The 72,089-nt window shown below is 41.6% G+C and overlaps 3 protein-coding genes across 3 annotated transcripts; 1 reads left to right on the plus strand and 2 right to left on the minus strand.

The window, feature by feature from the left end:
- The first annotated feature begins 3,380 nt into the window (after positions 1–3,380).
- Positions 3,381–4,328, plus strand: LOC137094850 (free fatty acid receptor 2-like). Its single transcript, XM_067460766.1, has one exon. The coding sequence runs from the start codon at positions 3,381–3,383 to the stop codon at positions 4,326–4,328; it is 948 nt and encodes a 315-aa protein (XP_067316867.1).
- A 15,734-nt stretch (positions 4,329–20,062) lies between these two features.
- On the minus strand, positions 20,063–24,673 carry LOC137097911 (free fatty acid receptor 2-like). The gene is made up of 2 exons (XM_067473378.1): positions 24,641–24,673; positions 20,063–21,468 (listed from the first exon to the last, which is right to left on the minus strand). The coding sequence occupies exon 2, from the start codon at positions 21,455–21,457 to the stop codon at positions 20,441–20,443; it is 1,017 nt and encodes a 338-aa protein (XP_067329479.1). The 5' UTR covers positions 21,458–21,468; positions 24,641–24,673; the 3' UTR covers positions 20,063–20,440.
- Positions 24,674–42,042: 17,369 nt separating this feature from the next.
- LOC137097912 (free fatty acid receptor 2-like) lies at positions 42,043–42,984 on the minus strand. The gene has a single exon (XM_067473379.1). The coding sequence runs from the start codon at positions 42,982–42,984 to the stop codon at positions 42,043–42,045; it is 942 nt and encodes a 313-aa protein (XP_067329480.1).
- Positions 42,985–72,089: the final 29,105 nt, after the last annotated feature.

The raw sequence follows: 72,089 nt of genomic DNA on the forward strand, positions 1-72,089 counted from the left end.
GATCATCTTCCTACAGTGTGATGGCACGCCCGAGCCTTTGGGAAAAACTATAGTGTCTGGCTTTACTCAGGGGCTATCTGTATACCTTCTGTTATGATTCAGACCCTTAACACACAGAGGCACTTTAGGCAAGGTGAAAAGATAACCAGAATGAGTTTACTGAAAACAAGATGAATAAAGAGTTAAATTCACCTGAGACTATTATAAGGTAACTTAAAACACTACATTACAAAGGAGCCTTTGCTGGCTTTAGTCATCTCTCTGGAGACTTCTGCCTCTGGTGCAAAGCGATGGTTTACAAGCTGTTGCTTATAAGCTGTCTCAATCCTCTTTCTTGTGAAGCTTTAGCTGGTCAAAAGCTTCTGTTGTCGCTGGGACTGGTGGTATAAAAATACTGCTGACTGCAGGTGCTAAGGATGCCTATTTTGAATTGCTTGGGTCTAGGATTACGAGACAATACCCTAGTCTCTGTAGCTCTGCTGCAGAAAAACAAGGAGTCGAGCAAAAGAGCTCTATACAGGCAAATGGAATAGACCAACTAAGGCTGGCCTCTACAGAGTTTTTATGCTCCACCCAAAACTGATACAAAGGAAGGTATCTAAACTCTTGAGAAAACCTATAAACAGGGGGAACTGAAGCAGAGGAGAGGAAAAGGCAGAGATAAGACTTCACAAACATCCTTCCGTACAGAGAAGAGTTAGCGATATCTGTTGGGCCCTGCTGATGTTTTGGATTATATTTCAATGAGATGCTTTATTATTTCCTTTATGGGTTGAAGCATTTATGCAAGAGAGGCACATTTTGGTCCAAAGCATATGATCGTTCTTTTTCTGAATTAAAGCTCCTAGTGGTCTCTCAGCTAACACAATTATTGATAGGAAACTATGATCATTTTCATTTCATTTGATTAAGAGGCCCTCTTCCCTTAAACAAGTTCTGACCTTTCAGGTACTTTATTGGCTAATGTGAGAATGTTTACCTTGGTGCCACTCAGCGGCAAGGCATACCAATCCCATCTGCAGTAAACAAGTTAACCTGTGCAAGAAGGTATTTTGTTGCTGGGGAACCCGGTTAAATGTGGTGTGGCAAAATGGTTTTCACACTGTGGAGCATGCTTACTGGGAGCTCACCTGAAGTTGCAGTTTCTCAAGTCGCTCCTGACATGGAAAAAAACAACAAACCTTACTTAGTTACTTAGGCAATCCCTCATTGTCTGAGTACGTTGGATTTACAAGTGTAGGGTCTTAGTAGTGGCTCCATAAATGGCTGTGGAGTCCTATTCTCGATCTGCGTGTTCTTCCACAGTGAGGAACATCGGTTTCCAGATGGAAGGCAGTCCCTTCCACCTGGAAACCAATAGATTGGCACGTCTTCCTCTTGGCACATTTCTCTGTTTCACCCTTCATTTGAGCCTCTTCAAATTCTGCAGCACTGCTGGTCACAGCTGATCTCCAGATAGAGCGCTCAAGGGCCAGGGCTTCCCAGTTCTCTGTGTCTATGCCACAGTTTATACGGTTAGCTTTAAGTCCATATTTAAATCTCTTTTCCTGTCCACCAACATTTTATTTTCTGTTCTTGAGTTGGGAGTAGAGTAACTGCTTTGGTAGATCGTGATAGGGCATTTGGACAACGTGGCCAGTCCAGCGGAGTTGATGGCATAGGAGCATTGCTTCAATGTTAATAGTCTTTCCTTCTTCCAGCATGCTGACATTTTTCCACCTGTCTTCCCAAGAGATTTTCAGGATTTTTGGAGGCTCTGATGGAATCATGTCCTTTATCAATAACAGTGTGATACAGGGGGATTATTTTCCATATTAGCATCATGATGAGACCATTTGGCATTATGTTTATTAACATTTGTGAAAAATGACATGACAAGACACCTGTGTTGTCAAGCAGAGGCATTAATTTTTTTCCTCTTTTGGTTGATGTTCTTTAGAAAATAAACTTTCCAGTGGTTACTGGAGTGTATATCCTTCCTGATTCTCTTAAGCCTTAACGGAAGCAACATCATATGGCCCACCCATCATTCAAACAAATATTTTTTTTAAAGTAAGTGAAAGGGTCTGCTTGGTATCGACATAGGGTGGATGATCAAAATGTGAAAAAATCATTTCTGAAAGATAAGCTGAGGAATCAGGCTCAGAAGTTATTTGCCAGTTATATATTCATTTTATTGGAGTCATTTTTCTTACTTTTAAGTAATAATTTTCCAAAACGAATAATTAGAAATCTGTATTAAAACCTATAACATTAACATAAATTGTTGAATTTTTTCATGTCAGGAGCGAGTTGAGAAACTGCAAGTCACTTCTGGTGTGAGAGAATTGGCTGTCTGCAAGGATGTTGCCCAGGGGACACCCAGATGTTTTACATCCTGTGGGAGCTTTCTCTCATGTCCCTGCATGACGAGCTGGAGCTGACAGATAGGAGCTCACCCCACTCCTGGCTTTGAACGACTCACCTTTTTGTCAGTAGTCTTGTTGGCACAAGGGTTTAACCCATTGCACCACCAGAGTTTCCTATAAATTGTTGGTGTACAGTAAGAATTACAAATTCAGATTTTTTTTTCATGTCAGGAGCGATTTGAGAAACTGCAAGTTGCTTCTGATGTGAGAAAATTGGCTGTCTACAAGGACATTGCCCAGGTGACGCCCAGATATTTTGATGTTTTACCATCCTTGTGGGAGGCTTCTCTCATGCCCCCACATGGGAAGCTAGAGCTGACAGAGGGAGCTCATCCATGCGCAAATAATTCAGATAATCCCATCACACTGATACTTTGCTGTAGATGTGTTATTTCACATCTGCAATTATTCCCTTTGTGAATCTGTCTGCCAGCTCTAGGCTAGATGCATCACGTCTTCGTTGTCAAAAAGATCACTGCATTTATCACACAACTTGGGCCTGTGTATGTCACCATCAAGATCTTGGGCCAAAAATGTGAGCTTTAAAAAACTAACCTTTTCACATTTTGACCTGTGCTCCCAATTTTACCTCAAAAGTAATTCAGCTAGAAAACGTCAAAGAGATCTGTTCCTGTTTTCCATTCCTCTTTCCTGTCACCCTCATCAATCCAAGTGTATTCAGGAGCCCAATGGGCCATTAATAATGCCTGCTTTTGCAGGCTTACCGGGAAGTTTATGACTTTATTGCCTTGGTACAAGGTCATCCTCACTGAACAATCTTTCATGGCCCATTTCACCTTGATTACTGCTTGCTCCTTGCTTTTTACATCCATTCCTTATTCTATCACACAACTACTTTGCACTAAACCAAATACATCCTTAATACTGCAAGCTGCTGCAGAATGGACAAAGGAAACTGGTAGGAGAGGGGCAAATGTCTTGGGCTCAACCTACACTCTGATTCCTGATGCTATGGGAACCTTGAAGATCATCTCCTTGGTTGTCTATGGGATCACCTTCCTTCTAGGGCTGCCCTCCAATGTCCTAGCTCTCTATGTCTTTTATTGTCGTGCCAAGGTACGTGTGACACCCAACCTCATCTACATGATCAACCTGTGCATCTCTGACCTAGTCTTTGTTCTCATCCTACCCCTGAAGATGCTAGCAGTGTGGAAAGGGAACTGGACCCTGCCAGGCTTCCTCTGTGCTGTTTACAATATAATCCACTTTGGCACAATCTATGCCAGTGTCTGTTTTCTGACTGTTGTCAGCGTGGGACGCTTTCTGGGAGTTGTTTTCCCTATCCAGTATCAGATTTACAAGAATCCTTGTTACTCGTGTCTAGTTTCTCTGGGAATATGGAGCATAGTAGGATTCCATGGGATTCTCCTCTTTGTCCTGGAGAACACCAAGGATCTTAGTCCCAGACTCTTTGCTGATGACACCTGGACTTGCTATAGCAACTTTACTGACCAGCAGTTGGCCTTGTTGCTTCCTATTCGGCTGGAGCTATCTGTAGTACTGTTCTTCTTCCCCTTGGCCATCACTTTTTTCTGCTATGCTGCCTGCATCCGGGTCCTGGTTGGATCACATCTCCATGTGCAGAAGAAGCGCCGTGCCGTGCGGGTGGCAGTGGCCACCCTCTTCCTCTTTGTCCTCTGCTTTGGCCCTTACAACATCTCCCATGTTGTGGGCTTCATCCTCGGAGAAGATCTCTGGTGGCGTAGTGTGACTCTCCTCCCAAGTGCCTGCAATGCTTTCCTGGATCCTCTTGTATTCTACTTCCTATCTACTGCTGTGGATGATGGGATAATCCAAGTGTGGCGATCCCTGAAGGAAAAATGTAGTTCCCTCAGGATGAAAATTTCTTTGACCCATGGAAAACAAGGAAACCAACAAAAAGCTTTGAGCATTGCCTGAGCGATTGAAAATTGTCTTCTTTTACCATTCTGTCTCACTCTTGTGGTCTCCAAAATATTAGATGGAAAAATTACACATGGAACAATATATAATAAAGTAATCATACAGCTGTCACTTTGTAAAGGAGATTAGGTGAGATGTCAAGAGGAACAACAGTGAATTATAACGAACATGGATGTAGCATGTTTGAAGGTGATCATCGTAATAACTGAATGAGGTGAGGAACCAGGCCAAAGGAAGATGCAGTCTTAGAACTACAGGTTTTATTTATCACAGTAACCATCTGTTGTATTGGAAGACTAAATTGACAATTGGGTAAGACAAAGAAAAAAGGATTTGTTGTTAACTTTCAGACATGTTATATGAGCTGATCATGGATTCATGGAAGGTCTTTTGGATGACATATTAGTTCAAAATAAATTTGGGGCCAAATGTCACATTATGTGGGGGATCTATAGTTGAATCTTTAGGAATGAAGGAGAGAAGGAAGGAAGGAAGGATATGTACCAAATAAGAACTGAAGCATTATCTTGCAATGTAAAGAGGAATAACCCTAAGGGAACCTGAGAACATTCAACTAAACTATGTCTACTTCTGGAACCAAATGAAAAAGAAGGTCTTACTGTAAGGTTTTTATGTAATCAAGGGCTAAGATGACCATCATTACTATGTGATCAACTATGTGTTAAATGATAGTGGGTTGTGTATGAGTGTGGGTTCTATACATGGAGATCCAAACTATAGAGGGTGCTTCATTTTTCAGAAAAGCCATTGCTATTCAGCATGATCTTTATGGAATGAAATGATCTGTCCCAAATATGCAGTTGTTTGCATGGGACAGCAATTGTGCTGGGGGTGGTGCAGGTGGTGCCATTCTTTTATGTCAGTAGAGCAGTGAATCCTCCCCAGCTTTCACTAACATTTATGTCATTTTCTTCAACATGTGATGGCTCCAAGGTGGAGATAGATAATGTCACCAAGGTGCTAAGCTCTCCCTTTCAAAAGGGAGAGCCTCCTTCTTTGGAGGCTTTTAAGCAGAGGCTGAATGGCCATCTCTCATGGGTGCTCTGAATGCGATTTTCCTGTTTCTTGGCAGGTGGTTGGACTGGATAGCCCATGAAGTCTCTTCCAACTCTCTCCCAATGATTCTATGATCCTATGAATGCCTTTAAAAAGTGTATATCCTATTATTCTGCTTTGCTCAGAAGGAAAAGACAGGATGAGACACTGAAGTTTGGAGAAAGAAATGCTGCTAGAGATCAAAAAAAAAACTTCAGTATGAAGCAGTCCTGTTAGCTGTGCCAGATATTCATCTCGATCCATCCGCCATCATCCATAATGTTCTGTAGATAACAGATATTTTCAGTCCTCATTTACCTTCCTTTGGGTTTTTTTTTCCTTTTTGAAAAAAGTAGCTTGCAAACTTGGTCTTGTAGGTGACTGGTTTGTGAAGGTAAGGGCCCAGCAGTAACACATGGGACAAATAGAAATAGAAATAATAATTGTTTCCATCTCCTAAATTACATTTTCCAGGATTACTTAGTCAGAATATTAGACAATTCCAATTTCATGTGTAAATGTTCCCAATTCAGGTACTTGTAATTAACTTGAGTGCAAATCATGTCACAGCTTTGTTTGGCTTATTTGACCTATACACATCTATTAATCAATTGAATCTTGAATTAATGTTGGATGCACAGACTGTTCTCACCATCTGCTTGTTCTTATTTACTTGGGTAAGTGCTGATCCAACTATTCAGGGCCAGCATTGAGCTACACTATCAAATTAGCTGTTTGTCAACCACTCTGTGAACTGTTTTGGTCAAAGAGGTTATAAATTATACATACATACTGTGACTCTAAAGCTCTACAATTCAGCAAGGGCAGCATTCTATGATTTTGCCAATTGCACTACAGAAGAGTCTCACTTATCCAACATAAAAGGGCTGGCAGACTGTTGGATAAGCGAAACTGTTGGATAATAAGAAGGGGTCAAGGAAAAGTCTATTGAGCATCAAATTACATTATGATTTTACAAATTCAGCACCAAAACATCATGTTTTACAACAAATCGACAGAAAAAGCAGTTCAATACACGGTAACGTTATGTAGTAATTACTGTATTTATGAATTTAGCACCCAAACATATATTGAAACAGCTGTGGATCTGGATGGGAGGCAGATTGCATTGGATAATACAGAGCGTTGGATGAGCGAAGGTTGGATAAGTGAGACTCTACTGTACTTCTCAAAATTTCCAGCTGAGAAAACAGCCCATTTCTTTATAATGCAGTTTTCCTTCATCTCTGTTTTAACAAATGTGTGTCCTACATTCTAATCACTAAGATTGAGTCATTTTGTAATTTTAAAAAATGAATAAAGGAGAGTTTGCAAGTTGACAACAATGTTTACAATATGGAAAATATTTCTTCGGTGGTTTAGTGATAATTGGTGTGCTAAGAACTCTGCTGAATGCAAGACAGGTCACCTACTGCATCTTATGTTGCAAACATATTGACTGCACATTCATTCTCTCTCTCCCTGCCTCCCAAGCATGGTTCTCTAGGTCCCAACCCCATGGCAAGCTGGATTTGTGGGGGCATGAGAGAGGGCCTTCTTGGTGGCTGCCCCTCAACTCTGGAACTCCCTGCCTTTCTGTAGCAGGTTAGAAGCTTTCTTTTCAGGCAGACTTTTCAAGATTAAAGGTTTTACGACCAAGCCAAAGGGTGCTGTGTTTTATGTAGTTTGGTGGGTTTATTGGTTTAACTGTGTATTTTTAATATTTCTATTAGGCATGGTTAGGTACAGTCGTTATCTTCTAAAATCGTTATTATTTTGGAATAAATTACCTTTTGAACCAATTTTGAGCCATGCAGGAATAGTGGGAGGAGTAATTCCGAATTTAAACCACTTACCCATTGTTCAGAATTATTTTCGGATGTCTCCCACAGTTATTTTGATTTTTAGAACAATTAAGCAACTTTGGCAAAGCCTCGCAGTTTCCATTCTTGAAGGCCACGTTTTAAAATCTCGCCGTTTCCCTTCCCCGGCTGGCGGTGAACACGGTGCTGAAGAGGGACGAGGTGGGTGTGGCTAAGAACAGCTCTTCCTGATGGCCACGCCCCCAATGACCTTCAGGAAGAGCTGTCACTTAGCCAGGCCCACTTTATCCCTCTTCATTGCCACTAGGGAAGGGAAACTGCGGGATTTTAAAACTGCTTAAAATCTCGCAGTTTCCCTTCGTCTGGTAGTGAGCTGCCATGCAGAGGGACACGGTGGGCATGGCTAAGCACAGCTCTCCTTGAAAGTTACTGGGGGCGTGGCTGTGCTTAGCAACGCCCACCTCGTTCCTCTGCATGGCAGCTTGCCACCAGGGAAGGGAAACCGTGAGATTTTAAAACTAACGGGGAAGGGAAACTGTGAGATTTTAAAATTGTTTGTTTAGGCTGACTTTGTCAAAGTTACTTAATGGCTCTGGAGGGAGGGAGGGGCACCTTCCATTAATGAAGCAAACGAAGCGATTCGGATTTCCTGCTATTTCTGATCTTTTTTTCAAGAAAATTTCAGAAATCATTTTAAAATCGAATCGCCAGCGCCCCCTATATACAAAACGAGTTTAGAACCATTTTTTTTCTTGATTGCCCAAGCCTAATTTCTATGTTTCATTCTATTTTAATGTTTATATGTGTTAGGCTTTAATTCACACATTGTTATGGATTTTAATGTTAGCTGCTTTGAATCTCCTTTGGCAGGAGCTACAAATAAGAGGGAAGCTACAGTTCAGCAACATCAAGAGAACTACAGCTTCCACACACCTGCTTTAAAGGTGTGTTGTTCCTATACATTGCAGCCTTATGTTTACCTCCTTCCCTTATTATAAATTTAGTGAAGGGGAAATTGAAAATATGATGATGTCACCCTTCGGTGGTCTCCCTTGCCTAGTATTGAATAAGAGTACCTAAAAATACACAACCTGTGATGATGTAATATTGCAGACTTCTCCAACATGACGCATAATAAGGAGGAAGAAGTAGATGGGTTTCTCAGAAGCTACAGTGCTGATGGGAATGGGGTGGTTTTAGTCTGAACTTTGAAGGATTTACCCAAGGTGCAAGTCCTATATTGGTGGTAAGAATCCTGCCTATTCCAACTGGGGATGGGGATGTATGGGTGTCCCTGTTTGGCTTTTACTCTATGCATTAGTAACTAAATGGCAGCTGTTACTCATAGCTAGCCATTCTCCCCGTGATATATTGTCATGGAGTTTCATGAATTTGACCGTAAAGCTCATACATGCAAACCCTTGTACATACTGTTGCACCCCAGGCCTGGAAACACCTATGACCACACCATCACTCAAGATTCCAGAATATAAGCAAACAGTTTGTTGTAAAAACACATAAAAGTATATGAAAAAATCAGGAATAAAGAAGATTCATAATCCAAAAAAGAGTTAGGTAATAACCAAACAGGAATCCAAATGTCTCATACAGATCTAAAGGTAATGCAGTCTAGGAATAGACAAAAGTCACAAATACAGCTTAAGTCTACAAGCAAAAGATATACCTAGTTAAACCTGAGCAGGAATAATAATAAAAAACAAGAACATAGAATACTTCCAAGATTTTAAAATCCAAAACCAAGGTTTGACTTGAAACAATAACCAGAGAACTCAGGCCTAGCTTCTCACTTGAATGCTGCATTGCCTGAACCTTAGGAAAGCAACTTGCTATCTAATAGAAACCCATGAAATAATTCTGTTTCCCCTGAATTTTCTCCATAACTTTCCCATGTAATTGCTCTGACCTACGGTGCTTATTTTCTGCTCTGATTTGTAAATAAAGACTTTTGTTGATTTCTGTAGCTCCATGTTTTTTCCCCTGGGAGAACACTTCGCTCTTTACCCAACTCCTTATCTAATGTTGCAGTTTCTGGCACCTCTGACTGACCTTGAAGCCCTGCATTTTCCGAATCAGGTTTCTCACAGAGAGAACCACCATTTCCCTGACTTGAATCTTCATCACTTTGTGACGCAGGAAATCCCATAGGAAATCCCACAATCTTCTCTAAATCATTCAGATGAACCTGAATTTCTTTTTGTCAGGTCAAACAGCAGGCGTTATGTTTAACACACATACATTTGAGCATAATGCAGCATGGGAGAATCCTACTGAGCTGAGTGGAATATTATTTCCCCAAAAAATGCAGTTGACAAGCTTGTGTAAATAAGATCCAGATTTGCAAATGTTATGGCGAGTATACAGAGAATGACTGTGAATCAGGGTTGGCAACATTATGTTGCCACCCAAAAGTGAAACTTGTGTTAAGTGGCAGCACCATGTGCTAAATGTATTATACATTAATTTTCCCATCCCAATCTTTTATCCTAACTTTGAAATAGGTTAGTCTGACAGGTGTTACAATAAGAATGTTATATTATGGAAAAGCTGGGCTTTGTCCTGATATACAATGTGTTTTGAGCAGAAGGGGGTCAATACAAACATGTGCAATGACTCATAGGGCGGTGTAGACACAGGCTCAAGTATCGGAGTTAGGAAGTGGATTAAACCCAACCAGTTCTATTATGCCTACACAATCACACCAGGAACCGGTTTGAGGATGGGATGTTGGCCAATGGCCACAGTATCTACTGGCTGCAGATTGGAACTGAATCCAGAAATGGTTATTTCTTATCCAGTGAACTGAGATGCGCTGATGCACATTTCCATGTTCATTCGTGATCAGCACTAGACTGTGGCAGGGCACAGAACACTGTCATGGGACCTAAAAGAATCCTCCACTTTGTGCGACTGTGAAGCAGAACAGACAACTCTGCATCTGTGTGCTTGTCCGCAATGTCCTGCCTCATGTACACAGGAAGAATTGTTTGAGGCTTCAGACAATGCGGTCGCTGTTGCCCGTTTTGGGTCAAATGATATTTATCTGCATGTACTCCTTCTATTATTTTATACGAATTTATGCAATGCTTTTGATACAAAATAAATAAATAATGGGAATGATATGGTTTCCTTTATCGGGGAGTAACTATTTTCCTTCTGGCCAGGTGATTCAGTGTTTTTAAACATGCGTCAGCAGTATGGTGTCCTGACAAGCACCCGACATATTTCATTCTCAAATTCGAACCTTGCATGCATTGTACTTTTCTGGCTTATTGCAGACTTTCAAGTAAGTTTTTCCCCCACTGTTTCTGGCTTAATGCGGCAGCACATATTGGGGATGTATGTTTTGTGTACATCATTCTCTCAAGCTGTTTTTGGACTGTATTATAGTATCAGTGTAGAACTGCCCAGAAATCTTGGAAGAATGGGAAAAGTGGTCTGTCTACAAGCAGATATATGAAACATTTATTACAGTATTTATATTCCACCCTTCTCACCCTGCAGGGGACTCAGGGCAGATTACAATGCACATATATATGGCAAGCATTCAATACCAGTTAGACTTACAACATATATAGACAGACACAGAGGCAATTAACATTTCAGCTGTGCCCAAGCTTTTCCAGCTTCATGAGGGTATGCTCGATTCTGTCTTGATTCTGGTCACAGGGGGAGCTGCCGCTTCACTGTCTATTGTGACACCGAGTCCTTTGATGGGGTACTACCTCATTCTTCTGCATGCTGCTGGAAGGTTATATGGTGTCATAAATTAGTTAAATTAGCCTCCCTACATAAAGTGGTATCTAAATTTCTTACTTGACAGATGCAACTATCTTTCAGTCTGCATAGGTCGACAGTAAGCTAGACTAATGGCTGGAAACTCACTCCGATCCGGTCTGGCTTTGAGCTCATCACCTCTCGGTCAGTAGTAATTTAATGCAGCTGGCTCCCAGATAGCTGTGCCACAGCCCAGTCCAGTTGATATTTGTTTATAAACACATAATTGTTGGTTGTTATATACCTTCCACTTTTCAATGTGTGACAAGACTATCATTCGGGGTTTTGTTTGGCAAGATTAATTAGAAGAAAGATTTTTTTGTTACCTCCCTGTTAGCATGAGAGCATGATTTCCCAATGGGTTTTCGCAGTTGAGTGGTGTCCCGCAGTTGTAGTCCAACACTCCGCTCATTACATTATACTGACTCTTTATATGAACATGCAGATACTTAAACTGAATTTGCAAAAAATAAAATAAAATAAAAATAAAAATGCCATTCTAAAGAAAAAGAAAAAAATTCCCTCGAAAACCCAATTACATTTCTACTATTGCTTTCCCAATGTTTTGGACTTCAAGCTCTCCACGATCCCCAGGCAGCATGAAAGGATTGTCTTTATAGTACGTGCTTCACACCAAGACCTAGTGATCTTTTTCCTCTTTCAAAATATCATCATTACAGTTGTTGTAAACCTGCTTCCTTATTTGGTTTAAAACCTCAAATGGTGTGGTCAGCAGACCTCTGAGATGTTTCCTGGCGCATGGGTTTGCAAAGCACCTTAAGATTGCTGGGAGACCAATAATTGCAGAAGTAACTTGTGATTCTATCTTGCTATGGCAAGAATTTAGTTTTCGGATTCTGGGAGGATGCCCCCTTTAGTCCTAAGGTATGAGTAGACCTATATTTTGTCTTGGGAAGAACTTGGAAACATACTAGTTTAGGCTCCAACATCCAGAATACCAGTCAGCATGGCCACTAAGTTTGAGTATTTGGGTTTGGGTATTCTGGGAAAATCAGAAGACGCTTACTTCTTGGGAGGAGAGCAATGTCCAATCTCAATAAAATAGTAAAGAGTAGAGACATCAGACTGGCAACAAAGATCCGCCTAGTCAAAGCCATGGTATTCCCTGTAGTAACCTACGGATGTGAGAGCTGGACCTTAGGGAAGGCTGAGCGAAGTAGGATCGATGCTTTTGAGCTGTGGTGCTGGAGGAAAGTTCTGAGAGTGCCTTAGACTGCGAGAAGATCCAACCAGTCCATCCTCCAGGAAATAAAGCCCGACTGCTCACTGGAGGGAAAGATACTAGAGACAAAGTTGAAGTACTTTGGCCACATCATGAGGAGACAGGAAAGCCTAGAGAAGACAATTATGCTGGGGAAATTGGAAGGCAAAAGGAAGAGGGGCCGACCAAGGGCAAGATGGATGGATGGCATCCTTGAAGTGACTGGACTGACCTTGAAGGAGCTGGGGGTGGTGACGGCCGACAGGGAGCTCTGGCGTGGGCTGGTCCATGAGGTCACGAAGAGTCGGAGACGACTGAACGAATGAACAACAACAATTCTGGGAATTATAATCCAAAAAGAAACTGGAAAATTCCAATTTGGGATCATATTCCTCCCAACTATAATGTTTGCCATTGATGACCGTGGCAGAATAAGTGCTGAACAGGCTCAGAGCCACAGGTAAGTATAATTTCACACTACTGAATTATAGTCCTATGGTTCCACTTTAATTACCATGGTTCCAATCTATCGAATTCTGGGATTTGAAGTTTATGTAGTACTAGCTGTCCCCTGCCACGTGTTGCTGTGGCCCAGTCTGTGTATATATGTGTGTTTGCATGTGTGTGTATATGTGTGTGTGTGGTTTTGTGCATGTGTTGTAATGTAATTTTTGTGGGGTTTTTTTGCTTTCTAAGTCTCTTCTGCTGTGTTTTTCAGTGTTTTAATGAGTGATGGACACTCGTTTGCCTGATAGGTATATTGTGTCCAAATTTGGTGTCAATTTGTCCAGTGGTTTTTGAGTTATGTTAATCCCACAAACGAATATTACATTTTTATTTATATAGATTTGAATTTTAAGCCATAGAATCTAGTACCTACCCAAACTGCAAATCCCAGACTTCTCTAGCAGCCTAGCAGTTGCAATTGAAAATGGTGCCAAGGTATTGTGAAAGAATCACAGGCTGAGGGACTATAATTGCTGAGCCTTTTTTTTTCTGGCTGACAGTGACACAAAAGGCTTTAGGTTGAGTGACAGATGAATATTGGACCTTGTAGCAGACTTAGGCAAAGGTGGTAAGACCATTCCTCCTGGTGACCCTGTGTGGGCTGCACTATTGCTCTAAGTTTTGTTTGTTTGTTTCCCTTGTACACCACTTTTCTCACCTTGGGGAGGACTCAAAGTAGTTTCTAACATATTTATGGCAAAATTTAATCCCTCACATACATATAAAACTTAACATAAAAAAACTATAATTAATAAATATCAATTAGATCATTAAAACATAACAACATTTGGACATTAAAACATGGAGTTAAAAACATATTACTATAAACATTAAAATCACATAATCCAAAAATTGTAGTCCAGGCCATTCCAAATATCAATTGCACATATTCCCAGATTATTCCTTGTATTTCTTACAGTCCCAAAGCTTGGTCCCATAGCCAAGTTTTAATTTTTTTCTGAATGCTAGGAGGGAAGGTGCTGATCTTATTTCATTGGAGAGAGAGTTCCATAGTCGAGGAGCCACCACCAAAAAGGCCCTGTCTCTCATCCCCAACAGTCGCACCTGTGAGGGAGGTGGGACGGAGAGCAGGACCTCCCTGGATGATCTTAACATCAGAGATGGTTTATAGGAGATACGTTTGGACAGGTAAGCTTATTTCTCTGCTTATTTTTTTCCATTTTTTTTCCTTATGAAGGTATGTGTCTCTGGGTGTGTGTCCTTGTGGTAGAAATGAAAGCATGTGAGAAAGCTGATGAAATGTAATACAGTAGAGTTTTGCTTATCCAACCTTTGCTCATCCAACATTTTGTATTATCCAATGCAGTCTGCCTCCCACCTGGATCTACAGCAGTTTCAATACATTGTGATGTTTTGGTGCTCAATTTGTAAATACAGTAATTACTACATAATGTTACTGTGTACTGAACTGCTTTTTCTGTCGATTTATTGTAAAACATGATATTTTGGTGCTTAATTTGTAAAATCATAATGTAATTTGATGTTTAATAGGCTTTTCCTTAATCCCTCTTTATTATCCAACATTTTTGGTTATCCAGCGTTCTGCAGGCCCGTTTATGTTGGATAAGTAAGATTCTTACTTAGTTTAAAGCTGTTTGGGGCTTCTTATCACCGAAGGAAATCTCTTGGGAAGACGGATGGATAAATGTCAGCATGTGGAAGAAGCAAAGACCACCAGCACTGAAGCGATGATCTTTCACCATCAACTTTGCTGGACTGGCCATTTTGTCGGAATGTCCAATCACCATTTCCCAAAGCAGTTACTCTACTCTCAACTTAAGAATGGAAAACGGAATGTTGGTGGACAGGAAAAGAGATTTAAAGATGGACTTAAAGCCAACTTTAAAAACGGTGGCATAGACAACGAGAACTGGGAAGCTCTGACCCTTGAACATTCTAACTGGAGGTCAGCTGTGACCAACAGTGCTGTGGAGTTTCAAGAGGAATAAATAGAGGGCAAAGGGGTGAAATGTGTCAAGAGGAAGGCTCTGCAAGCCAACCCTGACTGGGACCACTTTCCATCTGGAAACTGATGTGCTCACTGTGAAATAATAACTTGAATGTGATGAATTCCCTACCTTTTTAGGCCCAGGGAAAGCTCAGAAAGCTCAGAAAGTAGGCCCAGAAAGTTCAGCAGCCATTTTATGAGATGGTGCAAGGAGGCCATCTTAGAGTACCCATTTCCTAGAGGGGGCGGAGCTTAGGAGCAGTCTGGAGGGAAATGTAGGGAGCTTTGTAACTGGCTGGGAGAGAGTGGGTGGAGCTTAGCTGGAGAGCAGAGGAAAAAAGGCTTGAAGTAGGGGCGTTTAAAAATCTGACAGCTCAGTTAGGGTTTGGTGTTTAAAGAAGCAGTCAGGGTCTGGTGTTTGAAGAGTGGAGAGGGTTTGTGTGTTAGGAGAAGAGAAGTCAGAGAAGCCAAGAGTTGGTCAGTTAGTAAAGATAGATAGCTATTAGGGAGAATAGCTAGTGTAGAGCTATTCTTTGTTTAACAACAACTGTCTCAAAGTGTCTCTGTCTATAGAAATACTATTCCATTATCTGGGGAACAAAATATGAAGATTGGTGGCAGCAAACTACTAGAAGGTTTTCACTGTTATTTACCTCAGAGTTCAGAGTCCTCAGTGCGAATCCAGCACCACAGAATTTACTTGAAACCTCTAGCTAAACCAGAAGCTAAATATTCCTTAAAGTGTGGTGGTTGCCAGTGATCACAGAACTTTACCTCAGAAAACAGTGTATTGGTGGCAAAGTTTCAGCAGCCCCAAACACTTAATTGTATTTATTTACTAATCTTTTATATTTTTGGTGAGCAGCATTTGGGATTATGTAAAAATTCTTTACAATTGGTGATGCAGCGGTGGGATCTCCAAACAAAGGGTGATCCTCTCCATGTGGTAGAGGTTCTCTCCTCTTAACCTCCCATTCCCATTCTCATTACAATTTGTTTGGCAAGAGGTGGGATGAATAAAGACCCCCCTGCCACAAGAATTTTACCCTGACTGTGTGGATTTAGAAATTCAGATATAATTCTTTTACATTGGTCAAGAATAGGTCTTCACAGTCACCTAGGGAACCACCGCCAAGGCCCTACATTTGGAAGGCAATCATACTCTGACACAAGGGATCACCAATGATGAGACTCACATAAATATGGGTAATTGGAGTGGGCTATAGGCTTCAGAAAAGGGCCAAAATGTCCTAAAGGCACAAAATCCCATTAGATCTGGCAGCTAAGCAGGGCTAGTTTGGTTGGTTTTTGGATGGGCGACCGTAGACAAACACCAGGTGCAATTGGCAATATTTCTTAGGAAGAACCTAGCAAACCCACTTCTGAGTATCCCCTGTATAAGAAAATGCTCCAAAATTCACGTGGTTGCCATAACTCAGCAAGTGTCACAGATTTCAGGGTTACCTGGTGTTTGTGGGAGGTCACAAAACAAAGACCCAAGACTGCATATGGCCCACTGGCTACACTTCCCCATTCAGGTTCCATATGTCAAATAGAATTCGATATCTCCCCTTGAACGCTAAACAACTACCAGATTTCCTTCATCATACGTTGTGACAATGAAGTCAGACACTGGAAATGAAGGAATTAAACAACTTTATTCATGCAGTTAACTATGTATTCTCACGTACACAGTTAAAGTAAAGGTAAAGGTTTCCCCTGACATTGAGTCTAGTCATGTAGGGTGGTGCTTCGGCTTCTAAGCCAAAGAGCTGCCATTGTCCGTAGACATCTCCAAGGTCACATGGCCAGCATGACTGCATGGAGCACCATTACCTTCCTGCAGAAGTGTTACCTATTGATCTACTCACATTTGCATGTTTTTGAACTGCTAGGTTGGCAGAAGCTGGGGCTAACAGCGGGAGCTCACCTCGCTCCCTGGATTCAAATCGCCAACCTTTCAGTCAGCAAGTTCACCAGCTCAGTGGTTTAACCTGCTGTGCCACAGGTGGTCCCAGGTACACAGTAGAAGTATATAATATTAGGTTTCTGGTAGTGTTTCTTTCTCTTAGCTGGATGCTTACTTTCTTGCCTATGGACTGATGTTCTCAAGTCTGACTTCCCTTCTTGTTCCTCCTGTTCTTGCAGTTTTATTGTAGTCAAATAATCATAGCTGGTAGACCGCATATTTCTCTACTTATAAGACATTTTTTTTTAATAAATAAATAATTTTCAATCTTGCCTTTATTCAGTCCATGGCTCAACAAGTTGAAAAAAGTGCAACGTATAAAAGAACCCAATTAGGACAAAAGCAGTAAAAACCCAGCTAAACAATTATATATATACAAAGTTAAATAAGTCTAAAACATATTTAAAACATATTAAAAAGCTACAAGTACAACATATCGCTTGAACAAAATCTTCCTGCATTAAAAAGTTTAACCAAAGGCTTAAAATGTTTTTTTTTTTGCTAATAAGGAGAAAACACCCCCCACTCCATTTACTAAAGACAGTAACCATTCAAAGTACTCATCTCATATACAAAACCATCAAGAGAGTATGTGTTGCTGAAGGCTTTCATGGCCAGAATCACTGGGTTGCTGCAAGTTTTCCAGGCTGTAAGGCCATGTTCCAGAAGCATTCTCTCCTGACGTTTCGCCCACATCTATCGCAGGCATCCTCAGAGGTTGAGGGATCTGTTGGAAACTAGGCAAGTGAGGTTTATATATCTGTGGAATGTCCAGGGTGGAGAAATAACTCTTGTCTGCTTGAGGCAGGTGTGAATGTTGCAAACGGCCACCTTGATTAGCATTAAATGGCCTTGTGGCTTCAATGCCAGACTGGTCGCTGCCTGGGGGAACCCTTTGTTGGGAGGTGCTAGCTAGCCCTGATTGATTCTTGTCTGGAATTTCCCTGCTTTTTTGCATGTTGCTCTTTATTTACTGTTCTGATTTTCGAGTTTTTTAAATACTGGTAGCCAGATTTTGTTCATTTTCATGGTTTCCTCCTTTCTGTTGAAATTGTCCACATGCTTGTGGATTTCAATGGCTTCTGGTACAAAGCCAATAAGAGGCAGAAATTGTAACTCTTAGGCCAAAAGCTTTCTCACAAGCCAACCACTGATGGAAAAGGAGACCTTATCCTGAGAACCTTATCATTGGATTAATGCAGTCTTAGGCATTTTTGACATTTGTTTTTGTTTAATTCTTTATTAATGTCTTTATCACATCTCAAGGGAAGTGCAGGTTTCTCTATCTCATATCATACAGGCACATATTGTACTACACACCACCCCTGTGAAGAAGTGTGGGCGAAGAGAGCTGACTTGAAATCACCTATGAACTTCATGGTTCACTTTAATTACTGTTTTCCTCTAAACACTCTCTCACACAGCTTTCATTTACAAAACAAATGAGCAATAGCTTATGAAAATAATAACAATATATATAACACATTGTAATAATTCTCATTGCTGTTAAAATACTACAAACAAGGTCATAGTCCGGGCTTCTTGGTCATCTATCTCCTGCCCCATGGACGTTTTTCTTCCACTTTTTTCATGTCTGAAGTGACTTGAAAAACTGCAAGTCGTTCTGGTGTGAGAGAATTGGCCGTCTGCAAGGACGTTGCTCAAGGGATGCTTGGGTATTTTTGATATTTTATCATCCTTGTGGGAGGCTTCTCTCATATACCTGAAAAGGGTGCCAGAACTGACAGAGGGAGCTCATCTGTGCTCTCCCTGGATTCGAACCTCTGACCTGCTGGCACAACGGATTAACCCATTGCACCACTGGGGACTTCTCCAACTGATCCAACTCTCTCAAGCCAACAGATCTATGTGTGCTCTGTTTGGCCACAGGAAGTAAAAAATCCGATGCTGAATTTGGTTTAAGAAATGTTGGGACTGATCAGAGAGTCCACAAAAAAAATGGTCAATGAGCCTTTCCAAATGATAATTTGCCCAACTGACTCAAAACAAGTTGATATAACACAGTAGCTTGTTCTGCAGAAATTAGCTAATAAAGTTTCCAGGGATTGTTGTTGTTGTTGTTTATTCATTCAGTTACTTCTGACTCTTTGTGACCTCCTGGACCATCCCCCAGCTCCTTCAAAGTCAAGCCAGTCACTTCAAGGATACCATCCATTCATCTTGCCCTTGGTCGGCCCCTCTTCCTTTTACCTCCCATTTTCCCCAGCATCATTATCTTCTCCAAACTTTCCTGTCTTCTCATTCAGGGATTTTAACTTTTCAATATTTCTTAAAAGATATGGGAAGAGATGGAGAGATGGCTTTTACAAATGAGACGTGTCCAGTATTGTGAGCTATTCTATGGCAAGCACACTCAGTTTTGTTGAAGACCAGTTAGACCTGGCAAGTGATTCATCTGAATAAGTATTGTGTTCACAGCATAACACCACCCACAGGATCTTCCTTCCAGTTTGTAAGGGATCCTTGGCAAACAGACTAACATGGAAAGAGTTCTTTAAAGGAAGAAACCCCCTGACAGATACAATCTTCTCTTTGTTGACTGTAAAAAGACTCCAGAGAATTACTAGTCATTCAAGGCAACAGGAGCCAGATTTCTCATTCAATGCATGTTTTCAAATGTTACATTTACATAGAGAAGTCAGTACATTAGGCAGCTCTCGGATTTGAATGTTTGTTTGACAGTTTCTTTCAAGTGTGCTCTTGAGCAAAGATGAACAAAAAGCAGATTGGTTAAACACTGGTATATCCTTTGATGAACTGCAGAAGATTAGATGGGCTTTTGGATGCACAATAGTTTAAAAATATCTCTCATAGCAAGAAATCTTTTCATTCTTATTATATCACAGAAATTCTGAAGCAGTAGATCCCAGTAAGGAAAATCTGAGAGTGCTACTCAAAGCTCATTTAGACAGTACCTTTATCCCAGAAGCTTCCACAGCAAACAGGAGGGTGGCCAGACGCCGTTCCCTGCAAACACAAAAGCAATCGCTACAAAAGGCAAAAAACGCAAGAGTTCCAGATGTGGGAATATCGCAGTTTTGAGCCAAATATCCACATCTTCGAATATCTGTATATTCCTGCATTAGAATCAAGGGTCCCCTGTTTCTCTGGATCACCAGTTTTTGTACATCATAAAAAGCAATACTTTCCAGTCATAATAAATATATGGAAATCATGGGATTTTTTATCTAGATTTTTTCCTGATTGGTCGGTTCCTAAAAAGATGACACTTGAGTAGAAGGCAAAAACTTTGTGTGTCAGAAAGTTCATGAAACATGTGGGGGGCACAGTGGAGCTTTGCAATTATCCGCATATCCAGACCTCCACGTATCCGAATATTTGAATCTTGGGGGGGGGGGGGGGGGGGTTGGTTTTTTTTAAAACCTGCCAAGGTTCCTGGTGGAAGTTCCACAGTGGCCATCTTGGGAGCCTCTAAATCTCACATCAAAGCATCAAGTCTGGACAACTGAGGAAGAAATCCCGAGACCAACAGGTCTGTATGTGGACCTCTTCTGAAGTCCCAGGATTTTTTGCCCCTGTGATTCGGTGCTGTCTGGAAGTGCCCTCAGTTTTGACACTGAAAACATATGCCTAGCTAAAAAAGTTCTTTAATATTAAGAGAGTGTCTGTCTCTAAATAGTGGGTCCCAGGGTTCTACTAACAGACCACAACATAGATCTCAAAGCCCTTAATGTTGCTTTGGAGTCCAGATATCTTGCATTGTTTCTGGAACATTTTATGGAGGAATTAAGTCTCAGATATCCCAGATCTTGTATAAGGAGTAGGTGTGCTGGACCCAGCCAGCATATTTGAGACAGATGCCCGACCAGCTTCTTCATCTTTAGTTTCTGCATTTGGAGCCTTGCAACAAATCCGACAACATGGAGACCTAATACTTGAACATATGCGGAGCCAGAAGTCAGTAAAGGTTCGACGGATAGTGGCAGAAGAGAAGAAGAAGATCACAGGGTCCAGGGTGGTGTTGAGGGAAGTGAGAAAAAAGGTCTCCACTCTCCAGTCAGGATTCTTACCTTCAATAAAACCCACAATGTGGGATATATTGTAGGGAGCAAATGCCAGGGAGAAGTTAAGAACAGTGGCCAAGGCTAAGGCCACAGCCCTTTGCTTCTTCTGGGGTTTGATGTTAGGCATGGAGGTCAGGATGCGGATCACACTGATGTAACAGAAAAGGGTAATGATAAAAGGGATGAAGAAGAGGACAATGCAGAGCTCTAGCCGGAAAGGGAGGACGATTCTTAGCTGCTTTTCAGTGAAGTTGTCATAACACGTTCCGTTGGAACCACTTTTCTTTGCAGTCCTGTCAGAGTATTCTACCCCATAGACAATACTTAAGCAGTGGGAGCAGGCTAGAAACCAAATGAAGAGGCTGGCCATTTTTGCATAGGTTGGCCTGCGGTTTAACTTGTGCTTGACAGGGTGGGCAATGCATAGATAGCGCTCCACGCTGACTCCCATGAGGAAGAGGGTGCTGAGGTAGATGCTGCTGTAGAAGATGAAGTTGGCCACTGGGCAAAGAAAGTCAGGGAGAGGCCAAGTGTTGTCTAAGGCAATCTCTGCCATCTTGACAGGCAAAATGATTAGAAGGAAGAGGTCGGATATGGTCAAATTGAGCAGAAGGATGTCAATGGGTACTGGCTTCTCGGTCACTTTCTTCAGGAATGAATAGCAGGCCAGGAGGTTGGATGGGAGTCCAGTCACAAAGGCAAAGATGTAAACACCAAGGACCACATTTTTATCAGCCATCCTCTCAGAGTCTGGAAGTGAAAGGAGATAACATTAGAAAGCAGAATATCAAGCATGTTGCTTCTCAAGGAAAACAATGAATAGAAGGATATTCTGGTAGTTCTTCTTGTCTCACCTTCTCAGATAGTGTATCTCCAGATGTGTTGGAAAACAACTTCCACAATTACTAGCCAATTAGCTAATTGACAAAGAATCATAGAATCATAGAGTTGGAAGAGACCTCATGAGCCATCCAGTCCAACCCCCTGCCAAGAAGCAGGAATATTGCATTCAAAGTACCCCTGACAGATGGCCATCCAGCCTCTGTTTAAAAGCTTCCAAAGAAGGAGCCTCCACCACACTCTGGGGCAGAGAGTTCCACTGTTGTACGGCTCTCACAGTTAGGAAGTTCTTCCTCATGTTCAGATGGAATCTCCTTTCTTGTAGTTTGAAGCCATTGTTCTGCGTCCTAGTCTCCAGGGAAGCAGAAAACAAGCCTGCTCCCTCCTCCCTGTGACTTCCTCTCACATATTTGTACATGGCTATCATATCTCCTCTCAGCCTTCTCTTCTTCAGGCTAAACATGCCCAGCTCCTTAAGCCACTCCTCATAGGGCTTGTTCTCCAGACCCTTGACATGTTGATTAAGGGTGCATTTACACTGTAGAATGAATGCTGTTTGACATTCATTCACAAGGAGCCCCCAGTGGCACAATCAGTTAAACCTTTGTGCTGACAGGACTGATGACCAACAGGTTACAGGTTTGAATCCATGGAGAGTGCGGATGAGCTCCCTCTGTCAGCTCCAACTCCCCATGCAAGAACATGAGAGAAGCCTCCCATAAGGATGGCAAAACATCAAAACATCCAGGCATATCCTGGGCAATGTCCTTGCAGAGAGCCAATTCTCTCACACCAGAAGCCACTTGTAGTTTCTCAAGTCGCCCCTGACACTACAAATTGGGTATTACAGTAACATCCCAAGAAGTGAGAGATTCTGTGTATGGGGAGAACAAACAGTGGAAGATATTGAACATTTCTTAATTGACTGTCCAGCATATGCTGAACTGTGATACAGATATTTACATCCAATATTGTCCGACTGCAGGTTTCCCCAACAGAAATGACCTTCTGACATTCCTCTTGGAAGGACAAGAAAGATCCACCATAATCAGAGTAAGCCTTTTTATTCTGAAAGCTATCAAGAAAAGAGCACATTTCCTGAAAGAAGAACAAGGAAAATAAGATTCTGACTGTAAATAGAAGGTTAGCTGCTGTTCTCTCCTTTTTGCCTTGTATTTTATTCGTGTTGTATTTTGAAATGGTCATATGACTAGTCAAATAATAAGTAAATAAATAAATAAATAAATAAATTATTAAGTCGCTCCTGACACACACACAAATCACTTTGACAACCATGGTTCAGTGCTATGGGACCTTGGGATCTATAGTTTGGTGATACACAAAAACTCTTTGACAGAGAATACTCATGACCTTGTAAAACTACAATTCCAATGATTCCATAACATTGAGTCATGGTAGTTACATTGGTGTCACCCTTAGATGACAGCATTTATCATATCTAGAGAATGCATAGTTGGAGATGACTTTAAATATTATCATCCCTGACAATAGCTGGAAATGATGGAAGCTCACTTCAGAGAATGGGAGGAAGCCTGAAATCTAAGGGCTCATGGCTGAGAAACCAGAATTGGGGTCTACTCAATATAACTGTGATGTCTGCATGAATGTTTTGAGTTCTATGTGAGCTCCAATTGTGATTTGGGAAACACTCAAATATTTCCTTGTACCTTAGTGCTCTGGGTGAAGATAGATCCTTATGAACAACCTGTCTTTCAAGGACTTCTAATCAAGGAATCCTTGTTTCTCTGGAACACCAATTTGTACATCATAAAAAGCAATAATTTCCAGTCATAATAAATATAGGGTTTATAACTCTGTGTCAGTGTGGTAGCGCTAGGTTTAGACATGAACATAAGATGACCACATTTCCTAGAGAGCCCCTGGTGGTGCAGCGGGTTACACCACTGAGCTGCTGAACTTGCTGACCATAAGGTCAGTGGTTTGAATCTGGGGAGCGAAGTCAGTTCCCGCTGTTAGCCCCAGATTATGCCAATCTATCAGTTCAAAAACATGCAAATGTGAGTAGATCAATAGGTACCACTTCTAAGGGAAGGTAATGGCACTCCATGCAGTCATGTCAGCCACATGACCTAGGAAGTGTCTACAGACAATGCTGGCTCTTCAGCTTAGAAATGGAGATGAGCATCAACCCCCAGAGTTGGACATGACTAGACTTAGTGTCAGGGGAAACCCTTAACCTTTTACATTTCCTTGAACTTCATGTCTATTAAATATACAGTTAAACAGTAAGATCTGTCCATTAAAAATGGATTGTGATTGTCTATCTTTCCAAACTTGGAATAAAAGTCTTGTTGCAACAGTAAAAGCACAAAGAATCAAACGACATTAATTCTCAACTAATTGTCACTTCATGTAAACATAATTTAAAATTATCCAGCCTGAGATTTAGTTCAGCCTCTAAAGGAGTGAACTGAATACTACCCCAAAATAGCTTCAACACATCAACTGCCCCATGCTTTAACATAACCTAAACACAAATTGGCCATCGATAATTAATTTGTTCCAACTCTATCAACTGCTTCTCAGCGGGAGTTAGTTCTGTGCCTTGGATGAAATGCCTTCCTTATGGCTGTCATCTAAAATCACAATAAAGACTCACTCACCACTGATTTTCAAAGGCGAAAAACTTTTGCAATTCTACCTGCTTTGATTCAGAACCATTATCAAATTTTAATTTTGTGTGCCATGTCATTTGAGCTTTCCTTTGCGTAGTACAAAAGATATCTTTTGAAAGAGTCACTCGGAAACGACAAACCTCTTCTCCAAGTTGTCCCTCTAAGGCAGTGGTTCTCAACCTGTGGGTCCCCAGATGTTTTGACCTTCAACTCCCAGAAATCACAACATTTGGTAAACTGGGATTTCTGAGAGTTGTAAGCCAAAACACCTGGGGACCACAGGTTGAGAACCACTGCTCTAAGGCTTTCACCCCTTCCTCAAGCTATGAGGAGTGGATTCCGTTCTGACTACTTTACAAGAAATATTTTCTTAATATTTCCCCCCTAAAGATCACATCAATTCATGCACCATTTTTCCAGCTTACTTGTATTGTAGTAGAATGCTCACTCTGTTCAATCACTAAAAAATTCCCGAGATGGTCCCGTGACAACTCTCAATTTGATCCTCGCACAGCATGCAGTTGGATTTTATGAACTTACAGAAATGATGCCTGGTTACATGGAATAGATAGTCTTGGAGGAAGTGAGGTCAACAGTTGAAAAAGGAACCTATTACCCATGGAAACAGTTTCACCTGGGAAATGACTTCAGAGAGTGGGAGGAAGTTGGTGATGCTGCAGAACACCAGTATTGTGCAAAGTTACCACAAAAGCCAAGCACAACCCCCTTCTTAAGTTGAAAACACTTCCCATGTCTTTTGTCCTGATGCTCATAATAAGGAACCTTTATTCCTATAGTCATTACTGAAGGAACAATCAAGAGAGTGTTCCTAATAATGTTCCAAAAGGAAATTAATACTTGTTCATTACTAGGGCTGTGTGATGAATTCGCTCTACCTAAGGCTCCCTATCTGCACTTCCTGGAATTGCGCATGAATACTGTAACAATAATGTGCTATGTGGAATCTATTGATTTCTTCATATATATACTTGGCAATGTATGCATTTTTAAATTATAAAGAAAAATGCACACAACTTAAAATGCAAGCAAAAGTGCTTTAATAACTGGATGCATTTATCTAAAATTACAGTCAATTGAAAAAAAATTCGAGCAAGATGCTCAGGTTCTTCCGTACATATGTGTGGGGGGGATACATGTAGAAATGAGACAGAAGGCAAACATATGCTTAATGAAGTCAATCCCAAAAGGATCTAAAGCATTATAACACATCTTGGATCTAACGTCTTCTGTATTCCTGGCCTGCACTTGCTTATGGAGTGCAGATATAGTCTGTCCTACTTCGGGTCCTTCCACACAGCTCTATATCCCAGAATATCAAGGTCGAAAATCACACAATATCTGGTTTGTACTGGGTTATCTGAGTCAACACTCAGGGCGCTTCCACACAGTCTTTTATCCCGGGAGCATTCAAGTTTTAAAAATGCAGATGTTCCTAGGTCCCTATCCACACACACCCCAGAAAGCACATGCTTTCTGGGGTGGGTATCCAGATGTTCTTCCGGGACTGGCTCAGGAGAACACCTGGGGACTCAACCCCCCTCCCCTAAAGCCCTAAAACCTCTTTTCAAAGTAAGGAAAACTTACCCGGCCTCCAGTAGACTGTTTCCGAAGCTCTCCCGGCACGTAAAAATGATGCACCAGGAGAGCACGGGGAGGGAGTGATTTTCCTTCCCTCCCCCCTCCGCTCTCCTGGCACATCATTTCTACATGCCGGGAGAGCTCCAGCAACACTCTATTGTAGGCCAGATAAGTTTTCCTTACTTTTAAAACTGGAAAACTGTGGGAATTGTGTCTGGGCTGCAGTCCAGATACTGGAAGTAGTGGGCTTAGCCTTCACCTTCCAAGAAGGCATGGAATAAATCCACTATCTAATTAATCTGGCACAAACCAGGGTTTTCCTGGTTTGTGGTGAATTAATTGCGGGTTGTCCAGAACGTCATTTGGACAGCCCCCTTTTTATTGTGGAATTTTCCACAATAAAGGAGCTGTCTGGATGTGCCCTCAGATAATGTGGGATTTTCTGCCGTGATATTCTGGGATATAAGGCTGTGTGGAAGGGTCCCTGGAGGAGGCCTCCTCAACTGAACAAGGGGAAGAGATCACAATAATAGGTTTCACTAAGAGCCAGAGGAAGCTGGCAGCCCTTCCCTGGAAGTATAGCCTGGACCGTTCTTTGTAAAACTTCAAGACCAGAAACAGGAGGCTAAGAAACTTCAGCCTTTATGATGTTGGATATTGAAACCACAGCAACAAAATACCAGAAGAAGCCTTGGTCTGATTTAAAAGAATACTCGTAGGGCCCTTCCACATAGCCCTGTATTCCAGAATATCAAAGCAGAAAATCCCACATTATCTGAGTGTGGACTCAGATAATCCAGTTCAAAGCACATATTGTGGAATTTTATGCCTTGATATTCTAGGATATAGGGCTGTGTGGAATGGCCCTTATGGTTCTTGCAGACAGACCCTATATCCCAGCATCTGATCCCAGGTTTGCTGCTTAAATCTCACACTGTCACTGGGATAAGATTCTGGGACAAAGGGCCTGACTGGAAGGGCCCTTAGACAATTAGGTCAGCTATGCTTATTTGCAACTTTTATAAAATAGCATAATCAAGGCCATTTAGTTGCTGCTTTTTTTCGTTTCTGGAGCAACTTGAGAAATTGCAAGTCGCTTTTGGTGTGAGAGAATTGGCCATCTGTAAGGATGTTGCCTAGAGGTTGCCCAGATGTTTTACCATCCTGTGGGAGACTTCTCCCATGTCCCCGCATGAGAAGCTGGAGCTGACAGACAGGAGCTCACCCACTCCCTGGATTCAAACCCTCAACCTTTGTCCTGCCGGCACAAGGGTTTAACATATTATCCCACCTGGGTCTCCAGTTACTACTAAAAACCAGCACCAAAATATGTGTTATTGTGATATTCTTTGTTCTCTTATTCCAGAACTCTGGTTGGCTCATGGGGTTGTTTTCTTTGATGACTCAGTTAGTGGCATTTGACTCCACTCAGACTGCTATTTGTTCTTGGACTCTGTATTACCTTGATCACATTTCTGTTCTCGCTAACTTTCTATGTGTCTCCTTGGATTACTTTATGTCTGTGTTGTTTATGCACTAGAATTACAGGTGGTCTAGGATCGTAGATAGGGCATAAATACCCTAAAGGTAAATAACCCATCTTATCTTGGACACTAAACAGGGTCAACCCTAGTTAGTACTTGGATGGTAAACCTCCAACCAATACCAGAGGCTGTAGGCTATATTCCAGAAGAAGAAACTACCAAAACCACTTCTGAGTATTTCTTGCCAAAGAAAACCCTATGAAATCCATAAGTCAACAGGAGACTTGAAGGCACACACACACACAGGATTTAAGTACTCGATAGCGCATTTACTATCATTAATAAGAATAAGATACTGCATTCCCTGAGCTCTACATCCAGACTCAAATCACCCTAAACCTGTTCTGATTTGCTACCCAACTTTGTCAGTTGCTTTTAACATTGTGATTTTTTATGCTTATATTGTCTTGTTAATTTATGTTGTTTACTTTGTATGCATTGATGATGTTACTTGGAAACCGCTCTGAGTCCCCTCTGGGAGATCGAGCAGTATATAAATAAAGTTTTGTTGTTGTTGTTGTCCCAATTTTTCCTTCTTCATCCCACTTTTCTTTCCTTTTGCTCCAATGGCTGCAACTGAGTTCGAAGTGCAAAAGCAGCTATAAAAGTGTGACAACAAAGGATTAATTAGGATAGTTGGAAAGCGTGCCAGGGCCTTAAAGCACGCTTGCATGCTCACCTCCTTTAGGACAACACTTCCTACACTTTTGGTCTTGTAACAGACACTTTCTCTTCCTTCTGTTTCTTTATACATGCGGCTTTCTCAGTCAGTCGTCCCCTTAGCTGGCCTATGAGGGATAGATGATGAATCATTATCTGTGGGTCTCAGTTGGTCTCATTTGCCATTTCTACTCATGTTGTAGTCATTTTAGGTCATTGTTTTTTCTACCTCTGAGTGCTAATACTTCACTTTCTCCTTCCCTGACACACACACAATATGGGATGTGTCTGCAGGCTTAGGGAACTCCTAAGATTTGCAGAAGTACAAAAATACTTCTGAGAAATGCTAACAGTAAATGCAATGTCAAAATAGTCCAAATAAGGACTGAGCATTCACAAAACCATTGACAAAAGAACAGGACTGCTGATTGGTTTAACATCCATGTTGCAACAAGCTTCATTTTAAGAGACCTCAATAGTACAACATATGCAGTAAAGCCACTCCCCATTTTGCTGCTTTTCACCAAATACCATCCCTATTCCCATCTTATCCTTTTCTCATTTCAGATTGAGCAACCTGGCTTTTATTTCCACATGCAAATTTCATGAACATTTTCCATATGTACTTTTATTATTTGTTTATTTGGGGCAATTATATCCCATCCTTCTCAACCTGGCCATGGGGTTGTGTATGGGAAGTTTGGTCCAATTCTATCATTGGTGGGGATCGGAATGCTCTTTGATTGTAGGTGTATGCTCTTTTGTGAACTATAAATCCCAGCAACTGTAACTCCCAAATGACAAAATCAATCCCCCCACAACCCCACCAGTACTCAAATTTGGGTGTATTGGGTATTTGTGACAAATTTGGTCCAGTGAATGAAAATACATCCTGCATATCCGATATTTACATTAAATTTATTTATTTATTTATTTATTTATTTATTTACTGCATTTGTTGACCGCCGTTCTCAGCCCTAGGGCGACTCACGGCGGTGTACAACATATAAAAACAGTTTACAATAAAGGCAATAACACATCAAAATATCAACATAACTATCAATAATATAACAATAATACAATTACACTAAATCATCCGCGCCGTCTCATCGTAGAATCATAAACCAATCTCATAATCCATATTCCGTTCCAGTCGCCATTGCCAATTGTTGTAGCACTTAATTAAACGCCTTCTCGAATAACCATGTCTTTAGGCTCCTGTGGAATGACATAAGGGAGGGCGCCTGTCTGATGTCTACAGGGAGGGTGTTCCACAGCCCGGGGGCCACCACCGAGAAGGCCCTATCTCTCGTCCCCGCCAGACGTGCCTGTGAGGCAGGCGGGATCGAGAGAAGGGCCTCCCCAGACGATCTCAAGGCCCTCGTGGGCTCATAGGCCGAGATGCGGTCAGAAAGGTATTTTGGGCCGGAACCGTTTAGGGCTTTGTAGGCCAGCACCAGCACCTTGAATTGGGCCCGGTAGCAGATCGGCAGCCAGTGGAGCTGGAACAAGGGCGTTGTGTGCTTCCTGCATCCCGCTCCTGTTAGTAACATGGCTGCCGCGCGCTGGACTAGCTGAAGCTTCCGGGCCATCTTCAAGGGCAGCCCCACGTAGAGAGCGTTGCAGTAGTCAAGGCGGGATGTGACCAGAGCGTGTACTACCGTGGCCAAGTCAGACTTCCCAAGGTACGGGCGCAGCTGGCGCACGAGCCTGAGCTGTGCAAATGCTCCCCTGGTCACCGCTGAAACCTGGGGATCCAGGCTCAACGATGAATCCAGGATCACACCCAAGCTGCGAACCTGCGCCTTCAAGGGGAGTGCGACCCCATCCAGCACAGGCTGTAACCCTATACCCTGTTCGGCCTTGCGACTGACCAGGAGTACCTCTGTCTTGTCTGGATTTAATTTCAATTTGTTCGCCCTCATCCAGACCATTACAGCGGCCAGGCACCGGTTCAGGACCTCGACAGCCTCCTTAGTAGCAGGTGGAAAGGAGTGACAGAGTTGGACATCATCTGCGTACAGATGACACCGCACCCCGAAACTCCGGATGATCTCACCCAGCGGCTTCATGTAGATATTAAACAGCATGGGGGACAGTATAGAGCCCTGTGGAACCCCACAAGTCAAAGGCTGTGGTGTTGAACAGGAGTCCCCCAATAACACCTTCTGGGTGCGACCCTGCAGGAATGACCGGAGCCACTGCAAAACAGTGCCCCCGAGGCCCATTTCCGCAAGGCGCCCCAGAAGGATACCGTGGTCGACGGTATCGAAGGCCGCTGAGAGGTCCAGGAGCACCAACAGGGACACACTCCCCCTGTCTAGCTCCCGGCGCAGATCATCCACTAAGGCGACCAAGACCGTCTCAGTTCCATGTCCCGGTCTGAAACCAGACTGTGCTGAATCCAGATAATCCGTGTCTCTCAAGAATACCTGGAGTTGTGAGGCCACCACGCTTTCCATGACTTTGCCCAAAAAGGGGAGATTGGAAACAGGCCGAAAGTTGTCAAATTTAGTGGGATCCAATGATGGTTTCTTCAACAGCGGTTTTATAATAGCTTGTTTTAAGCTCGCTGGAATTTTGCCTTCCCGAAGGTAAGCGTTAACCACCACCGTTACCCACTCAGTCAATCCCCCTCTGGCCTCCTTCAGAAGCCAGGATGGGCAGGGGTCTAGGATGGACGTGGTGGGCCTCATTCCTCCAAGTATCTTGTCCACATCCTCGGGTTTCACAAATTGAAAAGAACCCATCAAAATAGGACAAGCAGGTGCTCGTGTCACATCCTCAGAGACTGCATTTAACATGGTGTCCAGACCGGAACGGATCAAAGCGACTTTGTCTGCAAAGAACCGAGCAAATGCTTCGCAGCGCGTGGCCGAATTGTCAGGGCTCCCGTCTGAGGAGGCGGGAGTTAAAAGACCTCTGACAATCCGGAACAACTCCGCCGGACGGTTCCTTGTAGATGCAATAGTGGCCGCAAAGAAAGCTTTCTTTGCGGCTTTTATTGCCACGGCATATGCCCTTAGAAAGGACACAAACCGTGTTCGATTTGACTCGCTCGGATCCAAACGCCACACGCTCTCTAGTTCCCTCTTCCTTCGCTTCATCACTGCCAGCTCCTCAGTGAACCAAGGAGCTGGTTTAGCTCGGCTACTTGAGAGGGGACGTTCCGGAGCGATCATGTCAATTGCCCTGGCCATCTCTCCATTCCAGAGAGCGACCAAGGCCTCGACATGATCACCTACCGAGGTGGCGGGAAAATCCCCGAGAGCCGTCAGGAATCCATTCGGATCCATAAGCCTCCTGGGGCGGACCAACTTAATGGGTCCTCCACCTTTGCAGAGGTTTGGGGGCGCAGTGAGCCTAAATCTGATCAGGAAGTGGTCAGTCCATGGCAACGGAGAGATGGACAACTCCTCCACACCGCCACCCTGCTCCCATCCCTGGCAGAAAACCAAGTCCAATGTATGTCCAGCACAGTGGGTGGGGCCAGATATTTGTTGGGACAGCCCCATGGTTGCCATGGCAGACATGAAGTCCTGAGCCGCTCCTGTGAGGGTCGCCTCGGCATGGATATTGAAGTCTCCCAGCACGATAAGCCGTTGAGACTCCAACGCCAGGCTCGAGACTACCCCCGCTAGCTCAGGTAGGGAGACTGTAGTGCAGCGAGGTGGACGGTACACTAACAGAATCCCTATTCTGTCCCGGTCACCCACCCTCAGGTGGACGCATTCAAAATTTGTGGTCTGCAGGATGGGACTCCTGGTCAGATGGATGGAATCTCTATAGACCACTGCGACCCCGCCTCCCCGTCCTCCGGATCTCGGTTGGTGCTGCACGGAGAAGCCTGGAGGACAAAGCTGGGTTAGATTCATGCCTCCAGCTTCATCCAACCAGGTCTCCGTGATGCACGCCAGATCTGCCCGCTCATCCAGGATTAGGTCCTGGATAAAGGTCGTTTTTCCGTTGACAGATCTGGCGTTCAACAGCACCACCTTCAGCCCGGAGGGCCCGCCAACCTGGTTACACCAATTTACCATAGGAGACCGGTTTGGGATTATTAATGTGGATAAGCGGTCCGAATTAGGCCGAATTTGAGGTCTCCTTTTCCCGCATCTCCCCCTCCCCACCACGACCTCTATGGGGGCCCCTCGGCTAGTGGAACACCTCCCCTCCTCCATGCCGCAGTCCAGATCCAAGGTCTTAATTTCTGTTTCGTTAGGAGTTGTTTGGTTTGTTGGCGTTTTTTCTTGCCAACTCCCTTGATTCCCTTTCTCCCCCCTCCCCACCTCATTGTTACCCATGGGCTCCAGCCCACTTCGTCCCTTGCCCCTTCCACTAGTCACTAATATCAGGGACAATACAAATAGGGGAAATAGGGATTCATAACTGTAGCAAAATTACAGTTCTGAAGTAGCAACAAAAATAATTTTATGTTTGGTGGTCACCACAACATAGGGAAATATATTAAGGAGTCGTGGCATTAGGAAGGTTGAGAAACACTGATCTAGAAACTTCTCTTTATAATCCTAAAATGGAAGTGTAAATACTTCCTCTTCGTTGTCTGAAATTCAATCCAGTATGCTGCCACCATCTGTGAGGTACTAGGTTATGCTGCCATCACTTAATAAGGGTTTCCTATTCAGTTTATTAATGGATTCCCCTGCTTTCAAATAGATTCACTGCTACCACTCTGTACTGTTTCTTTTGGTGTGTAGCGAGGTTTTTTCCCCCTTTGAAATAGTACACTAAGGGTTGAGTGACTAAAACAAGAACAAGTTTATTTGGAATATGGAAGGATCTTAATGGTTTCAGAGTTCTCTTCTCCTGAGGTATAAAGCTTCATGAGTTACAGTTTCAACAAATCTTAATATAACTTTAGGATGTCTTTTACTTCACCAACTAGTTCTTTAGTTGTTACACTTCTAAATATGTTTCCTTATTTGACAGATTAACTATGGTCAGCCAATGCCCTTGTCTCCCTTCAGCTTCCTGCTGAAGTAAAGATTCCCAGTGGGATTTCTTCTCCTATTAGCACACAGCTAAACCACAAACCTAAATAAGTCCCCTTGACTTATTCAAATAACTCAGGCTAAAAGCCTTCCCTTAGTTTGGTTCACCACACGTTTAAACCACCTTCCCTTTGGCTCGATGACCAAAGGACTGAAGCCTCAAAATGTCTGCTTCTGGTAAGTGCAGTTGGCTCCACCCCTTTCTCCATGGCAACCTAACTCAGAGTGCTGAGCTTGGTCCCATCCGCCTAGTTCTGCCATTTATAAATGGTTAACCCTTTATGTACATCCATAACTGTCTTTTACCTCCTGAACACATACATATAATAATATTCAACAATCTAATTGTGTGTATGTGTGTGTGTATATATATACACACACACACACATATACATACAATCATATTTAACTATAGAGACACATATACAAAACTACGCTTAACTTACAGTTAAAAATCAATGCTTCATCAGATTACTTTTCCGAAGGACTTTATCAAACCTAGGATTCCTATGCAATTGTGGGATTTGTAGTTTGGTAAGAATGACCTTGTAGAGATCCCAAAGGTACTCACAACACCCCAAATCTAGACCTACCTCTAAGTATAAATGGAGTCAGGGATCAATGTATACTTGGAGAATTTTCCACCTGTGTAACTCAAATGTCTTGGGCATACACCTCCTGCTCCATGAAAGTTCATTGCCAAGGAATGGATTCCTCTGCCCCATCTGACTTCTTCAGCCCAGTGAATCAGGGATTAACAAGTATAAAGGATGTGAATTCTATTATAAGAAACACTGGGTAATTATACATAACAGAGCTCCAGAGAAGTGAAAAGAAATCTTGCTGCACAAAACATATGCCCTTTTCCAACTATTGTGGATTTGATTATTTATGAATCTGACCAAAGTGTTCTTTCTAGAAATCTCTAGATCCCATAGTGCAATCTATTGCTGTCATGCTGGAGGACCTAGGAATCTCTAGCTCAGTTATTAACAGTGGGCTTTGTGCACTGTATTACAGCGCCACACAGTGGCCTGAATTCTATTGTTTAATTTCAGCTAAAGTAAACCCGACCAAGTAACAACAGTAAGAACAGAAACCACAGAATAACAGACTGCTTCTAAATTGGGAAAGGAATACAGCAGGGCTGTATACTCTCACCATACCTATTCAACTTGTATGCAGAACACATCATGCGATGTGCAGGGCTTGATGGATCCAAACCTGGAGTTAAAACTGCTGGTAGAAACATTAACAACCTTAGCTATGCAGATGATACCACTTTGATGGCTGAAAGTGAGGAGTTGCTGAGGAGCCTTCTAACCAAGGTGAAAGAAGAAGGTGCAAAAGCTGGGTTGGAGTTAAATGAGTTCCCCTAGGGGTGAGAACGGTGGTAAATAAATACTGTAAATAAATAAATATAAAAAACCAATATTATGGCAACCAGACTGATTGATAACTGGCAAATAGAGGAAGAAAAAGTGGAAACAGTGACAGACTTTGTATTTCTAGGTGTAAAGATTACTGCAGATGCAGACTCCAGCCAGGAAATCAGAAGATGTATACTTCTTGGGAGGAGAGCAGCAACCAATCTCGATAAAATGGTGAAAAGCAGAGACATCATACTGGCAACAAAGATCCATGTTGTTAATGCAATGGTATTCCCCGTAGTAACTTATGGAGTTGGACCATAAGGAAGGCTGAACAAAGGAAGATAGACACTTTTGAACTGTAGTGCTGGAGGAAAATTCTGAGAGTGCGTTGGACCGTAAGAAGATCAAAATAGTTGATACTCCAGGAAATAAAAGCCTAACTGCTCACTGGAGGTAAAGATGAAGTACTTTGGCCACATAATTAGAAGACAGGAAAGCTTGGAGAAGATAATGATGCTGGGGCGGGGGGGGGGGGGGGGAGGAAGTAAAAGCAAAAGGGGCCGACCAAGGGCAAGATGGATGGATGACATCCTTGAAGTGGCTGGCTTGACCTTGAAGGAGCTGGGGGAGGTGACGGCTGACAGGGAGCTCTGGCATAGGCTGGTCCTTGAAGTCAGGCCCGTAGCGAGGGGGGGTTAGGGGTTCAACCCCCCCCCCCGAAATGTTTCAGATTTTTTTAAAAAACCTGGTTTACTCATGAATTTTAACTGGTTAACCAAATCCCCATGCTAAGTCTATGAGATGCAAAAAATCAAGAGTCCCTCCAGAACTGCAAGCACTATCTCAAGCAAATATTAGCAATTTATTCACACTGTCATTACTTGCAGCAATAGCCAATGTAGTTGTTCTGGTACAGCTGTTCCAGGAGCTCCAACTTTATTTGCTTTGTATTAAATGTTTGCTTGCAGTCCTAGGTTTCAGGGACTCTGCAGATAGGTGGCTTCTTTGGTTGCAGTCATAGGGCAAGTCACCTGTCCATCATTGTTAAGTTTTGGTCCCGCCCCTTGCTCAGGGCAATTGGGAAGGGAAGAGAGCCATTTTTAGTTAGTCTAAGCAAGGTAAGCTTATGTATAGTATGTGTGCAAGCTTCCCCTGTACAAAAGCTTCAACCCTTAAGACCTTCCGGGGGAGAAAGGTCTTAAGAGTCTCCAAAGAATTTCCAGGAAAACAGCCCTAAAGACCAAAGAACTCCAGCTGGAGAACATCTACTGCCTTGCTGGTAGGTCCACTCGGCGTTCGAGACACAGTTCGACCCGGTAGCGGAGCCCACATCAGTAAGGGTTAGAGTACAGTCAGCCTGGGAGAAGTTAAAAAGGGGATTTTCCTTTAAAGAAGAAGTTATTGAAGACAGTTGCCTGTCCTTCGTGGGCAAGATTAGGAATTCACCAGTTGCCTAAAAGCTTGGAATCATTTACTTAACTTTACTGAAGACAAGAGAAGTTTCTGTTTGATTGTTCATTAATAAAAGACTTTGTTGTACTTCTCAAGCCATCTAGAGACTGTTTGTGGTGGAAACCTCTGAGAACTTCTCTTTGGGCCCCCTGGCTTACCGCTGGGCAAAGGTTGCACATCCTGTTCTAAAGACAATTATTTACAGGCCCAGCGCGCAACAGAACAGTAGTGAAGCAACCAAGTTGGGGCGGGGGGGGGGGGGGGATGTTGAATGCTCTCATTAAGGAGGCCAGACTTGGTGGAGGTGGTTGACAAGGGCGGAGCTGCAGGCTATTGAAGGCTGCTCTGCCCCTGCTGTGCTCTTTGCTTCAGCGTGAGCTAGGAGGCAGGTTTCACCACCCCCCCCCCCCCCCGCAAAATTTTCAACCCCCTCCTCCGAAAATTTCAACCCCTCCCGAATTTTTTTTCTGGCTACGGCCCTGCTTGAAGTCATGAAGAGTCAGAAGCGACTGAACTAATAAACAACAACAACAACAAAGTAAACCCAGTAGATTAAATGTTTAATGCTTACTGGATATACAGGGAAATTTGATAGATTAAATGGGTCTGCCTTAGCTGGAGTTAATAACAGCATGTGGTCCAACATGTGACAGATCAAGCATCCTGAACAATATCACAAACACAGAGTGAAATTCAATATGACAGATTGTTGGAGGCACAATAAAGTTGCCAAGTGACCAAAAAACAAAACATTTTCATGATCTACATTTATTAAACTTTTTATCATTATCACCACAAATTTAAACTACAGAAATCACTAGGTTACTTGTGGCCTTCCTCAAAGTTTGCAAAAACTAGCCACCACCAAACCACAATTGAGAAGTGACATTTCCAGCTAACCTCAATACGTTCTGAGTGTTTCTTCTCGGCTCATTATACTTTTTTTAGTTCCTTTCCTGTAGACAACCCAGTATTACACAATTTAGGAATGCAATCTATTTACAGATATTTTGATACATCTTATTGAAACTGATCATATCAATAAAAGCAAGCTTATAAACTGATCTTTAATAATCATTTCATAATTGCAGTTCTTCTGCTTCATAAAATCAAATACAGGGGGTTCATCAAGCTGGCATGTTACAGCAAAAAAACACTCAAGTCTTCTGATACCTTAACATTTGGCCAAAACTTTCATGGATGACAACATTTGAAGTGATGTAAAAGAAGACAGCTTGAAGAAAAAGTAACTTTGCTTTTTGACATTTTAAAACACTTGATTTATTCAATACCCCACTTCCCCACTACCCATTAATACTTTAAGTTATCCAAAGTAGCATAACTTAGGACAACTTCAAAACAGATACAACTACATGTACAGCAATAAAATACAATTAATCAATGATAATACAGTATTAAAAACATGCAATGATTTAATAGCAATTTATCTATACATGGGGGCAATCTGCATTTCCTTCCACTAAATCCATATTTCAGAAGTCAATGGTATAGATATATGTGGTTTAACAATAAACTGCACATTTGATACAGGAGGCTGAAAGACAGATCGCATGGCAATCTGAACTAGAATAGACCCATTCAATCAACTGTTGGAGTAATGCAATGGGTTAAACCCCTGTGCCAGCAGGATTGCTGACCCAAAGGTCAATGGTTTGAATCTGGGGAGCAAGGTGAGCTCCCATCTGTCAGCTCCAGCTTCTCATGTGGGGACATGAGAGAAGCCTCCCACAGGAAGGTAAAACATCCAGGCATCCCTGGGCAACATCCTTGCAGACAGTCAATTCTCTCACATCAGAAGCGAGTTGCAGTTTTTCAAGTTGCTTCTTACACCAAAAAAAAAAAAATTCAACTGTTGAATGGTGAATCAATATACAGATCAATCTCATTTATTCTACTCAATAATAACAGGATTTAGGTCGTTTTATAGTAACAGTCTCTTTGTCTATCTTCTCTTTATTTTACTCTTTAGCCTAAGCTAGAAAGGCACTTGGAAAGTACTCAATAAATTCAATTTGGGTGAAAATGGATATGGAGCAATGGATTTTTAAACTATAAGAAAAGAGGAGCTACATAAACATTAAGAAGACATACCTGGTAGTAAGAGCTTTTCAATAATGGAAAATATTGTATTGATTTGTAGCTGATATGTGGAAGTTTTTAAACAGAGAATGGGTGGCTATCTTTTGGGAGTACTTCGGCTGTGTATTTCTGCATGGCAAGGGGTTAGACTGGAAGGCCCTTATGGTCTTGTCTATCTCTATGATTGCGTGAATCATTTCAATTTCTTGTTTATGGTTTTTGACAAAGCAATCAGTACCTCTAGTTTGAAGCAAGTTCCAAAGAATTAAGGAGAAATTCTTTGGAATTGTAATGTGCTTCCTCCAGAGCACATTATAGAGAATTGGCTAGAAGGCCTGATCATTGGAGCATGTCCAGCGATAGTAAAATAACTGACATATCTCTGCTGATCTCTCCAATAACATGGAAATTTCTGTCTTTGAGGAAGTCCACTGAAACATTGGGATTAGGAGGTTGCATTAGAAAATGTAACTACAGAGAAATAGCTCTAGAGTTACAGTTGGTGGAGTTATAGTTGGTGGAGCTGCAGTGGCGCAATGAGTTAAACCCTTGTGCCACTGAACTGCTGACCTGAAGGTTGGCTGAACTGTTGACCTGAAGGTCAATAGTTTGATCCATGAGATAGGGTGAACTCCCATTTGTCAACTCCAGTTCCTTACCAACCAAGCAGTTTGAAAACATGTAATTTGCGTAGATAAATAGGTACCACTTCAGCAGGAAAAGGCAAAGAAACACTCCAAACAATCTTGTCAAGAAGCTGACAACGCAGACTCCTCAGCTTGAAATATGGAAGAGAGAAACTTCCCAGAGCTAGGGATAAAGCACCACCTGCAGAAAGCCAAAAATGAAAAGGAGAAGCCTCTGTCTTTGTTTGTGTTTGTGTGTCTCATTTGTATATTATTGTAAAGGCATTGAATGTTTGCCTATGTATGTAAATGCTGCAATTTGCTTTGAGACCCCTAAGTGAGAAGGGCGGAATATAAATAAAGTTTATTACTATTATTATTATTATTAGCCATCTCCTGCCACATGTTGCTGTGGTCCAGTCTGTGTATATGTGTTTTGTGTGTATATATGCATATATGTGTGTGTATATATTTGTGTATATATGTGGTTTTGTGCATGCATTGTAATGTAGTTTTTGTTTTTGTCTTTTAAAGTCTCTTCTGTTGTGTTTTTCAGTGTTTTTATGAGTGATGGTCACTCGTTGGCCTGAGAGGTGTCTTGTGTCCAAATTTGGTTTCAATTCGCCCAGTGGTTTTTGAGTTATGTTAATCCCACAAACAAACATTACATTTTATTTATATAGATTATTATTATTATTATTATTATTATTATTATTATCATCTTTATTTGTACCCCGCTAGCATCTCCCGAAGGACTCGATGCGGCTTACAAAGGCTAAGGCCTCAAAACACAACATAACAATACAAAACCTAAAGCAAATTAAAAACAATTAAAGTAATATTAAACAACAGCAATAAACAACAGTAAGACACAATAAAACTGGGCCGGAGTAATGGGTACAGAATTAAAAGTGCTGATGTGACAGGTGATATATTATGACACAAAACACAGTATGTCACAGCAAACAAGATATATATGCTGGATTTTGTATTACAAAATCACAAGTCAAACACTTCCCAAGCATCTAGGACTGTGTTATGATGGGTGCCACCTTGTCATGGTGGGGGGCTTAACTGCTCCAAGGATGCTGAGAGCTGTGCTGGAAGTAGTGTAACTACCAGCAGGTACAACCAAGTCTGAGAGGTCTCAGCTAAGGAGTGGGACTAAGAGCATCTAACTCATTAGCACTATAGAGAAACAAACTAAAATGAAATCTATACTGGCTCGGTCATCACCCAGGATAAAAGGACCGTGGTGGATGCTGCTGATTCTGGACATCCATCAACAAGTGGGCTACAGAATCAAAATACAAATGAATAATCACAGAAGCGGCAGAAATATAGGTAAAGGTTTTCTCCTGACATTAAGTCCAGTCATGTCCGACTCTGGGGTGTGGTGCTCATCTCAATTTCTAAGCCGAAGAGCCGGCGTTGCCAATAGACACCTCCAAGGTCATGTGGCCGGCATGACTGCATGGAGTGCCATTGCCTTCCTGCTGGAGCAGTACCCATTAATCTACTCATATTTGCATGTTTTTGAACTGCTAGGTTGGCAGAAGCTGGGGCTGACAACGGAAGCTCACGCCACTCCCCGGATTAGAACCTGCGACCTTTTGGTCAATAAGCTCAGCAGCTCAGCAGTTTAACCACTGCACTACCAGGGGCCAGGAAACTGCACAATTGTTGTTGTTGTTGTTGTTGTTGTTATTATTATTATTATTATTATTATTATTATTATTATAGCTACATGTGAGGTGTCTCGTAATGCAGGATCCTAGACTCTAAAGTTTGCGTTGACTGGTGATATGCAGTCTAACTATAAATAAGGCAAGCATTGTTCCTCTTTAGCTGGAGGTTCCTTCTCCAATTCTGATGAAAAACCACATAAGCGAAGTAACAAAAGGATGTAGATTTACCCAACGGGGGAACTCTCAAATATCATTAATGGTGGAGCAACATCTGTAGAACCTAATGTGACCAACACTGACAAATACATCCTGCAATAGAAAACCCCAGGGTGAAGTTGTGAAGGTTGGCAACTGATGTCCATTCTCTAGTGTATGCAAATGGCAAACTAGCCAACTGTGGTGCTTTTAACAACAGCACTAGCTGGTATGGAGATATCGGCTAGATCTTATTGTCATCAGTTGGCAATTGCAGTAGAATTGGGCAGTTTTTGCATCTGGACACAACTGTCACTCCATAGCTGTTTCAGATGGCAATTTATGAGGTCTTTAGTCTTCTCTGACAAAGAGTGCTCGTGCCTCACCAAACTACAAATTCCACATTTCCTTAACATTACAGTTAAAGTGGTGTCAAACTACATTCACTGTAGAGTGTAGATCAGGCATGGGTGAACTTTGGCCCTCCAGGTGTTTTGGACTTCAACTTCCACAATTCTTAACACCTAGTAGGCTGTTAGGAATTGTGGGAGTTGGAAGTCTAAAACAGCCAGAGGACCAAAGTTTGCCCATGTTTGGTGTGGATGCACCAAGTTGTATCTGCATGTTAAGACTTCTTTAACACACCATGTGGAGAAAACATTTTCTTGTGAAAACCAACTCCTTTAAGACTCAATAATGGTGACAACAACAAAAAGCCGGGTTGCAGCTAAACGTCAAAAAAACCAAGATTATGGCAACAAGAATGATTGACAACTGGAAAATAGAGGGAGAAACCGTGGAGGCTGTGACAGACTTTGTATTTCTAGGTGCAAAGATTACTGCAGATGCAGACTGTGGCCAGGAAATCAGAAGACGCTTACTTCTTGGGAGGAGAGCAATGTCCAGTCTCGATAAAATAGTGAAGAGTAGAGATATCAGACTGGCAACAAAGATCCGCCTAGTCAAAGCCATGGTATTCCCTGTAGTCACCTACGGATGTGAGAGCTGGACCTTAGGGAAGGCTGAGCGAAGGAAGATCGATGCTTTTGAGCTGTGGTGTTGGAGGAAAGTGCTGAGAGTGCCTTGGACTGCGAGAAGATCCAACCAGTCCATCCTCCAGGAAATAAAGCCTGACTGCTCACTGGAGGGAAAGCTACTAGAGACAAAGTTGAAGTACTTTGGCCACATCATGAGGAGACAGGAAAGCCTAGAGAAGACAATTATGCTGGGGAAAGTGGAAGGCAAAAGGAAGAGGGGCCGACCAAGGGCAAGATGGATGGATGGCATCCTTGAAGTGACTGGACTGACCTTGAGGGAGCTGGGGGTGGTAATGGCCGACAGGGAGCTCTGGCGTGGGCTGGTCCATGAGGTCACGAAGAGTCGGAGACGACTGAACGAATGAACAACAATGGTGACAACAGATAAGAAGATCCAGGATTTGGTTTTAACCTAACTTTGAAGACTTAATATATTGGACCATATAGGGCACTTCTTCCTGAGGAATCATGTCTGGGATATCCCAGATTTTGTTTAAGGAGTAGCTGTGCTGGATCTAGCCAACATATTTGAAACAGATGCCTAGGCATCTCCTTCCCCTTTGCCATTTGCATTTGGCGTGTTGCAGCAAATCCGAAAATCTGGGGATCTAATACTTGAGCGGATGTGGAGCCAGTAGTTAGTAACATCTTGATGGATGGTGGCAGAAGAGAAGAAGAAGATCACAGGGTCCAGAATGGTGTTGAGGGATGTGAAAACAAAGGTCTCCATTCTCCAGGTAGGATTCATACCTTCAATAAAACCCACAAGGTGAGATATATTGTAGGGAGCAAATGCCAATGAGAAAATAAGGACAGTGGCCAAAGCTAAGGCCACAGCCCGTTGCTTCTTCTGGGGTTTGATGTTGGGCATGGAGGACAGGATGCGGATCACACGGATGTAGCAGAAAAGGGTAATGATGAAAGGGATTAAGAAAAGAACAATGCAGACCTCCAAGCGAGTAGTGAGGACAATTTGGAGCTGGCTAGTAGGGAAGTTATTATAACACGTGGAGTTGGGGCCATCTTTCTTTGCAGTTCTGTCAGAGTATTCTATCCCATAGGCAATGCCTAAGCAGTGGGAGCAGGCTAGAAACCAGAAGAAGAGGCTGGCGACTTTTGTATAAGTTGGCCTGTGGTTTAACTTGTGCTTAACTGGATAAGCAATGCATAGATAGCGCTCCACGCTGACTCCCATGAGGAAGAGGGTGCTAAGGTAAATACTGCTGTGGAAGATGAAGAGGGCCAGAGGGCAAAGAAAGTCAGGGAGAGGCCAAGTGTTGTCTAAGGCAACCTCCACCATCTTGACAGGCAAAATGATTAGATGGAAGAGGTCGGATATGGTCAAGTTGAGCAGAAGGATGTCTATGGGGAGTGCCTTCTCACGCACTTTCTTCAGGAACGAGTAGAAGGCCAGGAAATTGATAGGAAGTCCCGTAAGAAAGACAAAGATGTACACAGCAAGAACAACAACTTTCCGGGTCATCTTCTGTAGACCTGGAAGTGAAAAGAGACAACATTAGAAAGAAAAATAGCAAGAAGCAAAAAAAAAAAAAAAAAGCACTTGTTATATTTTAAAATTACCCTTTGACCATATTTGAAGGGATTCTGCAAATATAATTAATTGACCAGGGCACTGGGTATTCTTTGTTACTGATTCCTCAGATTCTGTTGTTTTTCTTTGAAGTCTTCTTCTTCTTCTTCTTCTTCTTCTTCTTCTTGTAAGCACCATTTTTGTTTTTGTTATGTGCGTTCCAGACATATTTGGTTCAAGGCAATTCTAAGGTAAACTTAACCTGTTGTTTTCTTGGCAAGATTTATCAAGAGATGCTTTGCTACTATCTTACTTACTTACTTACTTATCTTGAGGGAGGATGACATGCTCAAGCTCAACTACTGGGTTTCCATGACTGGTCTCTGCGAGGATGTTGCCCAGGGGATGCCTGGATGTTTGATGTTTTACCATCCTTGTGGGAGGCTTCTTTCATGTCCCCGCAAGGGGAGCTGGAGCTGACAGAGGGAGCTCAGCCTACTCTCCTCAGATTTGAACCGCTGACCTGTTGGTCAACAGTCCTGCTGGCACAAGGGTTTAGCCCATTCAGTAGGTAAAAGGCTACTATTGTGTACTGTTTTAAAAGTCATATGTAGGAAGGAGATTTGTTTCGAGCAATGGTTCCCAACCTTTTTTGACCAGGGATCACTTTAACCAGGTACCTGTCTCCAACATTAGTACCAAAGGGGTTACGAATCGGTTTTTGGTCAACTTTAGATTCGGTTTGGCTATTTGGGATGCTGATTCAGAAAATTGCATTAGATAGACCACATCAGCTCTAGTTTCTGATACAGAACATCTGCCATCCAGTAGTTGCCATCTGCTTGCCCACAGATAACCATATTTAATACTCTAGAGCTGATATGATAGTAGTAATCTTTCATAGGTGGTCAGTCTCTCCCCTCCTGGCATCTCCGTTGCCTCAGCACTATAAGAGGGTTTTGTGAGACCAGTCGCTCTCGTTGCCATGTGGTTTTAAGGCAATGGTATAGTAATGGTGAGGCTGCAGACCATATTTTCATTCTTGCAGATCACTTGTAGTCCATGGACCAGAGTTTGGGAAACACTGCCCTTGAAATGCTGCAGTATTTACAGTAATTACCCTCAAAATGCTGCAGTATTTACAGTACTGATTATGAGGCCATGAATAAGTAGACCCAGATATTTTAATCAATATTTTCACAGAAATTCTTGACTTATACACAGATAAACATATCAATAACCTTAATTGTAACTTTTTAATCAGGAGCATTTTGTCAGTATATATCATATCAATTCCTGCAGCATTTTAAATCCTTACTTATATTGTAGTTGATTGCTTGCCCTGCTTGATCTTCAAAGATGGTCCTATTTCAAATCTTCTGGAGATGATACTTGGACAGGATTGGATTTTCTCTCCCCAAAGTAACTGATGTCTGTCTGGTTATATGACAGAGGATGTCCTTATGTTTTGGAAAAAGTGAGTTCATCAGTTTAAAAAGAAAATTATGACCAATAGCACCAACTGTTGTTACACTATTATGCAAACTTACTATGAAAACCAGGTCCTAAGCTATAATGATTTCATGTGTTTCTTCTAGGAAACATCATACTACGGAACTATTATTTCCACATATGCAGACGTAAGAACCTTTTAAAAGACACACAAAATCATTTTCTCGCATGGCTGCATGCTTCCAAAAATTGCATACAATTGAAAAAAGCACAGGCTTCCAGGTATCCATGCAAAGATTAAAGTGGCATAACAATGGGACAAAGGGAGCTGAAAGTGCAAAAATGCGAACCTGAGTGAGATGGTGTCATTGTGGACCTAATTCATCCTAATTTATGACATGGATGACACATCTACTTTATTTTTTCCTGTGGGATGCAGATATTGCATTCCCTGAGCCCAGGATACAGTTCTCCATTGCTTTGAACAGGCAAACTGTATGGGCTGAATAAACTACGTGTTGCTTTTGATATCTTAGAAGGGGTAGTTACACTTGAATGGAATGGGGAAGATACAAAGCTGCATGGGTAAGCAGAATTTTCAGGCTGGGCATGGCCCCAAGGCAATTTTTGTGGCCCTTGACTCTTCCAAGCTTCCTGGACTGCATTGTGAACTGCCTCTGATGAAAGTGGCTAGAACTACTTGTTGTGTTATAAGACAGTAATTATAGACTCCAAAAGTTGGAAATGCCCTCACTGGACATCTTGTAAAACTTGTAAAATAACAATATTTTTTTCAAAAGAAAAAAAAAACTTGCAGTAAGATGAAAAGCAATGTATATTTCCACTTTATTTATATTTGAAATGTTTTTGCCTACTTTTTCTAATTGCAAAGTCTTTTATTTTTGGGAGTCCCTTTTGGTGGAACCTGGTTCAGTTGCATCAAGTTTTCACTGCCCAAAGTATCTGAAGTGTCCACCTAATTATATGACAGAGCGTGTCCTTATGGTACAATTTGGAGTGAGTCCATGAGCTTAGAAAGGAACTTATGACTAGTATCAACAACTGTTGCGCCACTGTGAAAGCCAACTCTGATGTTTTTCTTAGCTATAATGATTTCATATGTCTCTTCTTCTAGTAAACATCTTATTTCCACAGTACATAAGGAGAGTGATGAATGAAAAATAACACAGGGGACTCAGTCCAAACACTGGGATAACATTTAGTGGTAAATCCATCCATTCATTCATTCAAAGGGGATCAGTTATTGTAGTTATCATTACCAGTTTGGGCCTAGTAGTGATATATTATTATATTATTGTATCAACATTTGTTTTTGTTCTTTTATTTCCTACCTTCTGTGTAGGAAATATATATTCTTATTGCCCTTGATTTATTTTCAGAGATATACTGTAGTAGAATCATAAAGTTGGTATAAACCCCAAGGGCCATCCTATTATTATTATTATTATTATTATTATTAATATCCTGCTTTTTCTCCCCAAAGAGGACTCAAAGTTGAAGCCTCATGCCACACAAGAACACACAATCAACACACGCACACACTCACACATCCCCAAACAGATGGCCATCTAGCCTCTGTTCAAAACCTCCTGAGAAGGAGGAAAAACCTCCCGGATAGACTGAGATCCGATATCACAAATGTAACTTCATATTGTCCTCTGATATGACCAACAAACTTACCTGAAATGCCAGAAGTCACCTTGAGTGATAGAGGAGAGGTTTGTTATGCTGATGATCAGAGCATCAAAAGATAATGTTTCCAGTTTTTTCCTGCCAGCAATCTGTTGTAGGATGAGGAACTACCAGGACTCCCAGTTCCTGATCTGCATTTCAACTGACCAGGAACACCTCTGTCAGGCCCGTAGCCAGGATTTTGTTTCGGGGGGGGGGGGGGCTGAGTCTGAGTGAAAGAGGGTCTGCCCTAGCAAACCTTTTGTATCATTACCCCAATACCCCCATGCATATGGGATATATTGAGCATGGTGATCAGATCATGATATGAATAAACATAACAGTTTAAATAATGTACCAGTAAGGCCTTCTCACGGACAACCATCAGAATGGTTGTCCGTGAGTTGGTTGTCCAAGCCCCCCCCCCCCCCCAGCTACATGCCTGACCTCTGTATTCTTAATTCACTTCAGACATGATAAATAAGTGCCTCAAATGTATTCCTCAAATAATGAAGAAGCAGCTCAGAAATATAGGTGCACTTATAAAAGAATTCCTCCTCTTTTTACTCCCCATAGTAAAAGACAGAAAGGCACACAAACTTTGCCAAGCCCAATCAGTTAATTTCTCAAATGCTTTCCTTTCTTTGTGGCCATTGGTTTCTGTTTTGAGATTGAGTTTGACTAGCTTTATTTTAAAAAACTAAATGGGGAAAGTTTAATTTAGCCTTACTAGGTAAGCACACTTTTATTCTGAAGTACTGAGTATGGGAAACAGCGTAAACCAGTAATGTTGAACGTATAGCCCTCCAGGTGTTTTGGACATAAGCTTCCAAAATTCCTGGTCATTTGACAAGATGGCTAGGGCTTCTGGAAGTTGAAGACCCAAACATCGGGAGGCCCACAAGTTTGACACCTCTGGTGTAAACACCATAGCCCAAGTCCACATGTTACTCCCAAGTTGAGAAAGACCACTGAATAGATGGGAATTTGAAAAGTCAATACAAATCTTCCATTAATGAAACAAGTCTACCCTAGATGAGGTTATCATTGGATTTAGGTCTACAAACACAATGAGATTTGACCGACATCCTATTAGTGTCATACACAAGAGTAAGTCAGCGATATGCCTGCAGACATCTCTTTCTGTTTGATGTGATATTCCCTTCCTCCATCCAGACCAACTGTAGAGTCACTGCTGTCCCACCCCATGGTGACACTATGCTTGGTAGATCATAATGAGAAACTGCATCTGTGTCTTTGCAGCCACATGCAAAGACTTCTGAAGGATATCTGTGGATCTTAGCAGAGGATGCAATCATTTCGTATCAGCTGTGGAGACATAGCCAGATGCTTCTCCAGTTCCCTAATCCATTCTGTTTGCTAGACACAAAATGGCCATGGGGTCGGTCAGGGCTGAAGTGACTTCTGGATAGACTTAGGAAGAGTCAGTGGATCATCACCTGTAGAGAACTTCTATAAGCAGAAATACTACATGTCTCTGGACTGCACAGAATTATGTCCCTTATCCTACTCTTAGTTTTGTTGACATCATATTTCAGAAACAAAGAGATGCATTATGCCCATTATCTTCTGCCAGAACTACGGTATCTATTACATCCAATTATGTTCCATTAATGAAATAGTGACTTTTTATTATATGCTTTTTAAAAGGAGCATCAGTAGCTACATTTGCTTTTCGAAACTTCTTGTGTTCCATTTGGAGAACCTTCTCTCAAAAATAAATCGATTCATCTCAAAGGGGGAAAAGACTCAGAACCTTCATAAAAAGATCCAGTGATTTAAAACTATCATCCAAAATCAAGCATATGCATTGGAAGTATAAGGAAAGGGAAGCATTTTATTCAGTACTGCTGGTTTTGGAGGAAGTTGGTAAATCAACCTACTCTTTAAAAATAGAATCAGAAAATAAGAAACATTGCTAGTCACGATCAGTGGATCTCAATCTTCCTAATGCTGCAACCCCTTAATACAGTTCCTCATGTTGTGGTGATCCCTCAACCATAAAATTATTTTAGTTGCTACTTCATAACTGTAATGTTGCTATTGTTATGAATTATAATGTAAATATCTAATATGCATGATGCATTTTTTTCACTGGACCAAATACACCCAAATTTGAATACTGGTGGGTTTGGGAGGATTGATTTTGTGATTTGGGAGCAGTAGTTGCTGGGATTTACAGTTAACCTACAATCAAAGAGCATTCTGAACTCCACCAATGATGGAATTGAACCACACTTGGCACACAGAACTCCCATGACCAACACAAAACACTGGAAGGGTTTGGTAGTTGTAGTTCACCTACATCCAGAGAGCACTGTGAACTCAAACTATTTATTTATTTATTTATTTAGAACCTTTATATACCGGTCTTCTCGACCTCCGGAGAGGGACTCAGGCCTGTTTACAATGATGGATCTGGACCAAACTTGGCATGAATACTCAATATACCCAAATGTGAACACTGGTGGAGTTTGGGGAAAACAGACCTTGACATTTGGGAGTTGTGATTGCTGGGATTTATAGTTCACCTACAATCAAAGAACATTCTGAATGCCACCAACGATAGAATTGGGCTAAACTTCTTTGGCAACCCCTCTGACACTCCCCTCGTGAACCCCCAAGGGGTTGTGACCTCCAGGTTGAGAAATGCTGATTTACATAAAAATCGCTTGCAGGGAAGGAGAAAAAGTTAAAAAAAAGTAAAAGGTAAAGACAACTCTCTCTTTCTCTCTCTCTCTCTCTCTCTCTCTATATATATATAATCACATCAGCTCCCCATATGGAGCTCTAGTGCTTGACACCTGGTATCCGTATATCATCAAAAGAGGAAGAGAATGATTTTCTGAGAAACTGAGGATTTGGTGTGAAGTATTTTATACTAGTGAGACTCATTCTAAAGAAAGAAAAGACAATACTATCCTATCTACACATGATGTGTTGGGCTTAGTGAGAAAAGTAGCTTTTCTTTCATATACTACTTAGTCAATCACAGCTTGGAGATGAGGAGCAGAGATTGCTACTCAAAGCCATGAGCCAGGAGGGTTATCTCCCTTGTATCAATGCGCTTTAGCATAACCCTGCACCATATGTGAATATATAAATCCCTGGAACTGTCACTTAACTGTTGATTGTCTCAGGTTGTTCAGTTCTCAGTTACAGTCTTTCAGGACCCTGGATAAGGAACATGGTTGGAATAGCCCTTCCACTCAAGAATGCCTAAAATGCTTGTTTCCATTCACGTGCTCTGTGACATCACTCCCTGTACTATGCACATTTGTTTAATTTTTGAATGCAATTTGAATGACCAGGGCCCCAACCCTGGTAATAAGAAAGAGAGAAGATCTTAGGCTATCAAATTAGGAAATTACCTACCAACAGTGGGATGGCTCCACTCATTGCAGGTACAAAACCCTCGGTGTGTTCTTTGACAGTCAGCTATGCTGCTGCTGCCTCAAAATGTGATGGAGTCTCTTTCTCTGGGTTTTTTTAAACAGAAGCTGGATGACAGTGTGTCAGGAGTGCTTGAATTGGCTATTTCTGCATGGTAGAAGAGTTGGACTGGATGGCCTTGGTGGTGTTTCCAACTCTATGAGTCTAATACTGTAAAGTCATCAGCATCATGATTTTCACATTAATTTTCATAATTGTAATCATCACCACCACTAAGTAAAGAAAGGGAAAAAATTAAGTGTCTTTCCCTTTGTACCCCAAAGAGAGATGCATAGGCACCATGTGAGCTTGCCTGAGAAGAGAGATCCATAAACAGGAACCACAACCAAAAAGTCTCTACTTGTGGTCTTCAGCTCAGAAGTTAACTTCAAATCCATGGTCAGGTGAGATGATGCTGTGATAATCTCACGCTCCAGGGCAGGTCTAAATTACCTATTAAGGAAATTCCTGAACTACTGTTTCCAGAACGAACTAAAAATCAAGTATGTGAAATCTAAAGTTCTGGTATTTGAAAAAGGATTTTCCCTCTGCCACTGGTCTCTTGATGGGCATACCCTAGAACAGGTCAGAAGTTTCCACCATCTGGGGCTCCGTTTTCACCACAGACTGTGCTGGTCTACTCATATTGCTTTCATTACCCTCAAGGTTCAAGCAAGCAGTTCTGCTATTTTGCGTTTTACTGTTACTGAAGGTGGGGGGGGGGGGGGGGAGCTCATTCTTTCGGCAACTAAAGTCTTCAATGCTAAGATAGCTTCCGAGCTGCTGTATGTTTCCAGCATTTGGATTGGGCAGCCTAACATCAAAAATAAACCAACAGTAAACACAGTTTTTAAGGGCCCCTTTCCAGCTCCCCAGATGTCTGCGTCTTATTACTTGAATACAGAGAAGCACCCCTATCAATAAGAGCCTGGTGAGGGGCACATAAATATTGGATCAAGATTAGACTTTTTAGTTTGGGGTCAGGTTTGATGCACCACTTAGCTCAGGATAAGTACATAAGCAGTTGGTTTAAGCTCAATTCTAAATGTGGAGAAGTAGAGGGAACCTTCTACCACATGTAAAAAAACAAAAAGTTTTTTGAATGAAATACAGGAAAATTTACAAAAAAATATTAAAAGTTAACATACCACTCAAACCAGAAATATTTTTATTGGGAATAACTGAACAAAAAACGGATAATAACATAGATAAACTCCTTTTCTCATCAACAACCACTGCTAGAATATGCTACATGAGATTATGGAGAAAAGGTGAATTACCTAAAATTGAAGATTGGAATAAAAAGATTATGGACATAAGAAACATGGATAGAATAACCTATTTATTACAAAAATATAAAGGGAAAATAGAGAAAGAGACAGATTGGACTTTGATAACAGAACACTTAAAGCAAAAATAAAAATAGGATAAATGGAAAAATAGGAATTTCTTACACACCAAACAGGAGAAGAAAGGGGAAAGAAGAAAAGAAGAACCAGAAAGACTGTAATGAGAGAAAAGGAAGAATCCCTTCTCGAAGTAGCTCAGAAAGAGGACTGAAGACTTCACCACTTTCCCTCTCTCACTCCTCTCACATATATATAATTCTCTCTTTTTCCCTATTTTTTCATTTCCCTTCCTTTCTCGCTACCTTGTTTTTCTTCTTCTTTTTTTCTTACTTTTTCTTTTCTCTTTTCTTCTTCTCTCTCTCTATTGGATTTTAAAGTCTCTCTTTTAACAATATGTACAATGAAAATACCTAATAAAGATTATTTTTTAAAAAAGAGATCAATTCTAAGAAAGCTTCCTCCATTGGCCTTTCCGCATCCCTCCTAACTCATCTGGGTTTTGACATGCCACTCACATCAATCAAACAGAGACTGTGGGACATTGCCTTTTGTGAGCTGCACTCTCGCTCTTATGTATCTTGCTCTCCTAGTGCCCTGTCCATATATTATGTTGGGCCTTTTCATACAGCAAACTATCTAAAGAACTTGATAGTAGCCAAATACTGCTGCCTATTTTCCAAAGCAAGGTGCAATGTGCTCCCATTGGAATTGCTGCATGGGAGATTTGCAAGTACCCCCTATAATGAAAGACTCTGCCCATGTAACAAACAGGAAGTAGAGTGCATCTATCACATTCTACTGTCATGCAGTTTCTATGAACAGGCCCGAGCAGACATAATCAACCCCCTACTAAGGAATTTACCAACAAGTTCAGTGAAATTTTATGTGAAGTTTCTACTTAGTAACAACCTTCCCCACATGACCTTGGCGGTTGCCAAGTTTTTTTCTGAGGTAGCCAGAATTAGACATTTCCCAATTTTAGACACAGGCTGAAACACACCGACACTTCTTGTACTCTTTTACCTATGTTTTAGCCAACATGTATTTTAAGCAGTTTTTACTGTTTGCAAATTTTATCCAACTGGATGTTCTTAATCCCATTACTTGTATAACTTGTATGCTACTGTAACAAAGGTCTTTGGACCATAATAAAATGTATGTGTGAGAGTGGGACTAATTTTTCCTTCAATAACTTGATTCGCAAACTATAAGTATGCATACACACATGGAACTGTACCACAAAAGTTCTGGTCAGTTTTCTCCCAGAAGTCACATCAGATGTATTTAAATACTTGCTTGGTGAACTTCTCCAAACAATTACAACTTTTGAAGGAATTGAGTTCCCAAACTCTGTGTGCTATCTCTCCATTTTAGCCATTTACTCTGGGAATAAACTTCTCTGCAATTTCAATTAGATGAAATGGAGGAGGGATGTTTATAGTGCCTAAACCTCTTCCTAAACAAATAGTTCAGGAAAAGGCTGGGCTTACAGGATACACAGCTCTTTGAATCATGAGCACTTAAGAGCCATTGAGTCACTACCAATAGTCTCAGAAGTAAGTAAACGGCATGTCCCACCCTTCACTCCCCACTAAGTGGTCATAGGTATCTAATACAACAATGGAGACAATATCCCCTATGCTGATGATTGTTCCAGGAATTCAGTTAGCATTTCCCTTCTCATGGCTTAACAACACCTCTACTTTCAATTGATCTGCCCCTTAATTGGCAACTTTATAGATTAATATATTTAGAAGAGACCACAATGCCCATCCAGTCCAACTCTCATATCATACAACATCTTTGCATGTTCTACAGCTCTGGGAAGATAGTTTATTGTGTCAAGAGCAACTTGCAAAACTGCAAGTCACTTCAATCATGAGAGAATTAGCCATCTGCAAGGATGTTGCCCAGGGGATGATGCCCCGGATATTTTGATGTTTTATCATCCTTGTGGGAGGCTTCTCTCATGTCCCCGCATGGGGAGTTGGAGCTGACAGAGGGAGCTCATCCATGCTCTCCCCAGATTCAAATCTCCAACCTGTTGGTCTTCAGTTCTGCAGGCTCAAGGGTTTAACCCGTTGTGTTACCAGGGTCTCCTGGGAAGAAAGTGAAATTCTCTGAGATATTTATCTTCCTTTACTATAAATTAAAATGATGAAACTTTGCATCACTTTGGAAATGTGTGCATTTGTCTCTGTCTTTCAGAATAAGTTTCAAGAGCAACTTGATGGTTGTAGGTGTAGAGTCAGGTTCATCCCAAGACAAATAAACAAGATGATGTCTGCTCCCTTTCCATATCAGCCCTTGAATCTTTCTGCAGCAGTACATATAGGGCAGAGTTTTCCACTGTTTAGTGCAAGGGTAATTCAACTGTCACAAGTTAAGGGGCTACACTACCAATCATGTCTTGTTTTGTTATTTTACTATGCAAATTTACCATGTTATTTTTTTTTACCATATTTATATACTGCCTCTCTCAGCCCAAATTGCATCTAACATCTATCACCTAGGCCTGGGTAACAACAGAAAAATTTGTTTCTAAACAAATTTGTTTCTATACCATCTGTCATTGGTATAGTTTGTTGCTTCCATAATTTTGCATATACAGTTCTTGTTGCTGTTGTCATACAGAGGAAGATTCTTTCTTTGTGTTTTGGTATTTGCTTGCCTAAGGTTTCCCCTTGACATTAAGTCTAGTTGGGAGGGTGGTGCTCATCTCCATTTCTAAACCGAAGAGCCGTGTTGTCTGTAGATGCCACCAAGGTCATGTGCCCGGTATGACTGCATGGAGCACCGTTAACTTCCTGCCAGAGCTTGTCGAATTGTCTTAATAAAAAGGTTTCTGGTTTCAGTGACTTAGCATGAGCTTTAAAGCAGCTATCTAGGCATCTTGTGTACTGTAAAGCCTGCAGTGGATTAACTGTTCCACTGACATGGTCGTCTCCACCTGCCAAGTTCTTCTCCAAGATACTTGGTTCCATTCTCCCTCTGGTTTGTGTGTGAGCTGCACTGAAGATCCTCATCTGACCACAGAGCTGAATTTTGAATTTCTGAAGCTCAGGTGTCTTTTGAGAAAAGAGTAGAAGGGAAAAGCAGGCGGAAGAAAAGGAGCCAAAATTATTAGCAAACAGATGTGCAAAGGCAGCACAGTTTTTAATCTTTTGATGAAGACAGGAGCTCCTCTCATCTTAAGACAACCTCTCAAGGATTCTCCAAGCCCCATTAGTGATGTCTTCCATCCAGCATGAGACAGAAGCATGATATATGCCCTCCTTCCCTCTCTCCTCTCTCTTGTCGGATTTATTGCATTTTTTTTGTAAACACAAATGTATTGAACTGCTGTGTTTCCAAAAAGGAGAGGCTGGTTGGTCAAGAAGATGTAGGAGTTGATATAGTTTGCAAGGTAGCATGGACCTAAGCCATATAAAGCTTTATAGACAATTACCTGCATTTTGAATAGTATGAAGAAAAAGACTGGCACAAAGTGGATCTATTGTAATGGCACATTATATGGTCCCTGAACCCTGCTCTCCCCAGCATTGCAACAAAGTTAAAATAATAGATAGAACTTTCAAATTGTAAGCATAGAAATAAACATAAACACATAAAAACTTCAACAACATAAGATGTAAAAACATTTCCCCTCCAACATAAATAGGAAAAAGTGATTGTGAGCTCATTAAGGATTCACAACATCGATCAATGCTGTTCTGCTAACATTCCCATTACTAGAAGAAATTATCTTAGGGTGAATTATTTCCAAAGAATTCTCTGAGTACTTGTATATTTATAGCATTCTAAGTAAATGGACAGTATTTGGTTGCAATCCTAGGATTTTGCAATAGCGTCTTGTTTGTTGCTTTTTTTAAATCGCTGCATTATTCCTGGAAGTGGCCAAGGAATGCATCAATACCATAGCCTGAGTCTAACCTGAATTTCATAACACTTCAAGTCACCTCTTCTTCCTCCTTCCTGATTCACTTTCACTTGTTTGTATCAGATTGAGACATGATTTTGAGACTTTCTTAACCAGAGCCAGTTTTATTTGGTAGAGATTATAGGAAATTTGAAGGAATGATAATCCAAAGAGAGAGTAAAGAAGACAATGAAAAAGACAAAAATACAATAAGTGCTATTTATAAATTATTACTGGAAGAACAACAGAAACAAGACCATCTTATAGAACTATGGGAACTAGACTAAGGAAACATTTTGAACATTCAAGAATGGAAAACAATATGGAACATGTGTATTTAAAAATATGTCTATAAGAATTAAGGAAAATTATTATAAAATAATCTGGAGGTGGTATTTAACTCCAGTTAGACTAAATCAGATAGATAAATACTCAAATCAATGTTGGAGAGGTTGCCAGGAAGTGGGTTCATACATTCATATGTGGTGGTCCTGCAAATTTATTTTTTTTAAAAATTGGGGAACAGTATTTAAAGAAATAAGAGCAGTAATAAAAATAGTTTAAAATGTACCAGAAATCACATATACGATATACTATTACAAGAAGAAAAATAATTGAAATCTAGTTTATTAACGGCAGCAAGAGCGATAGTTGCAAGAATCTACCTTATAGACTTCCTTGAGTTCACTGGAGTAAGATAGAATATAAATGTAAGTATTAAGAAGTACAAGATATTTAAGGGGATTTAATTTTAAGTACATGCGTATAGATCTATGTTGCCTCTGTGAAGAAGAGTGGGCTTCTTTGAAATAGAAGGGAAGTCATATCAAGCATATGACACACAGAAATTTATCTGTTAGAGTACACTCATAAAAACACACAATAATTTTCTCCATGGAAAATCCAAATACCCTTATCATAATCCTCTAAGGAAAGATTGCATTTGTTTTTGCTTTGAAAATAATTATCACAACATTTGGGGAAGAGGCCAGCAATTCCACTAAAGGCCACAAACTATGTAAACGGTTGTCTGTGTGTATTGGGCCAAAGATGAAAGCCCCTCTGACGTGGGGACTCTTAATGTCCGGGTCAATGACTTCTGCAGAAGATACACTGATGAGTGAGAACAACAGTGCTAGCTCAAATGTGGAGTGGGAGGGTATGAGAGATTTTTTTTTCTTTTCCATTGAAAGAGACACAGAATAACCTTAAGAATGCATGTTTCAAGCTGCTTTGCATCTGTCATAAACATAAGATAAGGGATGCTAATGTGATAAGGTACTTACAACAATCCTTTATTCCCTTGATACAAAAGCCAGATCCAAAGGACTCTCACGGCCCTTCCACACAAGCCCAAACCTGGAAGGAACTATTTTTTTAAAACCCAGCTCCTCCTGGGCTTTTGTCTCCATACCCTCTCACAACCCTGGGCTTTCCCTTGTGGGGTGGCTAGATGGTTGATCTGGGATGACACCCAGACCTCCTCCAGCCTTCAAATTTCCCCTCCAAACTTATCCAAGGGGCCTGCTGGCAGTGCAGGCCCCCATAGGGAGTACTCCTGATTTGTGAAAATGACACATCTGGAGGGACCTTAAGGTCCAGATCTTTGCAGGTGTTGAATTAATCCAGAGTTAACTGGAAAATTCCAGTTTACTCCAAGTTAATCTGGGTTAACCTAAGGTGTTTGGACACCTCAGGTTAAGGTATGATGGGTCATGGGTTTTGGGCCTGTGTGGAAGGGTCCTCAGCTCCACTCCTCCACCCCTGCTCAGTGTGCTTTTACTATTTCTCCTCCCCCCCACCACATTTATCTCTTTCATTTCTCTTCTTCCACCACACCCTTCACTCCTCCCTTCTAATTAACCATCAGCACACACTTCATCTGTCAGGTTTTACAATGTATTGTAATGTAATATCGCTGAGTCATGCACTGCTAATGGGCTTCTATTGGAAATGCTGAGTCGTGCATTAACTATATATAGAACATTATTTGGGGAATGTGTTCTGGCCTAGTCCAGGTGATTGTGAATGATGTAATCCTGGGTTTGAGTTGAGTCAATGAGTTGGGAACCAATCAGTGATTGCTATGTGTAAATGAATTGTATATAAGGAAGTCATGTACAGTGTATATTTCTCCTTGTGCTGTGATGTTGTTCATCGAAGGCTATATGTAATTAAAAGAACCTGTCTGCTAAGACAAGATATAACTGTATGCTGTGGTAAGTTTGTAATATCATCTAGACTGGGGGAAAGACAATGGTAAAACTGACAATGGCTGGGCATGTGCTCAAGTGTCTGTAAAAGGTTCCAGAGTGACTACAGGCTGTGGAAGCAGTTGACTGAAAATACTGTGCAGGAAGAAGCTACTGGAAAGCGCTGAAGTTGTGCAACTGATCTGCTGCTGAATTGTGAAGTTAATCTCTCTTAAAGGAACATACTCCTTCCAATTACTGGATGTGACCTTCCACACTCTCCCACTTATAGAAGGTGAGTGGGCCAAATGCTTTTGGGGAGCATCTTTTCATTGTTGCTGCTGTCCATTACTTCTTTTTATTGACCAAATTATAATAATCCTAATTAGCCACAAATAGCATAGCCATTAGGGATTATGGGAGCTGACTCTAAGATGAACCCATCACAGGATTTTCTGGGGCTGATAATATGTGACTTCCCAGAGTCGCCCAGTGGGTTTTCATGGTCAAACAGGGGTTCAAATTCTGGTCTCCAGAGCTGTAGTCCAACACCCCAACCATGCTGGTGTTACTGACTATACTTTCAGAAATAAGACTGTATAATTTTCAGGCATGCTTTGCCCTATAACCAAACAAAAAGCCCCCCAAACATATGAAAACACACATAAATTCCCATCCTCATTCCCACAAGCATTCCAGAATCCATGCTAACTCCCCAGTTTTTCTGTATTCCTTCCCAAAATGGTGATACACATATATATCATCACCTGTTGTGCTTTTGAGAGAGGAAACTGAGTTGTTGGTGGAGTGTGTCTCTGGCTCTTGAGTTGGTCGGAGGGGAAACATGGACTGTGCCCATCCTAAAGTTGTCCTCCTCTGCCTATAGCTGTTGAATGTCAACTCCCATAACTCTTCACTACTGGCTTTCACTGACTTTAGAAGACCCAAATATTTGTGAATATTAAGCTCTTAAAGTCATGGGTCTGGTTGGACAAACTCATCAGTTTTGCTTTCTTTCATGGTCAACTTGGTTGCTTTGCTTCTCAAATTCATTCCAACCCACATATGAAGAATTATGCAAATGCTGATAAAATCTTATCAAAAACCAGGAAACACAATAATCACCCAGCCCTGAATGAAATATTCAGGGGGGAAAAAACTTTGATAAATGTGTGGTTTTCAGTGGAAGAGTAAATACTGTATTTATAGGCATGCCACAGTTACTTTTGTCCAGCACTTTCAGACAACAGGAATGCAAATTATAAGAAACTAGCGGTCCCCTGCAGGCGTTGCTGTGGCCCAGGCTGGTAATCTGGAAAATAAAGTAATGAGAAAGTGTTGGTTTCTAATCTATGTAATGTCTTTCTGCATGTGGGCAGGCCCGTAGCCAGGATTTCGATTCGGGGGGGGGGGGGGGGCTGAGTTTTTTTCAGGGGGATTTCGGGGGGGGGGGGGGCTGAGTCTGAGTGAAAGAGGGTCTACCCTAGCAAACCTTTTGTATCATTACCCCAATACCCCCATGCATATGGGATATATTGAGTATGGTGAGCAGATCATGATATGAATAAACATAACAGTTTAAATAATGCACCAGTAAGGCCTTTTCGTGAACCACCATGAGAATTTCGGGGGGGGGGGGTGAAGCCCCTCAAGCCCCCCCCCCCCCCCCCCCGCTACATGCCTGCTTGTGGGTAAACAGTATTTCTTGCTATTTCTTTGCCAGTGTTGATGTGGAGATTGTCTGGTTTGCCTACTCTGGAACATGCAACATATCATTGCCCTTCTTTAAGGGTCCATTTCAAATCTAGGATACTATATCTCTGTGTGTGTAAATCATATCTATCTATCTATATCTATGGCTGGATGGCTCTTTGTCGAGAGGGCTTTGATTACGTTTTCTTGCCCTGATGAAGAGAGTTGGATTGGATGGCCTTAAGTATTTTCTGTTGATCATGGGGGTTCTGTGTGGGAAGTTTGCCCCGATTCTGTCATTCGTGGGATTCAGAATCCTCTTTGATTATAGGTGAACTGTGAATCCCAGTGACTACAACTCCCAAATGCCAAGGTCTATTTTACCCAAACTCCATCTGTGATCATATTTGGGCGTATTGAGTGCTTGTGCCAAGTCTGGTCCAGATCCATCATTTTTTGAGTCCACAGTGCTCTCTGGATGTAGGTGAATAACAACTCCCAAACTCAAGGTCAATGCCCACCAAACCCAATATTTTCTGTTGGTCATGGGAGTTCTGTGTGCCAATTCAATTCCATCATTGATGGAGTTCAGAATGCTCTTTGATTCTAGGTGAACTATAAATCCCAAGGACTACAACTCCCAAATGACAAAATCATAATTTTTGAGTGATGGTCACTCCTTGTGTTGTGAGACATTTTGTTGCCAAATTTGGTGTGATTTCGTTCATTTGTAGTTTTGTTTTTAAGGTACTCATTATGCACAGAGCATTTATATATATATATATATATATATATATATATATATATATATATATATATATATATGTAGATAATTTCAAATGTGACCATAAGGGTCACTCTATTAGGCATGACATTTTGCAGATGTTAAACATAAATAAATGAAACCATGGATACCAGTCCCACACTGGTAGGTAACACTGCAAATTTTATTGCTGAGTTGAGAAGATGAGGCAAATTCCTCATTGTTTAAAAATGGACTCTGCCACTTTCTCAACTCAGCAATAAAATTTGCAGTTTTACCTACCAGTGTAATTTACCAAAATGACTAAAGCATCTTTGTGTATGCAATATGACCCATTGAAAATTAACTATCCAAATGTTAAGCCAGCATGGTAGAATAGTTTGATTGCTGGATCATGACTTTAGAGAGCAGGGTTCAAATGCCATGGAATCCCACAATTGACTTTATGCAAGTTGCACTGTCTCAGGGAAAGGCAAAAAAAAACTTTCTGAACAAAGCTTGCAAGAAAACCCCAGGATAGGATTGCCTTACGGTTGCCAGAGGTCAGAAATGACTTGAAAGCACACAACAACAACATCAATTAAAGTAGATCAATTGAACTTGTAGAGTTTACATCGCTGTGGACCTTCCAAGTTGCTGTTGATTAATTGGGTGTCTCTGTTTGGGAACAAACAGATTGAGGCCACACTCAGTGACAGTTTAATTCCATAATGATACGTGACATTAGCATAGTATTTTCAGGTGTTTAAATTGCTTCATGTGTATTATCTAGGTGTACAATGCCAAAGGTAGGGAAGCTCTTCCAGTGTGATGGCCAAAATTAATTTTCAGAGACGCTTTCAAGGGTTCATTCCAGCCATAGTAAAAGATAACAGGGCAGAACCTCTCTGTTAGCAAGTACAGTAGAGTCTCACTTAGCCAACATAAACCAGCTGGCAGAAAGTTGGATATTAAGGAGGGATTAAGGAAAAGCCTATTAAATGTCAAAATATATTATGATTTTACAAATTAAGCACCAGAACATCATGTTTTACAACAAATCAGCAGAAAAAACAATTTAATACACTGTAACATTATGTAGTAATTACTGTATTCACGAATTTAGCACCAAAACATTGCAATGTATTGAAACAGCTGTGGATCTTGGTGGGAGGCAGACTGTGTTGGATAATACAAATGTTGGATGAGTGAAGGTTGGATAAGCGAAACTATACTGTAAAGCCAAAGAAGGACATTCCGGCCTTTTAGAATGGAGTGGTTTTCCAGTGACAGTTGTTATTAGGCCTGGGTAACAACGGAAAAATTTGTTTCTAAAATCGATTTGTATTTGGGTTTTTTTTTTGTTTCGATATTTAAAATAATTACAAAATTTTCCTTTTAAAAAGTTCGATATTTACGAAATTTCATAAATGGTAAAAAAAATAACGAATCGATTTCCGAAACAATAACGAATCGATTCGTTAATGGCGGACGCGACCGCGAAATACGCTAAAAAACCTCCAAAACCTTCTGAAGCTTCCCTCTCCCTCTGTTGTTGACTGTTGGTGTGATATTATAATTTTTTTTCACGAATTAAACCATAAAACTGGCCCAGACATGCGGAAATAATAACGAAACGACCTCAAAACAATAACGAAACGAATACAATATCGAAATACGAAGTATTTACAAAACGTTTTTGAAAATTCGTTTTTTTAAAATAATTGCTCCAGAATGGTTCGTTATCATTTTGTAATTGAAAAAATTAACAAATTATTAACGAATTACGAATTAACGAAACGAAACCGCCCAGCCCTAGTTGTTATCTATGCATAACATCATAAACTATAATTTTGTCCTCAAAACTCACCTTTAACTTATGCATCAGTTGAGTTATACAAGATTATACAAAAGGTACTTCATGATGAAACTTCATAGTCACTATGGGCAATATTTTACCTTGCTAAATCGTCACCTTTCAGTATTTATCTAAGCTAGGCTTGTCAGATGCAATTTTCCATCAAGGCAATACTGAAAGCCTTACCAGTATGGTAAAACCTACCAGAATGTGGGCTTCTAAGGCCCTAAAGCAGGGGTCCTCAAATGTTTTAAACAGAGGGCCAGGTCACAGTCCCTCAAACTGTTGGAGGGCTGGATTATAATTTGAAAAAAAAAACCAAGAATGAATTCCTATGTACTAGGCTTGTTTGATCAAAAAATGGTTCAAAACTCATTTCAGATGTAGGGGGTGCTGGTGGTTCAATTCGAAAGTCAATTCCGATTTTCACAAACAAAAATGTTCAAAACTTTTTGAAAATTCAGAGACTTCCGAATTCTTCCTTAATGGTTTGAAAGTGTTATTTTCTGTTTCATTGGGTGGTCTTTACTTTGAAAGTAGTTGTTTTACTCCAGAAGCAGGGGTGGGATGGGGTGGGAGGGAGCAAAGAGAGGAAATTCATCCACTCTGGTTTAAAACAGTTCCCAGGCTCGAGACAGAAGCGAGGGGAGAGGAGAGGGAGAAAATTCATCCACTCTGGTTTAAAACGGCTTCCCATGCTTGAGCCGAGGCCAGGGACCAGAGGCGGGGAAACCCTGAATCATTTCTGACTCACTTACTGCTTCGTAACAGAAATGGCGGAAAAAGCTTTGGAAGGGCAAAGGGACTTCCGGTTTCCTTAAAAACTTTCAAATTGCTTCAAAAAGCAAATCTTTCCGAATTTATTCCGAATTACGAAGATTCTGACCAAACCTAACCATGCCTACTATGCACACTGCACATATCTTATTAGTAGTGCAAAAAATACTTTAAAACAATACAATAATTAAAATGAAGAACAATTTAACAAATACAAACTTATTAGTATGTCAATGGGAAGTGTGGGCCTGCTTTTGGCTGATGAGATAGGATTGTTGTTGTAGTTGTGTGCTTTCAAGTTGTTTCAGACTTAGGTTGATCCTGAGCAAGGGCCGGGTATATCACCTTGGAGGGCTGTATCTGGCCCCCGGGCCTTAGTTTGATGGCCCCTGCCCTAAAGGGTCACCTCCACAGTGCAATGGAGGAGCAAAATAAGGCATGATAGAGGCAGCACATAGGTGTGAAGGTTGCTGGGATTCTATCACTGAAAATGGAGAAGCCTTGTTGTGAGAAACTGCAGTAAAATTTATCCTCCTACAATATAAATTTAATTACATGGTCTTCATAACTTCAAGACGCATAACGAATTTTGAAAGACAATTTTCTGAGAGTGGGACTTAACTATTACTAAGTACTGTATTTTCTGGCATATTAGATGACTTATAAAAACTGGAAAATCTTATGAAAAGTCGGGGGTCGTCTAGTACTCCGGGTATAAATTAAAATAATAATAATTAAAAGAAAAGAATAAAATGTCCCTTAGTGGCGTGATCTAAGGAGGGAGGGAGGAGGAGGAAGGCAGAGGGGGAGGGCATGGGGAGGAGTGGCAGGCTGTATTGCCATGGAGACCAGCGGGGGGTGATGGCCCGCTGGGCTTTCCATGCAGTCCCCGCCGCTCTCCCCACTCTCCTTTCAAGGACCTCTTCTGTCTTCACCACTCACCTCCTCCGAAGGCCACTGGGCTTGCCTAGGCCCAAGGAAGTGCCTCTGGACGACGAATTCCAGCAGCCCTGGGCGGCAGTGTGCCTTGAATATGTTTGCCATTCTGGATATGTTCGCTGAGGCATTCTGGGATCTGTACCTCCCTGACTCCTACGGCTCCCAGAATGTGTCAGCAAGCACATCCAAGGCACACCGCTGCCCAGGGCTGCTGGGAATTGTCATCTGGAGGTGCAAGGAAGTGCCTCCGGATTACTCCCAGCAGCCCCAGGTGGCAACGTGCCTTGGATGTGCTTGCTGAAGCATTCAGGGAGCAGTAATTCCCTGACTCCTCAGCTCCCAGAATGCCTCAACGAGCACATCCAAGGCACGTGGCCACCTGGGTCTGCTAAGAGTCCTCATCCGGAGGTGCTTCCTTGAGCCTAGGCAAGCCTAGTGGCCTTCGGAGGAGGAGATCCTTGAAAGGAGAGCAGCGGGGCTGTAGGGACATAATGTTGGGAGAGGGGTAGTCTTAAACAGCGAGTATATCCCTAACTCTGTATTTTATCTTTAAAAGTTGGGGGTTGTTTTATACCCCCAGTCACCTAGTATGCCAGAAAATACAGTAAGTATCTGTGCATTCATTTAAGAAAGAATTTGAAAGTAGTGAATTAGGAGGACATCTGACTCCAAACGAAGATTAGGCACTTTGTGGGTGGCACCCAGAGCACAACACTGAAATCAAATGCCTTCTCCGCCTCTTCTTACATCCCAGAGTTTGTTTCCCTGTTCAAAAAAAAATCCTCTCCGGCCACATGAGGAGACCAGCCAGCTTCCTGCTGCTGTCGCTGTGTGTTCCTTATCCTATCAAGGCACACTGACAAGGAATGATAGCCACTTCTGCTGCACTAGACGTACAGTCTTCAGCTCCACTTCGAGGCATGGGAGTCAAGTGAAGCCTCTCAACTTCTGGAAGGACTTGCTGGCTCCATCTAGGAAGAAATCCCTCCCTTTGTAGAGCGGGCCACAAAGCTGAGGAGAAGGGTGAGAAAAAGAAGCTGTTTTTTCTCGGAGCTGGCTTATAATAAGGGGATTTTGAAGGAGCCTGTACATTGGTTATTCTTAAATGTGACAGATGACAGTTTTATGGCTAGTGGGCTTGGTGTGGCAAAAGTTGTTCTAGGATGGGAATCAATTATTCAGTTCCACAAAAAGTGTGTTCTGCTGTGTGCTCTGCCATGTCAAGAGTATGTAGATGCACTGAGCTTATCTGATGTTATTTAAATGGTAAAAATAGTGTGTGTGTGCCTGTACATGTGAAAGCAAGAGAGAGTAAGAAGGAGATGGGGAGAGAAATGGGAAGAAATGACTGAATGGCAAGGTTGAGCACCCACAGCAGTCCTTGGATCCAGTATTTTCTCATTGGCACCTGGGAAAAGGGGCACACAGATTGCTAAAATGCCAAAAAACAAAAGTACAAAAATTAGAAGTCCACTTTTAGGTTTCTCTTTAAAGGAGAATGTACTATGTTAAATAGAAGCTATTTACAAGAAAATTCCAGGAAAAGCAAGCCAGCCTCCCCACAGTTATGTTACTAAAGAAAAGTCCAGGAAGTCCAGCAAGAACCCAAGGATGTGAAAATAATCCTTGAGAACCCCATGGGTTTCCAGAGTTCACTTTGCCCCACACTGAAGTACAGGAATTAGGGACATTTCACCTTTTCCCACATGCTATGAGCCCAATGAAAATCCCCTGTTTTCCCCAGAACAAAAGCTGTTATTGGCACCAATCTTTAAGGTAAAGGTTTCCCCCTGACATTAAGTCTAGTCGAGTTCGACTCTGGGGGTTGGTGCTCATCTCCGTTTCTAAGCCAAAGAGCTGGTGTTGTCTGTAGTTGTCTGTAGAGACCTCTTAAGGTCAGGTGGCCAGCATGACTGCATGGAGTGTCGTTACCTCCCCGCAGAAGCAGTACCTATTGATCTACTCACATTTGCTGGAGCTAACAGTGGGAGCTTACCCCACTCCCCGGATTCGAACCGCCGACCTTTTGGTCAGCAAATTCAGTTTAACCCCTGCGCCACCAGGGGCTCCTATCAATCTATCAAAGATGAAATATTATCTACGGTTGGCATGCACTGCATATAGTTGATGTCATCTATCCATATACACACAAACACATCAACATATTGCTGGATGTGCACATGGGTAAAGGGGCGCAATGAGTTAAATCCTTGTGTCAGCAGGACTGCTGACCAAAAGGTCAGCATTTTGAATCTGGGGAACGGGGTGAGATCCCGTCTGTCAGCTCCAGCTTCTCAAGCAGGGACATGAGAGAAGCCTCCCACAGGATGGTAAAACATCTGGGCATCCCCTGAGCAACGTTGTTGCAGACAGCCAATTCTCTCACACCAGAAGTAACTTGCAGTTTCTCAAGTCACTCCTGACATGAAAAAAGGGGGTAAACACAAACTGTAGTGTAATGGTTAGTGTGTCTGACTCAGTCTGGGAAAAGGCAGACTGCAATCCTTATACAGTTAGGAAGCCACACATATGTTTTTACTTATTTTTAATCCGGAAGTTATGAACTAAAATTCCCAGGAACAGAAGGGATGAGAGTGCCTAGAATTGAGACACTTTCGGGTGGTCACTTTCTCTAGAGGGAAAATGCCAAAGAAACTGTGAAGCAGTGAGATAATAGTACATCAGAGATGTAATTCTTCCATAATTTCATTCTTGAAAGGCACAAGGAGCATTTTTGTCATTTTCTTCCTGTTGGGAGAAAGTATTTCAAAACTGCACAACAATATTTTCCAAGCAGAAAAGGCTGTTCACCACACAGAAAATGTTGATATCTATGCAAAACAATCACATTCAAATTGGGAATGGAGCAAGTCCTGAATTGCAAATAGTCTTCAAGAACTGCACAGTTTCCAAACACTTTCTTGCAGTGGGAAGAAGTTGATAAAATAAGACATACATTCCTATATCGCACTGCTACTTGTCTGTTCCAAATCACCTCATTCCAAAGTTGAAGGTTTTTTGGGGTTTTTTTTTGCAGGGGTGGTTTCATATTTCAGTTATCCACACATGTTGGAAGACATCTTCTATAACAGTTGCATCTTATGTTCTCTAGTATTGTGTCCTTCATCCCTGGCCAAGGTGTGGAAGACACCAGGGCCAGAACTCTGTTAGTTTGATTTACATGTAAAAGTTGTCTTACAAGATAAAGGTAAAGGTTTCCCCTAGTTGTGTCCGACTCTGGGGTGTGGTGCTCATTTCCATTTCTAAGCTGAAGAGCCGGTGTTGTCCATAGACACCTCCAAGGACATGTGGCCATCATGCCTGCATGGAGTGCCGTTACCTTCCCACAGAAGCGGTATCGATTGATCTACTCACATTTGCATATTTTCGAACTCTTAGGTTGGCAGAAGCTGGGCCTAACAATGGGAGCTCACCTCAGTCCCTGGTTTCGAACCACCACCTTTTCAGTCAGCAAGTTCAGCAGCTCAATGGTTTAACCGGGTGGCCCTTAAGTTGTCTTATAGATGTAGTTATATTTTTGAGGTTATATTTAGGGGAGCTTCTTACAAATGTCATCATTTCATATGGGCCAAAATCCTATTGTTAATCCTAATTAGTGAAGGGCTATCAAATCAGTTGAAGTTACTTACAAAATGACTCTTTATGTAGCATTTGATTTGATAGGTCTATTCTAGTTGGAACTAAGCAACGGGATTTGGTGCCTCCAGTGTGCCACGTTATTGCCTATGATTGTAGAAACAGCTACTGTGCATTGCCTGCTGTACAGCGAGATAATAAACAGACACACTGGCAGCTATGAAGCTGATTTACTCAATGTTGATACCAAGCAGAAGGGTGAAGTAGCACAATCACTATGTAACTATGCCATTATAGTTTGCCTTTGTTGCTGTGCATCTCCAAGTCATTTTAAACTACAGTGAAATTATGGAATTTTCTTGGTTAAGGTTTTTTCAAAAAGGGGTTATCTTTGCCTTCTTCGGTGACTAAGGGATTTATCAGACTAGTGCTTTAAAGCAGGTGGCTCCACATTTTTGCTGTTTTCTGCCCCTTGCAGAATTCTGGAAATGTAGTTTGGGAGGGCAAAGACCTCTGTAGCTGAGAATTCCAAAGGCACCATTCTGCAGGCAGCAGAAGGCAATGTGGGGCAGCCTGCTTTAAAATGCTAGTCTGATAAAGCCATTACAGATTGTGCCATGTCTAGTACATGGATGAGCAGGGATTCAAACTCTAGTCTTCACAGTCCAGTGCTATAACTCAGCATTTTTCAACCTGGGGTTGGGATCCCAGGTGTAAGAGGGGGGTGTAAGAGGGGGTCAACAAAGACCGTCAGAAAGCACAGTATTTTCTGTTATTCATGGGGGTCCGTGTGCCAAGTTTGGTTCGATTCCGTCATTGTTGGAGTTCAGAATGCTCTTTGATTGTAGGTGAACTATAAATCCCAGCAATTACAACTCCCAAATGTCAAGGTCTATTTTCTACAAAGTCCACCAGTGTTCACATTTGGGCATCTTGCGTATTCATGTCAAGTTTGGTCTGGATCCATCATTGTTTGAGTCCATAGTGTTCTCTGGATGTAGGCGAGCAACGACTCCCAAACTCAAGGTCAATGCCAACCAAACCCTTCCAGTATTTCCTCTTGGTCATGGGAGTTCTGTGTGCCAAGTTTGGTTCAATTCCATCATTGGTGGAGTTCAGAATGCTCTTTGATTGTAGGTGAACTATAAATCCCAGCAACTACAACTCCCAAATGACAAAATCGATTCCCCCTCCAAAACCACCAGTATTCAAATGTGGACATGTGTGCCAAATTTGGTCCAGTGAATGAAAATACATCCTGCATATCAGGTATTTACATTACAATTCATAACAGTAGCAAAATTACAGTTATGAAGTAGCAACAAAGATAATTTTAAGGTTGGGGGTTACTACAACATGTGGAACTGTATTAAGAGGTCTCAGCATTAGGAAGGTTGAGAAGCACTGCTCTAATTGCTATACCACCCTGCTTTACCTTACACAAGAAAAATAGAATTTGGGGCCACATCAGCTTTTGTTGTTGTTGTTGTCAGTCGCTGACTACTGCAGCAAGAATGGAAAATGAGTGCTTTCTCTGCCCAGTTGCTGGAACAGAGACTCTGTGGGCTTGAAGCATTCCCTCCTTGTCCTCAGCAGCTACCTGGTAAGGTTAAATCTGCCTGCATCGTGGAGATAAACCTGACCATGGCTGTCTGCTTCTTGTACCAGAAGTGGCAAACAGATTTCTACTGTCTCGTAAAAGAGGATGTACTCCATATTACCATATGACCTTTGTGGTGCCGTATTATTTTGCAAAGCTAGCACATGCTGCCCCATCTTCCACCAACGTGAAAAAAAATCAAATGTTCTCACTTTATTGTGGCACAGCACAATACAGCTCACCACCTCATAAAAACAACATCTGGCTTATGTCTATTGCAGTTGGACTGTAATTCAGTGGGGGAAAGTGAGATATTTTGTAATGAGTGCATAGTTTAAATCGGTCAATTTGCCAACATCTCTTGATTGTAAAGATGGAATTGTAGTACGTTTCCCAATGTTAAAGGGGTCTTTCTGCAGCCTTGTAAGTCTAGAGATCCACGTGGATCTCTCCGATTTGACAGTTAGTGAACCCTGCTCCTGACTATAGGCTTTTGACTGAGTTTTTGAGCACCAGAAACCTCTGCAAGGGTTGTCATAAATTAGAAGTCACCTGAAGGAACACAACAACAAGAGCAATTTAAAGAGCATGTCCAGGTTTTTGCAACTGCTACCGCAGCATCAAATGGTGAAGAGAAACAACTATTCCCCATAGATTCTGTTATGTAAATATTGGCATCTAATACTTTCTACATATTTCTATATGAGTATATATTGGAGCCCCCAGTGGTGCAGTGGGTTAAACCGCTGAGCTGCTGAGCTTGTTGATCGAAAGGTTGCAGGTTTGAATCCAGGGAGCGGCGTGAGTTTCTGTTGTAAGCCCCAACTTCTGCCAACCTAGCAGTTCGAAAACATACAAATGTGAGTAGATCAAGAGGTACCGCTCTGGCAGAAAGGTAATGGCACTCCATGTAGAAAGTAATGGCCGACCATATGACCTTGGAGGTGTTTAAGGACAACGCCGGCTCTTCGGGTTAGAAATGGAGATGAGCACCAACCCTCAGGCACAACTGGACTTAATGTCGGGGGAAAACCTTTATCTTTACCTATATTTCCAGGAAACGTATTGTCTTTAAATAGATATATGCTGCCCAGTTATTGATCATCTATTGTTGATATTGAATATCAGGTAGAGGATCAAGCAGTAGTCCAGATGCTGTTAGACTGTGGCCAAAATCCAGATAGTGATTAACCACCTTATCACATTGAGAAATTTCCCAGTTGTAGGACACTTCGGCCTCTTTTCAAGCATGGAGAGGCAATGAGCTCATCACATGAGTTATATTACTTCCAGAGATCATGCATAGCCCATAGTCATTAACCATCAACAAATGCCATTATCCATAACGATAGACAATCTACAAGCTTACGTTTTGGACCTGGCTTGTGGCTTCAAAGCTTGTGGACCTGCAAAATTAGTTTTCATTGAAGTTGAAGAATGGCAGCATTAACTATCACAGAATTCTGATTGAAGTTTAGTTAATACTTTAAATACACTTACCATTTGTATTTAGAGTTCCATGGCAGTTATCATTTTATTTGCCTTAGCTCTAAAGCATGAAGATCACAAGAAACTGTCATGCATTCTCTTGTTGATAAATCACAAATTTCCTAAGGTATTTTCATATTATTCATATTATTACAATTATTCAATAATAATAATAATAATAATAATAATAATGATTAGAAACACAACAAGATTAGTACACAGCAAACAAGATCACTATGCTGGCTTTTGTATTCGATCACACATCAGACACTTCCCAAGTGTCTAGGACTATGTGACGTATCTGCGAATAATGCGTGCAGATCCAAGTAGGGTGGCCTTTTGCAGCTGACAGATGGTGATTTTGTCAGTGCTGATTATTTTTAAGTGCAGGCCAAGGTCTTTAGGCACTGTACCCAGTGTGTCGATCACCGCTGGGACCACCTTTACTGGCTTGTGCCAGAGTCTTTGCAGTTCACTCTTTAAATCCTCATATTGTGTAAGCTTTTCCAGTTGCTTCTCATCAATTCTGTTGTCACTTGGGATTGTAACATTGATGATCCATACTTAGTTTTTTTCCATGATCGTGAGGTCAGGAATATGTCAGTCTGAATTCAGAAGTCCCATGTTCATTTTGTGTAACTTTTTCAGACATATGATCCCACCAGTTCTTTGTCACAGTCAGAAGGTATTCGTGGCACAAGTTCCCTGTGGATCATCTGAGCAACAGCATTATGCCTCTGCTTGTAGTCCGTCTGCGTGATCTTCTAGCAGTAGCTGTGGATGTGATCCATTATTTCATCTGCTTCATTTCAGAGTCTCCACTTACTACTACTACTATTACAGTTTCTTAGTGATTTCTTCCTCAATACTTCAACTGTCCTTTTATTTTTTTCTCTTTCATGGATGTCATGTTCTTTGGAAGCTTGTTCCATGTTAATGGCATTTTAGGCTTCCAACATATGAATACTGAAGTGGGGAGGAGGCAATCAGGATTTTAGATGGCCAAAACAGTTTGGGAACCACTGACCTAGATTATTGATTTTATCCAGGACCCAGAGCTCAGTCTTGCCTAAGAGCTGGATAATGTGCTGTGGGATAATGGAGTTCTGCCGTGAAGTTATCCAGCATGGTGGAGTTTGTGATATTAAAAGTGGCATTTGCATACATTGATAGAGTCTAAAAGGTGAAGCATACTTTGATCTCTGTCCTTTTGTTCAACCGTCATGGCTGGTTCCATGTCAATTCCAACCACTTCCCTAAGAGGAAAAGAGCACTCATGCAAATCTGGCAGATGGCATGAACTGTAGGGTGCTAGGAAGATTATTTTGCATGCAATGGCCACCATTATGATCAGGCATGCTGTCTTCTGGGTAGAGTGGCTTGTTTGTTTCAACAGATAATAGCACACATCCGAGATCCCTACTAATTTATGGCAACATTATTTCCATCTTTTCAAAATACAGTATCTATATATTCAAAACAGGCATGAATTTTCTTTGGCAAAGCATTGATGGACTGTAATCAGCCTTATCAGATACTTATTTGATGTTGTTGGTTATATCTTTGTTTATTATCTTTTACTGTTCCACTATTTTTTCTTCTTAGTTTCTGAGTGCCTTCATTTTTTCAAAAACAGCATCTAAATATTCAAAGCTGGCACAACACATTTTCTTTGGCAAAGCATGGATGGACTTTAGCCAACTTTATCAGATACATATCTGATGTCTTTGTGTAATAAACCAGTGTCGGTCAGCTGTGATGGACTGGATGAGGGATAATAAGTTGAAATGATATCCAGACAAGACAAAGGTACTCCTGGTCGGTCAGAAGGCAGATCAAGGTGTGGGCTTACAGCCTGGGTTGGAAGGTGTCACACTTCTCCCCAAGACACAGGTTTTCAGTCTGGGGTGCTCCTGGATTCACGCTGACCCTGGAACCCCAGGTGTCAGTAGTAGCCAGGAGTGCCTTTGCACAATTAACTTGTGCAACTGCTGCGCCCATACCTTGAGATGCCAGATCTGGTCATGGTAGTCCACGCCTTAGGCACATCCTGCTTGGATTACTGCAACACTCTCTACATGGGGCTGCCTTTGAAGATATTTCAGAAGCTTCAATTGGTTCAGAGATCAGCGGCCAGATTGCTAACAGGAGCTCCATACAGGGAGAGATCCACTCCCATGTTGCAGCAGCTCCACTGGCTCGGGTCCAGGCTATTTGACCAATCACATCTCCTCTTACAAACCAGCCCAGGCACTGCAGTCACTGGGGGAGGCCCTGCTCTCGGTCCCACCCCCATCCCAAGCATGG

This window comes from Anolis sagrei, chromosome X, assembly GCF_037176765.1.
Source record: "Anolis sagrei isolate rAnoSag1 chromosome X, rAnoSag1.mat, whole genome shotgun sequence".
Classification (NCBI taxonomy): Eukaryota; Metazoa; Chordata; class Lepidosauria; order Squamata; family Dactyloidae; genus Anolis; species Anolis sagrei.

Coding starts and splice junctions, on each gene's coding strand:
- LOC137097911 (XM_067473378.1), bottom strand. CDS start 21,457: ATGGCTGATAAAAATGTGGTCCTTGGTGTTTACATCTTTGCCTTTGTG.
- LOC137094850 (XM_067460766.1), top strand. CDS start 3,381: ATGGGAACCTTGAAGATCATCTCCTTGGTTGTCTATGGGATCACCTTC.
- LOC137097912 (XM_067473379.1), bottom strand. CDS start 42,984: ATGACCCGGAAAGTTGTTGTTCTTGCTGTGTACATCTTTGTCTTTCTT.